We start from the raw sequence: 71,551 nt of genomic DNA, 5'->3' as shown, positions 1-71,551 counted from the left end.
TCCCTTGGGAATTCTCAGGAGCCTTCTGGTGGGGCAGATCACAGCAGGGAGATGTTACTGGGCTTAATGAGTGAGGCATCCAGAGAGGAAGGAAGTTAGCATTTATTCCTGACATAATTTCTCACTGAGGTTAGTGAACATGAGTACTGAAGAGATGGCTAGAGGGTTCGTTCAGAGATTGATGTTTGGAAGGAAAGAATACCAATTGTTCTTACCAAAAAATTAGACTCCATGGACCAAGATACCTATGTAGATATAAATGTGATTTTTTTTTTTTTTGCTTTGAGGGGCTTCTTTGGCGTGCTTCTTAGTTTCCCCTTCTTCTGGGGGTGGGAGGAGGGATGTCAAATGATGGTTCAGCCAAAGACACCTAGCTGTGCCCAATAAGGAACTTGAAGCAGGCTCAAAGACAGGTCCAACAGAAACAGCTGAGGGACAGTGGTCACGATGTGAAATTCAAGGGCCTTTTAGTATAACTGTTTGGATCTTACCACTAAGAAGCCAATGTTTCCTTCTATCATCAGTCTTTCAACGAGGTATTTGATACCTTTGTCACCAGTTCTAGCTTTGACTGGCCATATAACCTCTTGCATGATGAACGTCTCTGGGCTTCCTTGACCTTCCTTACCTGCAAACTGAAGGTGTTGAGTTTTCACCCCTTTAACTCAAAGATGTGATGCCTGCACTAAACAGAAGACTTATTGAGTATCTAGCCCTGTATTGGCAGTTTGTAGAGTATCCTATTTTAGTAATACTCAGGCAGACCCTTGGATTTTGATTTGTAAACTCTCGGCCTTGGGGTCTTGACACAGAGCCTCTTTTTTTTTTTCCTACTTTTTAGGGCCGCACCTGTGGCATATGGAGGTTCCCAGGCTAGGGGTCAAATCACAGCTACAGCTGCCGGCCTAGGCCACAGCCACAGCAACTCAGGATCCAAGCCTCATCTTCGACCTACACCACAGCTCACAGCAATGCCAGATCCCTGACCCACTGAGCAAAGCCAGGGATTGAACCCTCATCCTCATGGATACCAGTCAGATTTGTTTCCACTGAGCCACAACAGGAACTTTTTTTTTTTTTTTTTTTTTTTGTCAAATTCAGGCTACGGGAGTTCTCACCACTGTGCAACGGATTAGGAATCCTGCTGCAGCAGCTTGGGTTGCCGAGGAGGCGTGGGTTTGATGGGTAATGGATCTAGTCATAGCTGCAGCTGGGATTCAACCCTTGGCCGGAGAAATTCCATGAGCAGGGCGTGGTCATTTAAAAAATAAAAATAAAAATAAATAAATTCAGGCTTAGTCATTAAGAGGTGGTCCCCTCACAAAATTTTCCAAGCCGGAGGTGGAAGGAATCACTTGCTCATTTATATTTCTTGCTCCTGTGGAAAACCTTCCTTCCCACCTCCTGAACCAGTGAGTCACTTCCTTGCTTCAAACCTCTCTGGCTTCCTTTATTTTCCCTCCCAGCCCAGCCCAGTGGAGAGGGGTCTGGGCTTGTGGTGGGAGGGAGGGTGCTTCAGGTGCCAGGTCACACACCTTGAATAGCATTGAAGTGTCAGGAGGATCCTCTGTGCCAGGGAGAGTGGGCCTGCTGATAAATGCTGTGTTGGATTCCAGATTCAGCATCTTTTCCTTTTATTTTAAACAACTCTAGGAAAGAAGCACCCATAGAAGGTACAGCAAGATGCGGGTTTATTTTATGACTCATGGAAATTTCTAAAATGATAAATATTGGCTCAGCAGTAGCCCAACGGAAGAAGCACTCTACCAAACCAGATGCTATGGTTACAAGAAACAAGAACAGTGTACTCAACAAATAAACTGGGACTCCATTTCCAAGCTTTCTGAGGAAAAAGAGCAGAAAGCATTTCCTGGATTCTGTGTGGTGGCCTTTCTGGCCAGCCACCAGCTCATTTGCTTTTCCTCCATCCAGAGGCTGAGATGGTTGCAGTAGCTTGCTGCTTAGGAAGCTATTTCAAAAGCCTTTGGTTTTATACTTTATTTAGTCCAGACTCTTTTTGGCTAATATAATGAAGATACCTCACCAACCATAAAAATGAATGAGGGTGGAAGTTCCCTTCATGGTGCAGCGGAAACGAATCTGACTAGGAACCATGAGTTGCAGGTTCGATCCCTGGCCACACTCAGTGGGTTAAGGATCTGGCGTTGCCGTGAGCTGTGGTGTAGGTTGCAGACTCGGCTCAGATCTGGCGTTGCTGTGGCTCTGGTGTAGGCTGGCAGCTACAGCTCCGATTCGACCCCTAGCCTGGGAACTTCCATATGCTGTAGGTGCAGCCCTAAAAAGACAAAAAAAAAAAAAGAAAAAGAAAAAGAAAAATATTTTTTTTCCTGAGTAAAAATTCCTTCATCTTGCTGTATAAAAGAAACTAGGCAGAAAGATGTAGGGAATCCAGAAAGATCAACCTGTTTCAGAGAAAACTTAGAAAATATGAGCCATAAATAATGATCAGGCTCCTCCTGAAAAGAGCTTTTTTTTCTCCTGAAATCAAGTCAACATTACCTTAACTTCCATCAGCTGATTTTCTTTTCTAAAGAGAAGATACTAATTTAAATCAACTATATTTCAATAAAGTTGATTTTTAAAAGAGAAAATATGATATGCTAATATTCATTCATACTCAATGGAAAGGCTGGTGTAACAACTTACCAAAACCTAGTAACGAGTAGTTTACTTACTAGTAACCAGGAGCTTCCCTTCAATTGCTATCTTGTATAACTGTCATAAGTTTATTAAAGCAGCTTTTTTCTTTTGCTTTTTGCTTTTTAGGGCCTCACCCATGGCATATGGACATTCCAGGGTAGGGGTCTAATCAGAGTTATAACTACCAGCCTATGCTACAGCCATAGCAATGCCAGATCCGAGCCACATCTGCGACTTATACCACTGCTCACGGCAACGCCAGATCTTTAATCTACTGAGGCAGGCCAGAAATCAACCCAGGTTCTAATGGACACTGGTCGGTTCCTTACCGCTGAGCCACAACAGGAACTCCTAAAGCATGTTTACTTACTAGTGGTGCTCTTTAGATTGCCTATCACAACACACACACACACACACACACACTTTACAGACTGGAGTCATAACAAATCCATGGTCAGGAGGACTATTAAAAAACTAAAGTGGGAGTTCCCATTGTGGCTTAGTGGTTAACAAATCCGACTAGGAACCATGAGATTGTGGGTTCGATCTCTGGCCTTGCTCAGTGCGTTAAGGATCCTGCCTTCCCGTGAGCTGTGGTGTAGGTCACAGACACGGCTCAGATCCCACATTGCTGTGGCTGTGGTGTTGGCTGGTGGCTACAGCTCCAATTAGACCCCCTACCCTGGAAACCTCCATATGCCATGGGTTCAGCCCTAAAAATAACAAAACAAAACAAAACAAAAAAAAGTGAGAAAACTCAGGCCACAAATAAAATGGATCGCTGGATGGACAGTCGAGCCTGTGAGGATCCCTCACCAGGAACCCAGGAGGAGGCACAGCTTATGGAAAGGCATTTCCATCAATCTGCGGCGTCACACCAGTGACACTCTTACAACCAGTCATGGGCACCAAGTCGTCCTCTTAGAAATAGGAAGCCATGTTGGGTTGGGTACAGATACCCAAGACCCTGGAATACACAATAGGGGAGGATGGACATCAGAGAAACAGCTTAAGTCACTCCACGTGCTGCTGCAGGGAATCCACAGCAAGGCACCCGGTGTGGGCTCAAAGAGTGCGGTGGGCAGGGAGGTGCACCAAAACACTGCCTCCAGCTGCCCTTTGCCCCAGCTGCTGGGAAAAATATCTCCAGTTTCCCCAGCGAGAGAGAAACTGTAAGAGCCAGATTAATCAGGGAGATGCGCCCTGGGGCAGTGCTAAGGATTCGGGACTTTGCCTTTGGAAGATCTGGCCCTCTGTGTTTTCCCTTCCTTTGCTTCTCCGCTCACCTTATATTATTAATAAGCGTTGCAACCTGATGGAGGGAGCTCTCCGCACCCCAGAGGCTGTGGCAGCAGCAGGTAGCCACGGTGATGCTGGCAACAGTTGTGGGTGTAGCTCAGGCCAGAGCATCCCGCTAGCTGCCAAGGGAGAGGAGCCGGGGGCCCTGGGCCATGACACAGCTGGGCCTGGGGTCATTCTCCAGGTTGAGCCAAAGAGCAGTCAAAATAATTACAGAATGGAAATCGCTTTGTTGCATTTTTTTTCCTGGTTGTTAAAAAAATTACAGGTTTATTTTTTTAATCCTGAAAATATGTGTTCCATTGCCCCATCACCTTTTAATCCAATCATTCAAAAGAGGATTTTTTTTGTTGTTGCTGTCTTTTTGTCTTTTCTAGGGCAGCACCCATAGCACACGGAGGTTCCCAGGCTAGGGGTCTAATCGGAGCTGTTGCTGCTGGCCTACGCTAGAGCTACAGCAATGTGGGATCCGAGCTGCATCTGTGACCTACACCACAGCTCACCGAAACGCGGGATTCTCAACCCACTGATCGAGGCTGGGGATCAAACCCAAAACCTCATGGTTCCTAGTCAGATTTGCCAACCACGACGGGAACTCCCCAAAAGAGGATTTTTTAAAAATTTTAATTACGTCGTTGACCTGGGAATACCTTTTCATATTGAAAAAAAAATAATAGGAAATTTCAGCTTCTCTCTGCAATTCTTTGTCACTCACCGAAATGAAACCTTATCATCGCTTTGTGGAATGTGTCCTTCCAGAGTTTGTACATTTACACGTTGATATTGATCTATCGATATAGTTTTGCATTCCTGTGATTTTTTTTAAAAACATGCATAGCATCTTATTTCATCATCAGCCGGCTCCCCTGTGCCTGGAAGGCATCCAGACAGCTTGCTGCATCTCTGCTCTTAGTTCTCTGCTCAGATATCACCTCCTCAGGGAGGCCTTCCCTGACTACCCTGCCTAAAATTACCACACACACCCAACCCTTCTAGTTCCCTCCTCTGCTTTATTTTTCTCCATAGCCCTCATCACCATCTAACACAGGGCACTTTTCACTTGTTTATCTTATTTTCTTATTTACTTTTGTTTTTCCCATTTGAATAGAAGCATCATAAGAATGGGGATTTTTTTTTTTTTTTTTTGGCTTTTTGCCTTTTCTGGGGCTGCTCCCGAGGCATATGGAGGTTCCCAGGCTAGGGGTCCAATCGGAGCTATAGCTACCAGTCTACACCACAGCCACAGCAACGCTGGATCCGAGCTGCGTCTGCGACCCACACTACAGCTCACAGCAATGCTGGATCCTTAACCCACTGAGCAAGGTCAGGGATCGAACCAGCAACCTCATGGTTCCTAGTCGGATTGGTTAACCACTGAGCCACAACGGGAACCAATATCCATGAGGATGAATGTTCAATTCCTGGCCTCGCTCCATGGGTTAAAGATCTGGCATTGCGGTGAACTGTGGTGTAGGCCAGCGGCTACAGGCTACAGCTCAGATTCAACCCCTAGCCTAGGAACCTCCATATTCTGCAGGTATGGCCCATAAAAAAAACGAGAAAAAGAAAGTGTGCTTAAGGGAGGGCAGCAACATGGTCAATAGAATCAAATGTTGGTGAGCAGATCTAAGAAGAGAGAGTGAGAGTGTCTTTTTTTTTTTTTTTTTTTTTTTTTTGTGGCCACACCCATGTCATATGGATGTTCCTGGGCCAGGGATTGAATCCGAGCCGAGCTACAGCTGTGGTAAGTTAGCCTAATCCTTTAACTCACTGCACTGGTGCAGAATTCAAACCTGCACCTCCACAGTGACCCCAATCTGCTGCAGTCAGATTCTTTTTTTTTTCTTTTGCTTTTTAGGGCCATATGGAGGTTCCCAGGTTAGGGGTCAAATCGGAGCTACAGCTGTTGGCTTACACCACAGCCTCCGCAACAATTGATCTGAGCTGCATCTGCGACCTACGCTGTAGCTTGTGGCAACCCGGGATCTTTAAGTGAGGCTAGGGATAGTAACTGCATCCTCACGGACACTATGTTGGGTTCTTTTTTACTTTTTTTTTTTTTTTTCCGTCTTCTTAGGGCCACATGATGGCATATGGAGGTTCCCAGGCTAGGGATTCAATCAGAGCTGTAGCTGCTGGCCTACACCTCAGTCACAGCAATGCAGGATCCAAGTCATGTCTGCGACCTGCACCACAGCTCATGGCAATCCTTAACCTGCTGAGCAATGCCAGGGATTGAACCTGTGTCTTCATGGATGCTAGTCAGATTTGTTTCCACTGAGCCATGACAGGAACTCCCTATATCCAGTTCTTAACCTGGTGAGCCACAAGGAGACCTCCTGCAGTTGGAGTCCTAACCCACTGTGCCCTGGCGGGAACTCCCAAAAGTGTGTTTTCAAAGAATCCTATTTTCTCTGTGAAGTACCAGACAGGACCACCTGTGGTGGTTAATTTTATGTGTCAACTTGGCTGGGCTGTGGTGCCCAGTTTGGTCAAACACTTGTTGAGACGTTGATGTGAAGGTGTTGTGAGGTGTGATTAATATTTATGATCAGTAGACTTTAAGTGAAGCCCATTACCCTTCCTAATGTAGAAGGGCCCCACCCAATCAACTGAAGCCCTTAAGAGCAAAAACTCAGGTGCCCCAGAGAAGAAGGAATTCGCCTCAAGGCTGTAACAGTAGAAATCCTGCCTAAATTGGCAGCCTGCCAACCTGCTCTGATGGATTTCAGACTCAAGACTGTGAATCAACTACAGTTTTTGTTTTTTTTTTTTTTTCTTTTTTGGCTGCCCACAGCATATGGAGTTCCTGGGCCAGGAATCAGATCCAAGCTTCAGTTGAGACCCCAGCCGCACCTGCGGCAACACTGGATCCTTAACCAACTGTGCCGGGCCAGGGATTGAACCTGTGTCCCAGGGCTCTCACGATGCTGCCCATCCTGTTGTGTCACAGTGGGGACTCCAATCAAGTACAGATTTGATTTTGAAGGATAGACCCAAATATTACTGCATAATGCTATGGCATGTAATTTTTAAATTCTCAAAGATATGATTTGATACACATGGAAAATTCTGTAATATTTTCTTTTGAAATTTGCTTAATAATCTACTCTGGCAATTTGAAAAAAACAACAACAAAAAAAGATTTCTGGAGTTCCTGTCATGCCACAGAGGAAACAAATCCGACTAGGAACCATGAAGTTGCAGGTTCAATCCCTGGCTTCACTCAGTGTGTTAAGGATCTGGCGTTGCCGTGAGCTGTGGTGTAGTTTGTAGACGCGGCTTGGATCTGGTGTTGCTGTTGTTGTGGGGTAGGCCAGCGGCTACAGCTCAGATTCCACCCCTAGCCTGGGAACCTAAATATTCTGCAGGTGCGGCTCTAAAAAGCAAGCAAAACAAAACAAAACAAAAACTTCAAATCAACTCTTATCTGAATCGCTTTCCTGCCAGCCTGCCCTGTGGATTTCAGACTTGCCAGCCTCCACCATGGCATAAGCCAATTCCTTAAAATTAAACATTTCTCTCTCTGTCTCTCTCATTCTCTCTCTCTATCAATAGATATATGATATTAGTTTGGGGAGTTCCCGTTGTGGCTCAGATCCCATTGTGGATACATGACTAGTATCCATGAGGATGCAGGTTTGAACCCTAGCCTTGCTCAGTCGGTTAAAGAGCAGGAGTTGCTGCAAGCTGTGGTGTAGGCTGCAGACATGGCTTGGATCTGGTGTTGCTGTGTGGTGTAGGCTGGCAGTTGCAGCTCCTATTAGACCCCTAACCTGGGAACTTCCATATGTCGCACATGCGGCCCTAAAATAAAAATTAGTTTTTTGTCTCTGGAAAGCCCTGACTGATACAGCATCCATTGAGAATATGTTCAGACATGGGTCCAAATATTTCCTTAGGCTAAATTCCTGTAAGTAGGGTTGCTAGGTCAAAGTTCTTGAGCTGTATAAAAAATGCGAAGCATGCTGTTGGTTTGCCTTCTAGAAATGCTACATTCCTAAGAATAGTGTATGAATGATCTGTTCTCTGGATGCATGTCAGTGTTGATTTATTGATTGGTTGATTGATTGCTTTTTAGGGCTGCACTGGCGGCATATGGAGGTTCCCAGGCTAGGGGTCGAATCAGAACTACAGCTGCCAGCCTACATCACAGCCACAGCAATGCTGGATCCCCAACCCACTGATCAAGGCTAGGAATGGAACCTGCAACCTCATGGTTCCTAGCTGGATTCGTTTCCCCTGCACCGCAATGGGAACTCCAGTGCTGATCTTTTTAATCTTCGCTGTTTTGTTGGGCGGCACCACTTTCTCCCTTTATATTTGCCTTATTTGACGAATAACGAGCTTGAACGTCTTTTCATGTTTTTGGACCATGCACCTTCCTCCTCAAACTTTAACATTTTACATCAACTCTAAAATATCTATTTACTTTAGGAACTTCGGCCACTGATACATAGCTTCTAATTTTCATTTGAAAATATCACCAATGGAAGTTCCCGTCGTGGCGCAGTGGTTAACGAATCCGACTAGGAACCATGAGGTTGCGGGTTCGGTCCCTGCCCTTGCTCAGTGGGTTGACGATCCGGCGTTGCTGTGAGCTGTGGTGTAGGTTGCAGACGAGGCTCGGATCCCGCGTTGCTGTGGCTCTGGCATAGGCCGGTGTCAACAGCTCCGATTCGACCCCTAGCCTGGGAACCTCCATATGCCGCGGGAGCGTCCCAAGAAATAGCAACAACAACAACAAAAGACAAAAGACAGAAAAAAAAAAAATATCACCAATGGTCAGACTCTAACAGGTAAAATTCTCAACCATTTTTTACTTTGTCCACTTTTCTATTGGATATTTTCCTTTTTGACTGATTCGTAATCTTCATATTGTACTTTGTTTTTTATCTAATATGCAAGCTTCCCCACCCTCGTTTTTGCTTTTTGTTTTTGTTTTGCCACAGCCTCCGCTTGGGGAATTTCCCAGCCAGGGATCAAACCCAAGCCATGGCAGCAATAACTTGGGATCCTTAACCACTAAGCCACCAGGAAACTCCACCCCCCCCTTTTATTGATTAGCTTCTAAAATTGTTTAGGGGTTGTTGTTGCTGTTAGGTTTTTTGTTTTTTGAAGGTTTTTGTTTTACACACACACACAAAGCCTGTATTTTATGTGGCCAAATCAGTCTTTTTCTCTGAGGCAGTTTTTTATTTTAGAAATGTTGGCCATATATAGAGACTTCTCTTTGCACATGAAAAAGGCACCAATGCCAAGATTATGTAGCAGATAAATTTCTCAATTTAGTAATGGATTTTATAGGTGTTAATTATCACTTTAGTATTTGAACCTCTGTCTGGATACATGGGAAAGTCTTAATATGTTATTTTTCCTAAAACACTCGAGTGGTTTTAGCTACTAGGGCAGCATGTTATTGCAGCTGTTAAAGCGTGGTGATTTTTATCCCAGGTTTTGGCACCAAAAAAAAAAAAAAAAAGCTTGGTGATTTTTGGAAAAAGGATTTTTTTTTTCATTTTTCATGAGAACCTGGCTATTCCGCAGCACTGTGAAGAATATTAGATATATTTCTAGCTTCGAGTGATAGTGAGGAAGCGGTAAGTAGTTTAAAGTAGAATTAGGGTTTAAATTCCGTATATTATTTCCCATTCTATGTTGATTTGATGGGAAATTACAATTTTTTTTGAAGTATGTAATTTATTTCTTCCTATCTCTCTTAAAATCAGCATAGAGGAGTTCCCTGGTGGTGCAGCAGGTTAAGAATCTGGCATTGTCAATCCTGTGGCTCGGGCTGCTGATGTGGCATTGGTTCTATCCCTGGCCTGGGAACATTTGCATGCCATAGGTGCGCCCAAGAAAGAAAGAAAGGAAGAAAGAGAAAAGAATGAAAACAAAGAAAGGAAGAAAGCATAAAATGAACATTTTTTTGGTTTTATTTTGTTGCATTATTGTCAGTACAGAGTGGACTCATTAAAACCGAGGAACTTCCTCTCATTTAAGGATCTGAAAACGATGCAGGGCTCTAGAAGCTCTGCCAGCACCCACCCCCCCTGCCCCCGGCCCTGTGACCCCTTAGGATGGTCCTGTAACCCTGAAGGCTGCTTACTCTGAACCAACTGCCATTTTCAGGCCCATGTCCTGCAGTGTTAAAGCGCTCAGGAGCAGTCGTCAACCAGAGATGGGCAGGATGTTGGCAGATAAGAACCCACCTTCCTTACCCCTTGGGTAGGAGGTCTCTGTGGGGTGTCTTGCTCTGTCTCCTAGAGTCCCCAGATGCAGTGAGCTCCTGTCACCCCCAGAATTGTAGCAACACCCCATGATTCGCTGCCTCTCTTCCTCATTTGTCTGGTGTTCCAAAGTCTCCCAGATGCACTGCAGTCATCCCTCAAAATATATGGAGGATTGGTTCCAGCAGCCTGCCCCCCACCACATACTCAAGTCCCTTATATAAGTGGCATAGTATTTGCATATAACCTACCCCATACTACTTTATACATCATCTCCAAATGACTTATAACACCTTATTCAATGTAAACGTGGTATAAATAGTTGTACACACAATGTAAATGCTATGGAAACTTTTTTTTCTATTTAGGTCTGCACCCAGGGCATATGGAAGTTCCCAGGCTTGGGGGTGAATCGGAGCTGCACCTCTGGCCTACACCATAGCCACAACAACACTGAATTTGAGCTGCATCTACAACCTACACTGCAGGATCCTTAACCACCGATTGAAGCTGAGAATCGAACCTGCATCCTCATGGATGCTAGTTAGGTTCATACCCACTGAGCCACAGTAGGAACTCCCTAGATTTTTTTTTCTTTTTTTTTTTACAACCTATCAGCAATAACAATGTTGCTCAACTTGAATTGTCTGTACTTATCCAACTGAAATCTGAGTCACTACAAGGAGCTTTTACTTTTTTCCAATCATGTCAAGAAGTTTTCTCCTGGTTGTTCTAAAACATAAATCTGTTTTTGCAGCTAACTGCTGTTCCTGCTGTTTTTGTCAAAACTAGCTGCCCAGCTGACAATTTATTGTAGGATAAAAGTCTCCATGTCTGCCCTAATTACCAGCTGAATGGAACCAGGATCTTAGCTGGTTCATGAGGCATGTTCATTACTGGTTTGAAAGACAACATTTCACAGGCTCTGGGTGACCCTTATTTGAACTGAACTCTTCTTCCAGCCCTGACCTTATTCACTTTTTTCTTTGTTTCAAGGCAAAATATTATGCTCTCCTCCTAGTCTCACTGCTGGTCTTCAGAAAGAGTAAAACAAATGTTTTGTGTTTCCTAGAAAATGTTGTCAAATTGTTTCCCAAGTTAGGTCATTGCAGCTGCAAAATTCTTGTTTTGGTAGAAAACTTGGCCAAAAACAACAGAGCCAATGATCAGCCATTACTTCAGGGGAAAAAAAAATCTTGAGATTAGCAAAGGATCGCTATCTCCCTTTCTGCTGAAATAGAGATCAATTCTTCCAACTGGGCCTAAATTATTTTTGAGATGAATCTCTCTCTTTCTTTAAATGTACTTTAATTTATTGGCTGACTTCACTCATTTTTGAAATGGCCCCATAAATTTTGGGAAGCTATTTTAACTTTATAAGGCAACATATCCTCAATTAATTTGCAGAAACTCCTTGAGCCAACTTGAAATCAAAACAAGCCATTTTTAGGAGTTCCCATTGTGGCTCAGCAGGTTAAGAACCCAACATAGTGTCCATGAGGAAATGGGTTTGATCCCTGGGCTCAGTAAGTGGGTTAAGGATCTGCCTCAAGCTGTGGCGTGGGCTGCAGATGTGGCTTGGATCTAGCCCAGATCTGGTATTGCTGTGGCTGTGGCTGTGGCATAGGCCCACAGCTGCAGCTCCGATTCAACCCCTAGCCTGAGAACTTCTATATGCTGCAGGTACAGCCATAAATAGAAAAAAACAAAAAAAACCCATTTTCTCAGGCTGTGTACTCTAATTTTAGTCTTTTTTTTTTTAGGGCCACACCCAGGCTAGGGATCTAATAAGAACGGCAGCTGCCAGCCTTTGCCACAGCCAGAAAGATGCCAGATCCCAGCTGAGCTGTGTCTGCAGCCTATTCTGCAGCTCACTGCAATGCCGGATGGTTAACTCAGTGAGTGGGGCCAAGGATCACACCGGCATCTTCATGGATACTAGTTGGGTTTGTTACCACTGAGCCATAGTGGAAACTCTCAAATTCTAGACCATTTTTTTAACTGAGCATTTAAATTTAGGGTACCATTTTACATAACATACTTGGGAAGACTGAGTCTCTTTTCTGAGTGTGCAGAGCCTGAAGAAAGAACATCAAAAGTTTTTCTCCATCAATGTCTGCCTTTGGAGAGATGGATCTATATTATTTCACAAGCATTATGATGCTGGTAGTTGTTGAACAACTGACATTCAAGGGGAAAATGTCCTAAAGTGTCTTTATGGTGTTTGTCAATTCCTGTGGTGTAAATATTCCCACCTGGCTGATTTCAAGCTACCAAGGAAGTGTCAGTCATCTCCCCAAATTCCTGAAAACTTAACCATTGGGTCTTATGCTCTCCTGTTGCCTCAAGGACTCTGCCCTCCCTTAGAGGGGGTAGTGAGGAATCTTATAGTGTTTGAGGAGCTGGGTGTGATCAATCAGCTCAGGGACATTTTCCTGATTGGTGGGTGGTGGAGTAATTGGGAGTCAGCATCATCAACCTCTGATTCCAACCAGTCTAGGTTCTATGTGCTGTAGGCAGCATACAGTTGACTTCTTCCATTTGGTAGGGGCTTCAGCACCTGCAAAACAGCTCCAAGGACATGGCTCAGAATATTATCTATTGTCTTTGAAGAAGAACTAACTAAAGGTTCTTGACGTTGCTGAATGGCTAAACTCTGTCTTGCTTGACTGTTTTCCTTTTCTCTGTATTTTCTCCTATCTCTGATTAAACTGATTCTTTGATGAAAGTTTTCTATATATAAAAAGGCAGGTGGAGGACATGAGTGGGGGTGGGGGTGGTCCATTCTGGGAAGTGCTCCTTTACACTTCTAAGAGACAGCTCCAAAACTGTACTGCAAGTGACTGAGCCAAATTAGTGCCTCAAATGCAAGTTTGGGAACACTGGCTTGTGGGCTCTGCAATGCCCTGAACTTGTTCTTAGAGGTCCCTAGGACATCACATAGCAAATTCTGGCAACGTGGTGTTTTCAGGTCCCGTGTGTGTGTGTGTGTGTGTGTGTGTGTGTGTGTGTGTGTGTTACCTTCAAAAACTCAGGTTACCTTGAAAAAAAATGTGCCTTGAGAAAATTGAGACCCACGTTGGGGTCACTGAGGACAGTCCAAAGGCATGTTAGAGACAGGAGTACTGACAGCTCTGTGGCATGAGTTTAAACTGCCCAAACAGTAGAGGCTGACCGCAGAACAAAATAAGCTGCTGGAATCCAACTAGGATGCCACTCTTTGTAATGGGTTTTGTTTTAGGTTTATATCTGAAAAACCACAGCCTTTGAAGAGGCCTGGGAATGATTTTCATTATCCATCATTTGAGGACATCTGTTTTTTTTTTTTTTCATCTTCTTAAAATAGAAAGCTCTTTTCCAAGGGATAAATTTTTCCTTTCAGTGTGTCTTGTAACAACAGTCTTCCTGCTGACTGTTGCACTGTCTTTCATTTTTTTTTGGTCTTTTTGTCTTTTTAGGGCCGCACTCAGGGCATATGGAAGTTCCCAGGCTAGGGGTTGAATCAGAGCAGCAGCTGCCAGCATACACCACAGCCACAGCAACACCAGATCCGAGCCGCATCTGTGATCCACACCACAATTCACAGCAATATTGGCTCCTTAACCCACTGAGTGAGGCCAAGGATGGAACCTGTGTCCTCATGGATATTAGCTGGGTTCATTACCGCTGAGCTGAGACAGGAGCTCCTCTTCCTTCTTCTTCTTTTTTTTTTTTTTTTTTTTTTTTTTGCTTTTTGTCTCTTTAGGGCCACACATACAGCATATGGAGGTTCCCAGGCTAGGGGTCGAATCGAAGCTACAGCTGCCAGCCTACACCACAGCCACAGCAACGCAGGATCCAAGCCATGTCTGCAAACTTCAACACAGCTCAGGGCAACGCTGGATCCTTAACCCATTGAGCAAGGCCAGGGATTGAACCCACAACCTCATGGTTACCAGTAGGGTTTGTTAACCACTGAGCCACGACAGGAACTCCTTCCTTCTTAATGAATGTATTTTTGTTTTGTCCTTATACATTCCCTCTAACAATGAAAGCTGACATCAACAGAATCATCACAGGGGAGAGCAGAGCAAATCTCAGTGTAGGGCTGCCACTAATTCTGAACATGGCCTTTGAAAGAGCCCAGTCAGTGAATGTGGGTGAGAGGGCCAGGCCTCTGGTATAGCTATTGACAAGAGCTTTGAGCTTCATCTTTGGCCAAACAATACCCAGCATCCCTGTTTAAAAGTTCCAAGATCAAAACATAAAATATATATTTTTTTAATTTAAAAAATGGAATTCCTCTTGTGGCTCAGTGGTAATGAATCGACTAGTATCCATAAGGATGCAGGTTCGATCCCTGGCCTTGCTCAGTGGGTTAATGATCCGGTGTTGCCATGAGCTGTGGTGTGGGTCGCAGATGTGGCTCGGATCCCGAGTTGCTGTGGCTCTGGCGTAGGCTGGCAGCTACAGCTCCGATTAGACCCCTAGCCTGGTAATCTCCATATGCCGTGGGAGTGGCTCAAGAAAAGGCAAAAAAAAAAAAAAAAAAAAAAAAAAAAAGAATGAGACACTCTATGCTCTTGGAAATCTGGAAGAACAGGTCTTCAGATAGTTAGATTATTTTTAGGATAAGATTTTATGTGCCCAATTCTTGCATCGCCTCATATCTAGAAAAACAGTAAAATCCTTCATGGTGATATCTGCTAATTGTGACTAGTAGTAACCTTCAAAAGACCAGCAACAAATTTTTGTAAAATGTGTGATGGCTGCACACCTCCCCCTCACCTTGATCATATCCTGATATCCCCCCTTTCCTCTTTGGGGGGCGGTATTTCAGAGCTAATGGAAATATTGCCACCTGGGATAAAACGATAAAAAAAGAATGTTACGGTCATTTGGGTTTTTTGCTTTTTTTTTTTTTTTTGTCTTTTTGCCTTTTCTGGGGCCGCTCCCACAGCATATGGAGGTTCCCAGGCTAGGGGTCTAATCAGAGCTGTAGACACTGGCCTACGCCAGAGCCACAGCAACATGGGTGTCATGGTCATTTGTGAATGCAGTTACCTCCAACGGTGAGAGCTGCAAGGACAAAGAATTGTGGCGCCAAGAAGTCTGCAACAACCAGCCTGACCCCCTCCCCTTTTAGTGTAAAAGAAGCCTGAGTTCTAACTCGGGTAAGACGTTTTTTGGGACACTTGTCTACCATCCTCTCCATCTGCTGGCTTTCTAATAAAATCGCCATTCCTTGCCCCCGCAACTCATCTCTTGATTTACTGGCCTGTTGTGTGGTGAATATTACCAAGCCTAGACCTGGTCACATATGTACCTTCCAAGCAATGGCAGTCTTCTGCAAACTGGACATCATTAGAACTTTCGTTAGAAAACTTTATATGGAATTTAGTTCTGAGAGTTGAAAGTTAGGGTTTAAAATATACCATCTTAGTAGTCCTGTGGGCAGAATCTGAAAATAGCTGATGAAATATCTTGAGGTATCATTCCTCCCAACTTTGAGATGTTGGTAAACTTTGGAAGATAGTACATTTTCTCTTGTAAAGTAGTTCAATTAGTTCCTCTTAATATCAATAAGAAAGTAGATATGGACCTATTAAAACAATGGGTATATCAGATGTATGTCTAAATCTGTGATTGAATATTTCTACTAGAAATGCCGTCATGGATGTTTGTGCCGAATTCCTTGAGATCTGTTTTCTAAATGGTACAAATCGGGGTCTGGAGCGTCTTCTTTTGGGGCAAAATGAACATGCCTGTTGGCCAGCTGTGGCTCCATGATATGTCAAACCACTGGCAATCTACTTATTCCCGGAAGAAAAGTAGCTGTGGTTCAGATGTAGGCTGACCCAACTGTAGTGTGGTGGTAGGTTTCATGATATCAAAAAGAGAAGTATAGAGCAGAAATACAAAAGCATGGCTAGGTTGAAATCCACAAGAAATTATAACTTCTCCATACTTGGTCTTGAAGATGGTGCCTGCTGGGACAATGACTCATTTATGCATAACTAGAGTGATGATGAAGGAGTAGGTGTAACAGTGTCCCTATGACATTGTAGGGCTGTCACCATTGTCTGCTGCTCAGGGAAGGTGAGTCCAGTACATCTCAAAATCTTTCATTATCAGTGTGTTAAACTCCTCCCGTAGTTATCAGTGAAATCCTGGCTGCTGAGACCCTGATACCATCTAGTGAGTCAAAGAAGGATTTTTGCATTTTCTTGCTATTATTAACAAGCATCTAGGAGTTCCCGTCATGGCTCAGTGGTTAATGAATCCTACTAGGAACCATGAGGTTGCAGGTTCGATCCCTGGCCTTGCTCAGGTAAGGATCCGGTGTGGCCATGAGCTGTGGTGTAGGTGGCAGACGTGGCTCGGATCCCGCGTTGCTGTGGCTCTGGCGTAGGCCAGTGTCTACAGCTCTGATTAGACCCCTAGCCTGGGAACCTCCATATGCCACAGGAGCGGCCCTAGAAAGAGGCAAAAAGACAAAAAAACAAAAACAAAAACAAACAAATAAAGAAGGATCTATTCTCAGCACAATTTTTCCAGAGGTGTTTCAGATTTTGGAGAGTAGTTTTTTCTTTTAATTTCAAACTTATAGAAAAGTTGTAGGAATAGTACAGGGTGCTTCCATATACCTTTACCTAAATCCATCAATTATTTATATTTTCTCCATTTGCTTTATTATTCTATTCTATTCTATTCTATTCTATTCTATTCTATTCTATTCTATTCTATTCTATTCTATTCATTTATTTATATTGCCTTTTTAGGGCTGCACCTGCAGCATTTGGAAGTTCCCAGGCTAAGGGCCCAATCAAAGCAACAGCTGCTGGCCTACCCTAGAGCCACAGTGACTCGGGATCCCAGCTTCATGTGTGACAATGCCGGATCTCTGACCCACTGAGCACGGCCAGGGATTGAACCCACATCATCACGGATACTAGTCAGATTCATTTCTGCTGTGTCACAATGGGAACTCCTATGTGTTTATTTATATATGTATATATTATACATGCATATGCATTATTTATTTTCTGAACCATTGCAAGTAAGTTGGATATTGTGCCTAATCATCCCTTAAGCCAGCACATATTTCCTGAAAACAGTCATTTTCTCATATGCCATAGTACACTTATCAAAACCAGGCATCGTAAAACATATTATTACTGCCCAATCCATTTTCCATATTCAAATTCATCCATCATCACAATAGACAATAGTGTTCCTTTATAGCTTTCTTGTTTTTTCTCTCCTAGAATCTTATTCAGGATCATGCTTTGCATTTAGCTGTCATGCCATTTGTTGGGTCCCCTCAGCCAAGAACCACAAGGAATACATGTCATCGAACAAATTTGGGTTTGTTGCTAATTACTCCAGTTTCTGCACTAGACCCTGAGAAGAGCAGGGTGGATGCTTAGCACCCCCCTTGCCTTTGATAGTGTGTGAATCTATGGCTTCCCTTTCCAGAAAGACTTCAGCGTCAGCAGTGTGTGCAGCTGGAGAGAGGGCCTTGCCCTTGACTGTGTTTCTCCCTCCGCTGTCACCCTTCCTGCCGACTCATCACTTACAGGGCGGCTGAGCCTGCTTTACAGCTGCCAGAGAGGCCAGTTCGAGGGAGCAGGGGCTGGGAGGTCAGGGGTTTGTCCTTGCACTTGGGGGTTGCGAGCCATCTTACTCAACAGCAGCCTTTCCAGAATGACTCGCTTTTCAAGTTGGTCCAGTTTAGTGGCAAGTCTTCTAACAGCCTCTGGGTGCCCTCCGCCCCCTCTGCTGACCGCTGGGTGCCTGGAGGTAGGGTGTTCACTCTTAGGGCAGCGTGGCCCTCTTGTGGCAGATGTTTGTATGTCCTGGGGAAAGGATGGACCATAAAATAAGAGTCAGTCTGGAGTTCCTGTCGCGGCTCAGCGGTAATGAAACCAACTACTATCCATGAGGATGTGGATTCGTTCAGTGGGTTAAGGATCCTGAGTTGTGGTGTAGGTCGCAGACGCGGCTCGGATCTGGCATTGCTGTAGCTGGGGTGTCGGTCTGCGGCTGCAGCTCTGATTCAACCGCTAGTCTGGGAACGTCCTTATGCTGCGGATGCGGACCTAAAAAGACACAAAAGGGGAAAAGAAAAGAAGAGTCACAATCGGAATGCTAGGGCCTTCTACCTTCCGTTAAACGGCTAGGGCTGCCGTATCAAAGCACCATGGGCTGGGGCTCAAACAACAGAAATGATGTATTTGCTCACAGTTCTGGAGGCTCGATCTCTGAGGCTGGGTGTCAGCATGGTGGTTTCTTCCATCTATCACCCTGGTTGTGTGTCTTCTCCTTGTGTCCTCGCGGGGCTTCTTTCTGTCCCTCCCTGTGTCCTAATGTCCTCTTCTTATAAGGACACCAGCCAGATTGGACTCGGTCCACCTATATAACCTCATTTTACCTCGGTTACTACTTCAAAGGCCCTGTCTCCACAGCACAGTCACATTCTGAAGGAACTGGGTGTGATGACTTCGACAGATGAATTTTAAAGGACACAATTCAGCCCATGACAAACAGGAAGATCCTCAAGATTCCGTCACTCAAATCCATCATTTTTGAAAACGCGTTAGCTGAATCCTTAAATGTCACACGAGGAGTAGACAAGAGAGACCCCTCCTCTCTCCAATACCCTCTGTGTCTGTAAAAAGCCCAGAGTAGGGGCTCCCATTGTGGCTCAGTGGCTTAAGAACCTGACACAATGTCCGTGAGGATGCTGGTTCGATCCCCGGCCCCACTCAAGAAAAAAAAAAGGGGGGAAGAAAAATAGCAAGAATGATACAAAAAACACCCATATTCATTTCACTCAGATTCACCTGTTGTTATGATTTTGTCCCATTTCCTTTCTCTTTCTTTCTCCATACCTTTTTTTTTTTCTTTTTACAGTCAAACCTGTGGAATATGGAAGTTCCTGGGTGAGGGGTCAAATTCAATCCACTGAGCCACAACAGGAAATCCCCCTCCATACATTTTAATGTTTGTGTTTATAGAGTATATATTTATGCATGTAATTGTCTGCAAAATCATTTGAGAGTAAGTTGCACATCATGCATTTTGCTCCTGGACAGTTCAGGGGATATTTTCAAAGAATAAAGATATTATTTTACTTAACTGTGGTTTAGTCATAAACTTCAGTAAATTTAACATTGATACAATTCTAATCTATTGCCCACCCTCCAATTTTTTTTTTTTTTTTTTTTTTTTGGCTGCATCCATGGCATTCAGAAGTTCCTGAGCCAGGGATTGAACCCCCACCACAGCAGTGACAATGCTGCATCCTTAACCCGCTGAGCCACCAGAGAACTCCTCCATCCTCCAGTTTTGCCAATGGATCTAATGATGATCTTATAGCATCATTTCTCCTCCAGGAGGATTCAGTCTAGGATCAGAACTGCATTTGGATGTCATGTCTCCTCTAATCTGGAATTTTCCATGTCTTTGTCTTTTATCATATTAATATTGTAAAGAATATCATTCTTTTCTATTTTTATTAATAAAGTTCCTTCCTTCCTTCCTTTCGTCTTTTTAGGGCCACACTGGTGGCATATGGAGGTTCCCAGGCTGAATCAGAGCTACAGCTGCCGGCCTACACCACAGCCACAGCAACGCCAGATCTGAGCTGTGTCTGCGAACTACACCACAGCTCACGGCAACGCTGGATCCTTAAGCCACGGGGGGAGGCCAGGGGTTGAACCTGCAAACTCATGTGATCCTAGTTGGGTTAGCTAACCTTTGAGTCACAAAGGGAACTCCTGATCTTCATTCTTTAAGCAATTATTCTCATTTTACCTGTGCTCATACTGGACCAGATTGGCTAAGTCACTTAAAATGCTAGCCCATGGCCCACTGCCTGCAGCTGCTTCTCCTCCTACCTGCTTCATCTTGCTATCATCCTGCCCTTGGCTGTGCCTGGCAACTTTGAAGTCAAGACCTCTCTTGTTCAGTTTCACCGAAGAATGACTTCCAGGTGTCCTGTTGAGTAGAAGGTAGATGGGCCCCTGGGCTGAGAACAGCTGGGACTTGTTAGGCTGAGTAAATTGGGCCTTGTTTCTCTTGGACCTCTCAAGGAAAAAGTTCATAGCAGTAGCTGAGTTCTTCTGGAGTAAAAAGATGACCAGTTCATTCCTGGGGTCAAGGAGACCTCCCCAATTACACATGCACAGTAAGACTCCTAGGGGTCAAAAAGGGAGGGGCGCCAGGCCATAGTAAGTCCTGATACCATCCTAGCACCCTTTGCTCTGGAATCCATCTTTGCCAAAATATGTGCATGCATATGGGGAGGGGGGGGGTCCTGTGTCCAGTCAGGTGTGAGAAATAAAACAAGATAATTTGCTAAAGGTAATCAAAGACCAGGAAGTACTGTCCTATATACGTGAGTTAAATCACCTCTCTAGCACGTTCCTCACTCAGGTGGATGCCCACACCTGCATTCTGCTTTAGGGTGTGTATTACTTCTTTGCTTTTGACTTAAATAAACTACCTCCTTTGTGCTCTCCACATGTTGTGCTGTGTCTCTAACAATAAACTTTACACCTGTGTTCACAGTCTTTGTCTCTGAAACATTCTTGCTTTCAACAGAGGCCAAGAATCAGGGCAATTCTGCTTCTAGCCTCTAGCTGGTCTAGCGACTAGGACTCCTGGTTTTCATCCAGGCTGCCCAGGTTCAACTCCTGAGCAGAAAATTAAGATCTCACTCCAGACCATCACTCACGGCTGTCTCTCCTAGATCACCGTCATGATGGGGGTTGGGTGGTTGCCTGGTTGTGCAAGATGGAATAGGAGATGTGAGATCCTAATTGCTCCCATGCAGACTCTCAGGCAACCCTCTTGTGTTTCAGCTCTACTGTAATAGAGAACAAACCTGACTCCATTTTGAATCTTTTCCTTTAGCTCTAAGCTTCGTGTTCTGTTGCCAGAGTCTAGTCACGGGAGTTCTGCCCCTTTTGTGAAAGAACGTTGCCTATAGCCTGAAATATAGGAAAGTCTGCTCTCAAAGCTCTAACCTTTAAGAGTATAACACTTTTCTATTCATATAGAGATTAAAAAGTTGCAGAACAACCTTTCCACAGAAAAGAAAATCATGGACTTGGAGAATAGACTCGTGGTTGCCAAGAGGGAAGGGGAGAGAGAAGGGTGGATGGGGAGCTTGGGGTTAATAAATGCAAACTATTGCCTTTGGAATGGAGTCGCAATGAGATCCTGTTGTGTAGCACTGGAAACTATGTCTAGTTACTTATGACGGAACGTGATAATGTGAGAAAATAGAATGTATATATGTATGTGTAACTGGGTCACCATGCTGTACAGCAGAAAAAAGATTGTATTGGGGAAATAATTAAAAAAAAAAAAAGAAAAGAAAATTAATCACATGAATAAAATAAAATAAATTCCTAAAAAAAAAGAAGTTGCAGAACAGAATAACATTTGCCTTGTTAGAGGTTTATGGCAACATCATGACCAGACCTACACGGTCAACTGAAAGAATAAGGATTCCTGGGAAACTACATAGTTCTTCACATCAAAAGAATGTTTTTAAATGTATTATCTTTATACTTGCTAAAAATTAAGACAATGTGAAAGCAATAAACTACACAATTTAAATGTAAAAAAAAAAAGAATAAAAGATTCCTGTATCAAGAAGTTGGTAACAACCTGTAAGGCCCACTCTCCTTTTGGTATAAAAGGCTTTATTCTAACTTGGGTTAATATGGCTTTTGGGGACACTCGTCGACCATCTTGGTCTGTTGGCTCTCTGAGTAAGTCTCTATTACATGTCCCTGTTAGCGCAAGTTCATCTGCTTGATGCACAGAGGGCCAAACAAACTGAAACGTCAGAGTTTGGAACAGAAAAGATTTATTGCAGGGCCATGCAAGGAGATGAGTGGCTTTTAACCCCCAAATATCCCAAAATCCCTGAACCAAGATTGCAAATTATTGTTTGTTTTTTTGTTTTTTGTTTTTGTTTTTGTTTTTTTTTTTTTTTTTGCTTTTTAGGACTGCACTTGTGGCATATGGAGATTCCCAGGCTAGGGGTTGAATTGGAGCTACAGCTGCTGGCCTACACCATAGCCACAGCAACACCAGATCCAAGCCACATCTGTGACCTACACCACAGCTCATGGCAACGCCGGATCCTTAACCCACTGAACGAGGCCAGGGATCAAACCTGCCTCCTCATGGATACTAGTTGGATTTGTTTCTGCTGAGCCACAACAGGAACTCCCTATTTTATTTTTTAATTAATTAATTTTTCTTTTTGGGGCCATACCTGCAGAATATGGAATTTCCCAGGCTAGGGATCGAATCGGAGCTATAGCTGCCAGCCTATGTCACAGCCATAGTAACTTGGGATACGAGCCACATCTGCAGATTATGCCACAGCGCACAGCATCGCCAGATCCTTAACCCACTGAGCGAGGCCAGCGATCGAACCCGCGTCATTGTGTGTACTAGTCAGGTTCTCAGCCTGCTAAGCCATGATGTGAACTCCAAGATCTCTATTTTAGAACTTACCTCAGATTTCCTGGTGTCTTCATTAGTTGAGTAAGAATTTGTCTCTTGCCCTTTAAGGCTAAAGACTTGACCGTGTTCAATATTTAACTTCTTGAGACTATGCTTTGTGAGTAGATATTTTCCAGGTATTTGTTGCACTGGATCTAAGGGACATAATATTTTTTCCTTTGTTATGTTTCTGGTAGGTAAACTTAAATTGGGATTTCTATGGCTGGTAGACTGGGTCACTGGTCCTAATTCTTCACTGGGTGAAAGAGTTACACATCCACATCCTTGCCATGCCTTGGGTGGGCCATGCCTCTTATCTGCCTCTTGACTGTGTTTGTGGCCACGTGCCTTGCTTTGACCTTTGGGCTGGTAGCGGACACGATCAAACAAAGTTTTGGAACAAGCTTGTATGGCTCGGCTTGCTCTTGTCCCTCTGTCACTGCTAGTGCTAGGAGGCTGAGAGACATCTGGAGCAGGGCTGCTGTCCCAGCTGACTGGAAGATCTGCAGCTGGCAGGAGAGCCATCCAGCTGAGCTGCAGACCTGGGATGTAGTGACAAACACTCTCGTCTGTCACTTAGTTTGGGGGTCATTTTGTTCTGTTGCAATACCTGACTGATACATGGTGTCAAAGGGAATGATTTTATAACTCTGGTTTTATGTTGGTTTTGCTCTCTAGGAAGCCTGAAACATGCCATCAGTGTGGTATATGTGTGCCATACCATAGAAAATACTCACGTGGTACTCCTTGATTTGATCACAAAATCTGTTTTTAAATGGCTTAACACAAGAAAATAGGATAGGAGTTTCCATTGTGGCTCAGTGGTTAACGAACCTGACTAGCATCCATGAGGACAGCAGGTTCGATCCCTGGCCTCGCTCAGTGGCTTAAGGATCTGGCGTTGCCCTGAGCTGTGGTGTAGGTCACAGATGTGGCTCAGATCCTGTGTTGCTATGGCTGTGGTGCAGGCCGGCAGCTATAGCTCTGATTTGACCCCTAGCCTGGGAAACCAATACTGCGTGTGCAGCCCTAAGAAGACAAAAGATGTAAAAAAAAAAAAAAAAGAAAAAAAAAAGAAAATAGAATAATAACCACACAGGACTGGCACAACTTTGGGCCTTGTATAGATTCAATCCAGTTTGAATCCATTCTTATCATCTTTTTGGAGAAATAATAAACCCTAAGAAATCCAACAAAGATCTATGTAATTTTCTTCTCTTTAATAACTATAACCTTAATTTGTAGTATCTTACGTGTAATATGTGTAATACATAGTTATTAATTACATGGTACTGCTAATCCTTATTTTTTTTAAATGGAAATAGGCTTTTGGTAAAGATTTTTAAAATTACAGATACAACAAAATGTTTATATTTAGGAACATTCCTGTCAAAGCTATTAATCTCTTTTGACACCAACAATTTACTTTTTTTTCCCAATTAGCTTTTAAATTTGTCAAAGCCTAGCTTTCTTTACATAACACAAATTAAAACAAAACATAGTGGCAAAAATTCCTTTATGTTCTCTCGGAGTTGGCCAATTTATCAAATCTTTAGGCTGAAAGCATTTTTTTTCTTTGGTTCAAAGAACCTCTCATGCCAGGAGTTCCCATTGTGGCTCAGCAGTGACTAACCCAACTGGAACTCATGAGCACGCAGGTTCTATCCCTGGCCTCGCTCAGTGAGTTAAAGGATTCAGGGTTGCTGTGAGCTGTGGTGAAGGTCCCAGACGCTGCTCAGATCTGGTGCTGCTGTGATTGTATGGTGTAGGCCAATGGCTACAGCTCTGATTAGACCCCTAGCCTGGAAATTTCCATATGCTGCAGGTGTAGCGCCCCCGCCCCCCAAAGAATCTATCACGCCAGTGTGTGTGTGCGTGGGGGGGGGGGTTCTGCTTGTTTCTCCCACTTCAGAAAGAATATCAGAACTCATGAAAGCCAGAGAAGCAATAATGAGAACAGTGCATCTGTCTTTGAGTTGTGGTACAAAGAGATCTGTTACAAACATGTACAAGTATAGGTAAGAACCTACTTGCAGACAAAGACAAATACCATATGATATCACTTATAACTGGAATCTAATATCCAGCACAAATGAACATCTCCTCAGAAAAGAAAATCATGGACTTGGAGAAGAGACTTGTGGTTGCCTGATGGGAGGGGGAGGGAGTGGGAGGATCGGGAGCTTGGGCTTATCAGACACAACTTAGAATAGATTTACAAGGAGATCCTGCTGAATAGCATTGAGAACTATGTCTAGATACTCATGTTGCAACAGAAGAAAGGGTGGGGGAAAAACTGTAATTGTAATGTATACATGTAAGGATAACCTGACCCCCTTGCTGTACAGTGGGAAAATAAAAAAAAAAAAAGAACCTACTTGCAACACACCTCACAATTTATCAAGAGGTGCCATTTGATTTTGCATCCATGGTTAAGAACCCCTAATATAAGGAGGGATACTGAACATCCTGTTGTAATTATGAAAAAGAACTGCTTAAATAATCAGGAAAAATAGATTGTTAGAAAGTTCTAAGAATTGAGAATTGAGAGCTTGACTGAACGAGAGAGGGGTCCTTGGGGTCTCCAGCTAGTCACCAAGTTGAACAAGATAGCTTGAGCTTCCTTCGCAATTCTCGGAGGAAGCAGTCAAAAGAAAGGCAGGGCTCTTCTGTCCTCCTGACCCTCCGTTTAATCATAAGGCAACAGGCTTTAACAATCATGGAACAAAAACCTCATTGCCCCATTTAACCTTCCAACCCCAAAAGCTCTATGGACCGCTAATCCAGCGCACAAAAGCTGGCCTGCCGCTGTTTTGTTCTTTCAAGGCTGGGCGCAGCGTTGAACGATAGCTGGTCGACTCTGGAACGTCCCAGCCGCATGCCCGGTGCGGGGGCGTAGGGGGGGCTCCGATGTTTATTTAGCGGGCTGCTGGCTCGGCTAGGGGCCTCCGGGAGCGGGCTGTGCGCGCTGGCTCGCAGAGGAACCATGTACCGGCGCAGCTACATCTTCCAGACCCGCAAGGAGCAATATGAGCGCGCCGAGGAGCCGCCGCGCCCCGCCGAGTCGGACAGCCTGACGGAGGGCTGGGCGGGCGCGCCAAGCCTGGCGGCGCTGCAGGGACTCGGCGAGCGCGTGGCCGCCCACGTCCAGCGGGCCCGGGCGCTAGAGCAGCGCCACGCTGTCCTACGGAGGCAGTTGGACGCCTTCCAGCGCCTGGGCGAGCTGACCGGCCCCGAGGATGCTCTCGCCCGCCACGTGGAGGGCAACCGCCAGCGCGCCCGGGACCTGGCGGCCGAGCGCACCCGGCTGGAGCGCCAGGGCGCAGAGGCTCAGCGCGCGCTGGACGAATTCCGGAGCAAGTAGGCGCCCGCCATAAACTGGGGTGGGGGGATGTTTGGGGTGGGGTGTTGGCGGGGTGGGGGAGGGACATACAGAGGCAGCGGGAGTCTGGGAGCAGGCGGGTGGGAGGGCGGTCTCCGGTCCCCGCAGAGGGCACGCCATGGTGCGTTTCCCTAAAATAGGACTAGCTTCCATTTTATTGGCACTTCACAGTTTACATGAGATGGTATCATTTACTTTTTAAAATTGAGATATAATTTACATGCGATAAAATGCACAGATCTTTAGTGCATAGTTCAGTGACTTTGACATGTATATACCCACGCAACTACTAAAGCAAGATATTTCCTCTGCCCCAGAAAATTCCCTTCTAATCTTTCTCAATCTTTGGTACCGCCTTTCCAGTCCCCCAGATCACAGGCTCCCAGCGTTTTGATTTGTCACCATAGATTAATATTGCCTATTCTTGAATTATGTTATAAATGCTATTTAATCCTCACAGCCTCATCCTGTTATAGAAGGCACTGCACCCATTTTACAGATGAGGAGACTGAGGTTCAAAAGTGTAGAGATTTGGGGCAAGGTCAATCAGCAGGTGAATTGCTGCCCTGGGACTGGAATTCAAGTCTTTTTTTTCTTCTTCTTCTTTTTTTGGCCACCTCGAGGCATATGGAATTCAAGTCTTGAGCATGCTAAGACTAATGGCCTTCACTGCATCCCAGCTGACACCTGGAAATTGTTTCGATCTGTGTCTTTTAGGTTCTTGCCACTCAAAGTGATCCATGGACCCCCAACTTTGCCATCACCCAGGAGCTTGTTAAAAATGGAGGCTTTTGGGCCTACCCCAGGGCTCTTGAATCGGACTCTTACATTTTAACAAGATCCCCAGGTGATTTGTAGTTTAAGAACTTAAACATCGAAGTTTCAGAAGCCCTGGTTCTGGGCCTGGTCTTTCTTTTTGACAGACTGACTAATGTGTTAACATGATCTGAAGAGCTATTTGAAGAGAAAGATGTTCAGTAATTTGTCAGCATCTTTTTGAGTTATGAATGGGTGTTCATTTTGACTCAGGTGGACACTTCAGGGAATTTACTCTCTGATACTCCAGCAGATGTCGAAAGGCGTGACCATAGGGATATGCACTGCATCATGATCTGTTATAGCGAAGGCCTGGGACCAGCCTAAATGCCTGCTAGTGGAAGTCAGATTATAAAATTGTGCTTCATCCGTGCATTGGGATACCATGCAGTTGTGAAAAAAAAAAAGAGTAGGAGTTTCCATTGGGGCTCAGTGGTTAAGAACCTGACATAGTGTCTGTGAGGATGCTGGTTCGGTCCCTGGCCTCACTCAGTGGGTTAAGAATATGGAGTTGCCCCAAGCTATGGTGTGGATCGCAGATGTGGGTCAGATCTGACTTTGCTGTGGCTATGGGCGTAAGCTGGCAGCTGCAGCTCTGAGTTGACCCCTAGCCTGGAAACTTCCATATCCTGCAGGTGCAGTGGTAAAAAGAAAAAAAAGAGTAGTGTGTTATTATCATTTATTTTAAAAAGCAGAGGAGGAGTTCCCTGGTGGCTCAGTAGGTTAAGGACCTAGTGTCACTCACTGGTGTGGTTCTAGTTAACTGCAGTGGTGTAGTTTTATCCCTGGCCTGCGAAATCCCGTATTCCTGTGTGTGCTGCCAAAATATATAAAATAAAGTAAAATAAAATAATAAAATATTAATTATATATAATAATTAATAATGTATATAATAATAAAATAAAAGTAGAGATTTTTTGCTTACACAAGGAAAAAGAGGACACAAGCACACACAGAAACCTAATGACACTGGTTACCTATTGGAATAAAGGAGTAGGAGCAGAGGCGGAAGGGAGAATTTTTTATTGTCTTTTTAGCGCTACACCTGCAACATACAGAGGTTCCCAGGCTAGGGGTTGAATCAGAGCTGTAGCTGCTGACCTACCACAGCCACGCAATGGCAGTTCTGAGCCACGTCTGTGACCCACACCGAAACTCACTGCAACACCAGATTCTTAACCCACTGAGCTAGGCCAGAGATCGAACCTGCTTTCTCATGGATACTAGTCAGATTCGTTTCCACTGAGCCACAATGGGAACTTTGAGAATTTTAACTTAACATCTTTTTATGTCATTCCACTTTATGAATTCACTTCTATATTCACTTCTAAGAATGTATGAATGTATCATGAAGTCTTATCATGAATTCTTTATAATGAAATCACTTGCCTTTAATATCTAGAATTACAGCACGAAAATCATTTTAATATGTTTATCAAATATGTTTCTAAGCAATAGAAATTCTTGGATGTTTCTAGCAGGGAAACACAATGAGAAAATCAGATTTTGTTAACAGTTTTATTCTTCAAGCTAATTAACCATTAAAAAAATAATTTCTGGCTCCATTAGAGAGACACAGAAAAGAGATTGATGAAATGGAACATTCTAGTGTGAAACCTAAAACTTGTGCAAGTATGTTTTGCTTACTGGTTATAGCTGAGCTTCTTGGGTAACTCTAGAACTGGGAACACTTAGAACAGTGCTTAATGGTTCTTCTCTGAGGCCAGGACTTTTAATTCTGGGGCAAGATTTTCCAGCACCTCTCACAGTGTAAAGTTCTTGACTTGAACCCATGGCATGGGTGTACAGGGTCACAGAAAGCGATGCTTTGTGGGTTGAGCTAAATGCTAATTAGGATTAGTTTCAACTACAAATAAACTCCGAAGTGATATTGGCTTATCCAAAACAGAATTTTGTTTCTTTCTTGTGTAAAGTCTGGACTAACAGTTTAGTATGGCACCCTACAGTATTCAAGGGCCAGAAGGTTCTTCATGGCCTTCAAGAAGGTGGCATCTGGCATCTGTGTTTCAGGGGCAGAGTGGAGGAAGAGAGGCTGAAGGACACATCTATACCATCTCTTACCAAAGATATCTCAGACTTATGCTTAACATCCTATTGGTCAGGATTTGGTCACACGGCCACACTGAGCTGCAAGGAAAGCTGGGAAATGTAGTCTCCCTTCTAGGCAGCCCTATGGCCACCAAACATGAAGGGCTCTAACTCCTGGAAGAAGGTTAGAATGGATTTTGGAGCAACTTATAGGGAATGAAGTGGGGAAGTCATTTAGGAAGGGATCCTCTCTTTTTCTTCAGGGAATGGAATTCCTCCTGGGGGAAATTTGTTCTGTGTAGAATGATTTCAAGATCTGTTTCCTTGATTGCTACCATTTTTTAGAAGTCAAGGGAAGAAGCTGACTAGAAGAAAAAAATACACTTGCTTCTAGTATCTTGGGCATGTTTAAGTTTGGGGGGATGTCCCTGCTCTGTGCAGGCAGCATGATGTGGCTTTCAGGACAGTTTTGTTTTCAGACTCACATTTGACTCCTAACTCCACCCCTGTCTGTGTTTGGAGTCCTCTAGAAGCTGAGCCTGAGAAGGTATCCTATTTGGGAGGTGGCCTCAGGGCACACCAGTTGGGGAGTGAGGAAGTGAGGCAGGAAGGGAGGGACCATCACTGAGTGCATCATTCGACAAGTTACCATTGTGGTCCCTGGAGCCCACCTGCGGGGTGGGGCACCACACCTCAGTTGTTCTAGCTGAGAGCGAGGGAGCTGGGGTATATGCATCCCCTCACCCTATCAGAGCTTGTGGGCTGCTCCCAGGGGCCCTGACTCTCTGACCCATCCAGCCTTCCCTGCCCACCAGACCCCACGAGGCCTTTGATGGGCAGGGCGATGCTGCAGAGATGCAGGTGAAGCACTTGGAACACCTGCTGTGGCCTCAGGCCAGTTTCTCAACCTCGGTTTCCTCATCTTTCACCTGGGTAACAATAACTGCTCTCTTCCAGGATATTGTGAGGATTAAATGGCGTAATCCAGAAAAGCTGACACATGTCCATAAATATAATAGTGTAGGATATCCAGACAAGATCAGGTTAATGGTGTTTGATGTAGATTGTCAGGGCAGCCTCCTAATCTCTGTGTTGCTGCTGCACTTGGGTTACAGGTGTGCCAAGATCAGATTCTCTCATCCTTGGGTGGCTGGGGGTGGTGCCAGGGGCTTGGGCTGGGCCTCTGGGCTGGGTGACTCCTGCTCTGTTTAATCCTCCTGGTCATCCCATGTACGGAGCTCATGGTGGCACTTCCTGACTGTGCCTTGATGTGGGGAAGGTTGGGGGCAGTGGGCTCCGAACTGTGGCATCAGCTCCTGCTTTCCTTAAAGAGAGGGCGTGGGACTCACCTCAGGTTAAGTAAAATGTTGCTTATGTGGCCAACATGTACCAGATCATGGAAGCTGCCCAACTCTCCCCTGTGTGTCCCCTTTGCAGGTATGAAAATGAGTGTGAGTGTCAACTGCTGCTAAAAGAGATGCTCGAACGGCTTAACAAGGTGAGCGGAGCCAGTCCTTGGATTTGGGTAGATTCATGACAGAACTGAGCTTAATGGCTGAATGGTGTTTCCCATACCTCTCTGTGTGCTTTTAGAATTCCTGTATTTTTTTTCCTGTCACTCTCCTTGACTTGGTCATTTCAGCTAAATCTTTGTGAGTGAATTCACACCCCCCCCCAACACTGACATACACACACTGACACACACACACCGACCCATATATACACTGACACACACACACTGACCCATATACACACAGACACAAATACGCACACACACTCTTCTACCATAAGCTACATGATCTCGTGAGAGAGCCCTAGATGGTAAGGCTTATTGGCTTGCTCAGCTCTCCAGATGTGCCAGCATTGGGGCATTGGGCGTCGTTTGCACCAAATTTAGGAGAGAACTTGCTCCTGGCAGTGGTTATTTGGATGCAATGCCACTTATCCTGTTGTCTAAGGGTCATGAGCTTGCTCCTTCACAGGCAAAGTCTCAGGAGGGCAGGGGATAAAATTTCCTTTTCCCCGCAAGCTCCTCACTCTGGAAGTAGGGATAGTCACCCCGAGGAAGGCACAGGATCCTTGGCTTCCTGCTGCACACCTTGTTGCTGAGGTTGTGTGGAGCTGTTCTTTGCAGGAGCATTTCCTTCTTTGGAACCTCCATCACCATCCTACTGGTTGGATTTTCTTCTGTAGCCAGGAAATAGCAGAATAATCCTCGACTGCCAAATAGCAGAATAATCCTGGACCACAGAGGTTGGGCAAAACCAGGGATGGCAAACAGCTGTAAACATTATCCTTTTCTGGTCATTTCAGAGCTTAAATGTCAGAGGGGAAGGACCAGTGGGGACTGGTTAATTGAAGGGTTGCTTATTCAGGATACCTGGCTGCCTTCTACCTTCACCCCTTCCCACCCATAACCTCATCAGAATTGCTGATAAAACCTGGCACCCTTCCCTGCTGTTCCCAGATGTGGCCTTAAGATTCTTCTCTACATGGTTGCCCTATGATCCAGCAACCCCACTCCTGGAACCTAATCCAGACAAAACTGTAATTCAAAAAGATACATGCACCCCTATGTTCACTGCAGCACTATTCACAATAGCCAAGACATGGAAACAACCTAAATGTCCATCAACAGATGGAATACTACTCAGCCATAAAAAAGAATGAAATAATGCCATTTGCAGCAACGTGGATGCAGCTAGAGATCATCATACTAAGAAAGTCAGTCACAGAAAGACAAATACCATATGATATCCCTTATCTGTGGAATTTAAAATATGACACAAATGGAAGTTCTCGTCATTGCACAGCGGAAACGAATCTGACTAGGAACCATAAGGTTGCGGGTTTGGTTCCTGGCCTTGCTCAGTGGGTTAAGGATCTGGCGTTGTGGTGAGCTGTGGTATAGGTAGCAGACACAGCTCGGATCTGGCATTGTTGTGGCTGTGACATAGGCTGGCGGCTATAGCTCCGATTAGACTCCTAGCATGGGAACCTCCATATGCCACGGGTGTGGCCCTAAAAAGACAGAAAGACAAAATAAAATAAAATAAAATATGGCACAAATGAACTTATCTATGAAACAGACTCTTTGACATAGAGAACAGACTTGTGTTTGCTAAGGGGGAAGGGGGTGGGGGAGGGATGCGTTGGGAGTTCGGGGTTAACAAATGCAAACCATTATATATAGAGTGGATAAACAACAGGGTCCTACTGCATAGTACAGGGAACTATATCCAATATACTGTAATGGGAAAGAATATGAAAAAGAATGCATATATATATATATATATATATATATATATATGCATGTGTATCTATGTAACTGAGTCCCTTTGCTATATAGCAGACATTCACACAACATTGTAAATCAACTATACTTCAATAAAATACATTAAAAAGATTCTTCTCCGTATGGAACTCCAGGCAGTGTCTTCAGACAGTCAGGGTTAGCTCAAGATTAGCTCAAGTTTAACTCAGAGTGTTTGCCATTCCCTGACTTTGTCCAGCCTTTGTTGTCTAGGCTTATTCTGCCAGCTGGTGAGAAAATCAGAACTACACACTAGGGATACTGAAGTTTGCTTTGTGTGCGTTGTATGCTGTATGATACTTCTGTGCCCTTCTCTGTGTGAGCATATAAGATATTGTCCAAATCGGGACGCTGCATGAAGGAGGTGCTGTCGGTAATTATGCAGCTCGATTGATAAGAAACTGAACTGTCTCAGACCAACTGGGACAGAGGGCAGCCCAGAGGTGAGCACAGAGATGGTGGTGAGTGTCTGCTTCAGGGGTGCCCTAAGCACACAAGCTCTGTGATTGGCTGTGCACGGAGTTAGGTTGCCAGGAAACAAGGCTGTTTGGAAATCTGAGTTGGATATGGGTCTTATTAGGATCTGGCATCACTCAGCTGTTCAGCTGACGCTTGTAGCTCATCCCCATGCTGTTTTCAGTGGCAGTCCCAGGCTGCCAGGTGGGGCCACCATCTCGTCCACCGGCTGAGGCCTTTGGGAACATGGGACCCTGACCCCTCTCACTTAGGGGCCAATTCAGTCCCTCCCCAACACCACTTGGTTCTGCGTTGTGACTTGGCTCACACGGTGCCATCTTGGGCATTTCCCAAGGGAGGCAGAGAAAGAACTTAGTCCTTCTTTCGACCCTTGGTGGCAAGTGACACTGGATTTAAAAACAAGCTCCAACAGGAGTTCCCATCGTGGCTCAGTGGTAATGATCCCGACTGGTATCCATGAGGACATGGGATCCCTGGCCTCGCTCAGTGGGTTAAGGATCCACTGTTGTCGTGAGCTGTGATGTAGGTCACAGATGCGGCTTGGATCCGAGTTGCTGTGGCTGTGGTGTAGGCTGGCAGCTGTAGATCCAATTGGACTCCTAACCTAGGAACCTCCATATGCTGTGAATTCAGCCCTAAAAAGACAAAAAAATAAAACAAAGCAAAACATAAAAGCAAACAAGCACCAACAACATTGTAAATCATTAAAAAAACCAGTAATGTAAAAAAAAAAGAAAGGAAAAGACATTTTATTTATTTAAAAACAAAACACACACACAAGCTCCAACCTTCTGTTGTTTTTCTCTTCTTACAACAGCAATGTATATATGTATATTCCCAGTAGGAAAATAAGACAGTAGAGAGAAAATGAAGAATGAGGGACAGCTTCCCACGTCTCACCACTGTCACACTGTGATGCAGAGTGTGGACAGTTGAGGTATCAGTCCCCTTGAGAGTGTTGGGAAGGTGCCAGGGAAAGGTGCTCCCAAGAACGTGGGCGAGGACTAGCCCAGGCCATTGGCATGGCTATTCCCTGGGTCCAGGGAAAGGCTTGTCCCCACGAGAGCCACGCAGCCTGGAAAGGAGGGCAGCCTATGGATAGGATGTGTCTCACTACTGCGCAGAATCTGTGAGGCTTTGGGTGCGTGGCTTCATCCCTCTGAGCCCCAGCTTCTTCATCTGGAAAATGGGAACAATGCTAGTTCCTACCACTATAGGAGCGGGTGTGGGTCTGCGTGCTAGTGCGAGTGAAATGACATGCTGATGCATGTGGCTTGTCTGTTCCAGTTGTTATTACAGATCACTTGATCTGTTTTCTCCGGGTGCCTGACCCCGGTGGAGTGGGAGGTGACTTTAGTGGTGCATGAAGGAACAGCTCTTTAATGACTGTGAATTTATTTTTATGATTACCTTTTCTCTACAGCAGGTGACATAAAAAAGTTTCTTTTGGAGTTCCTGTCATGGCTCAGTGCGTTAAGAACCCAAGTATCCATGAGGATTGGAGTTCGATCCCTGGCCTCGATCAGTGGATTAAGGATCTGGCATTGTCGCGAGCTGTGGTATAGGTCGAAGATGCAGCTTGGATTTGGCGTTGCTATGGCTGTGGTGTAGGCTGGCAGCTGTGGCTCCAATTTGACCCCTAGCCTGGGAACGTCTATGTGCCACAGGTGTGGCCCTAGAAAGAAAAAAAAAAGTTTCTCTTTAAATATACGTTAATAAACATGAATCAGTTTGAAAAAGGGTGATTAATAGTAGATTTTGGATATAGCAGAAATCATGAAGACAGGATGCAAATACAGTGAATTGGAGGGGTCCCTGCATGACCTCATGGGAGCCTTAGAACAGCCTTATGGATTTTGATTTTGTTTTTTTTTTTTTGCCACACCTGCGGCATGTGGAAGTTCTAGGGCCAGGGATCCAATCCTTACCACAGCAGTGAACTGAGCCACAGCAGTGACAATGCCAGATCCTTAACCTGCTGAGCTACCAGGGAACTCTGAATTTTGACATTTTTTTAAATGCCCAGATTGGCCAAGTACAACTAATCCTAACCCCTGGTGAGGCTGAATGACTTGAGCCCCACAGCCTGTCTGTGGTGGGTGTGGGCAGGAGCAAGGGCTTCTGTTTCTGTGGCTCCTTCTTTTCCTCCCAAGGACTGTCAGGGAATCTCAGGAGACAGACACAAAGCCAGAGTCTCTGAGTATAGATGGTCCCTTTGCACTTGATGCTGGTGCTCCACCCACCCCCACCCCCCACCCCCCAACCCCACTCCAGGCCACCCTTGAGGTCACACAGACACGCTGAGCACACTGGCAGCTCCCTGCATCTGTCCAGCTGTGGGGATGTTTGTGATCAAAGAGGCACCGTCCAGAAGTGTGTGCATCAGCACTCCAGGAGTGACCTCAGCCACTGAGGAACAGGGGAGAGTAGCCAAGTCCCTGGCTGGTCCACCCCCTCATAGCAGCAGTTCAGAGGTGAGTTTCCTGGTCTCTCAGGTGCTCCCCAGCAGGATTGAACCTATTGTCCACGGTGGCAACCTGCTCATTTCGTGCCTTCATTGGCTTTGTTCCTTTCCCTGTGTCACTTCCTTGACACACCCACTCCAGTGCTGATGCGACACCTCTCACATAAGGGACCCCTCCCCAGTCCTTGCCTTGGGGTCTGCTTCTGAGGAGCTCCAACCAAAACAGCCCCTCAAGGGGTCAGCCCGGGGAAGGCTGGACCTCCAGGTGCTCTGTCCATTACGATGGTCCCTGACAAAGAAGGAGGGGAGATGGGATGGTGGAGTTCACGTTTACTCAGTGTCTATGGTCGTAGATTTTCATCAGCAGAACCTTGAATGTCTGCCTGCAGGACATCAACTGGGTTTAGATGGTCAGCTCAGTCTAGTGTCCATTTCCTTTGGTGTCATGAAAGGGATTCACTTCTGGGTGTGGCTGTGAGAAACGGGGTCCGCTAGGAATCACTGGCCCAGTCTTTTCGTCTGACTTGGAAAATATCACAGTGTGTGGACAGGGCTGATTGCTGCTATGTTCATGCAGCTGCCATCTGTGAATACCGCCCATATAATTAACACCTCTCCCCAAAAAACCCAGCGTGCCTCTACATTTTTATGGCTGAAACCATGGCATATGGAAGTTCCCGGGCCAGGGATCAAAGCCGAGCCACAGCAGTAACCAGAGCCACAGCAGTGACAATGCCTGATCCTTAACCCATTGTGCCACAAGAGGACTGCAGATTTTTTACATTTCTAGTTATTTCCAGATGGTGTGGTCCCGGGACCACACTTCGATGACCCACTGGGCTAGATGTAAAACATACACAGTACCAGGGTTGGAATGTTTTCTAAAATTAGACTATTGGCCCAGAGTCTCGATTTGGAAAAATCGAGGCGCTTCTGCTGGTGGAGCTTTTGAAAGTGCAGCTGCCAGCATCTAAAGCATAATAAAAACACAAGCGTCTACACATTTCTGAGTTCTGGGACAAACAAAAGAAAACACTTCCCAACAAATTCTCCTCCCCTGCAACTGCACATTCCAGCGGCAGCGACTCACCTTTGGGAGTTTGGGGCATTTTATCAGATGATTGTCTTCAAAGCAAGAGAATGTGCTCACAGAGCATTTGGTTAATCTCTCTTTTAAGGACAAATGTGGGCTGGCCTTTTATTATCACTCTGAGCCGCTTTAAAGGTTGGCTGATGGGAAGTTCCTATTGTGGTTCAGTGAGTTAAGAACCCGACATAGTGTCAGTGAATTTGTGGGTTTGATCCCTGGCTTCGCTCAGTGGGTTAAGGACCTGGTGTTGCCATGGCTGTGTCATAGCTGGCAGCTGGGGCTCTGATTTGACCACTAGCCTGTTAACATCCATATGCCACAGGTGTGGCCGTAAAAAGAAAAAAAAATCAGTGACTGATTATTCTTCATTGATCGAAAGAATGAGCCCAGAAGCTAAATACCCCTAGATAGATTTCGCATTGATTTAGTTCAGTTTAGTGTCCCGTACCTGGAAACACACATCCCTTTGTAATAATTGGGTTCATTCTTTTGCTTCTGATTGAAAAATAATAATTCAGACCATGTGTGGGTCTCTCTCTTTTTTTCTATTTAAGGCTGCACCTGTGGCATATGGAGGTTCCCAGGCTAGGTGTCAAATCAGAGCTGCAGTTGCTGGCCTACAATTCAGCTCACAGCAACGCCAGAACCTTAACCCACTGAGCGAGGCCAGGGATACAGCCTGTGTCCTCATGGATATTAGTTGGGTTTGTTACTGCCGAGCCGAAACAGGAACTCTGCTCATCATGCTATTTAACAAGTCATTAGAAAGTCAGTAAAAATTCACTTAGCAAGGCCTCAGTTATTGGCAGGTGTACATGGCAGGTGGGTCTCCAGAGAGGGGGCGAGGAAGGGTCTGCAACATCTTACTGAATTGTTGAAGCATTTTAAGTCAAGTCTAGACATCACAGTCCTCTCCTATTAAGAGCATGAATACTTCTTCGTGCTTATTTCATTGATCCAAACAAGAACAGTGAGATCAAATTTGGTGAATTATCAAAAAGTTTGGTGAGAACATTCGACCTTCTGTCACAGGTGTCATTTCCAACTTTTTTTTTTTTGGCTTTTTAGAGCCATACCCATGGCACATGGAGGTTCCCAGGCTAGGGGTTGAATTGGAGCTGCAGCCGCCGGCCTCCACCACAGCCACAGCAACGCCAGATCCTCAACCCACTGAGCGAGGCCAGGGATTGAACCTGCTACCTCATGGTTCCTAGTCTGATTCGATTCCACTGAGCCACGACGAGAACACCATCATTTCCAACTTTAAGGGCACAAACGCTATTCACCACAGTAATCACGCTAAAACATACATTTGGTATTGAAGAGACATAGTCTCAAGGTGAATGTCACGAGTCCTTGGGAGAAAAATAAAAATGAAGGTTTGCTGTTCCATAGGGTGTCTTTAACTTCATTGATGGTTTCTTTTGCTGTGCAGAACTTTTGAGTTTGATGTAGTATCACTTAAGTTTTGATTTTGCTGTTTGGGCTTAGGTCACATCCAAAAAATCATTGCCAACACCTATATCTGGGAGCTGTTTTCTTCTAGGAGTTTTTTGTTTAAATGATTTAAATTTTTTTTTTTTTTTTTGTCTTTTGCCATTTCTTGGGCCGCTCCCGCGGCATATGGAGGTTCCCAGGCTAGGGGTCGAATCGGAGCTGTAGCTGCCAGCCTACGCCAGAGCCACAGCAACTCAGGATCTGAGCCGCGTCTGCAACCCACACCACAGCTCCCGGCAACGCCAGATTGTTAACCCACTGAGCAAGGGCAGGGATCGAACCCGCAACCTCATGGTTCCTAGTTGGATTCGTTAACCACTGCGCCACGACGGGAACTCCTGATTTAAGTTTTTAATCCATTTAGAGTTTATTTTTTGTGAATGATGTAAGATAGGGGTCTAGGTTCATTCTAAAATAAAGGTTTCAGGAGTTCTCATTGTAGCTCAGTGGTTAATGAACCCGACTAGCAACCATGAGAACGTGGGTTCAATCCCTGGCCTCACTCAGTGGGTTAAGAATCTGGCGTTGCTGTGAGCTGTGGTATAGGTTGCAGACGTGGCTCAGATTTGGCGTTGCCGTGGCTATGGCGTACGTAGGCCAGTGGCTGCAGCTCCAATTCGACCTCTAGCTTGGGAACCTCCATATGCTGTGGGTGTGGCCCTAAAAAGACAGAAGACAAAAAAATAAAAGTTAAAAAAATAAAGGTTTCAGAAGCTCCCTGGTGGCTCAGCAGGTTAATGATCCAGCATTGTTACTGTTATGGCAGGAGTTTGATCCCTGGCCCTGGGAACTTCTGCATGCTGTGGACATGGCCACAAAATAAATGAATAAGTAAATAAATAAATAAATATTTCAGTGTTAAGGGAAAACTATTTCTCAGTCTTAGAAACTCAACTCACAGATGATAAGCTATAAGATAGAGAACAAATACAGGTGGAACTTAAAATTTAAGGTTAATTGTATGTAAATATACCCTAACTTTCCCCCTAATCTTTCTAGATCACGTTTTCTCACCCTTGGTGCTTTTTAGGGCCACACCTGTGGAGGTTCCCAGGCTAGGAGTCCAATCGGAGCTACAGTTGCTGGCCTATGCCTCAGCCACAGCAATGCCAGATCCCAGCAGCGCCTGCGACCTACACCACAGCTCACGGCAATGCTGGATCCTTAACCCCCTGAGCGAGGCCAGGGATCAAACCCACAACCTCATGGTTCCTAGTCGGAGTTGTTTCCACTGTGCCACCACAGGAACTTCACCACTGATATTTTGGACTGGAGAATCTTTTGTTGTGTGGGGTTGTTTTGTATATTGTTGGATATTTAGTAGCATTCCTGGCCTCTACCCAGTTGATGTCAGTAGTGACACCCAAGTGGTGACAATTAAAAATGCCTGGAGATTGTGCCAAATGTCCCCTTGGGAGGCAGACTCACTCCCTTCTGAGAACACCTGTTCTAGACCAGGTCCAACAGGCTGACTCCACCCTTTGCTAGAAATGCAGAATCTCAGACGCCCTCTCAGACCTACCAAACAACAATCCACCTTTTAAGATTAATTAATTAATTATTATTATTTTGGCTGCACCCACAGCATTCAGGAGTTTCGAGGCCAAGGATGGAACCCATGCCACAGCAGTCACCAGAGCCACAGCAGTGACAATGCCAGATCCTTAACCCACTGAGCCACCAGGGAACTCTAACAATCTGCATTTTAATAAGACCCTGCATGGCCCGTGTGTGTTCAGACACCCAGCTGATTTCACACCCAGGCCAGTGCCTCTCAGGGAGACCTCTCCATTTGTCTGTGTGACTCTCGTTGCAGGAAGCTGATGAGGCTCTATTGCGAAACCTGCGCCTTCAGATCGAAGCCCAGTTTCTGCAGGACGACATCAGTGCGGCCAAGGACAGGTACAAAAAGGTAACCATGATCCTGCCAAAGCCCTTCCCTCCAGAAAACCAGTCCAGGGTATTTGTGGCTGGATAATGAGATGGCTGGAGTGAGCTGCCTCTTGTGTGCATTGAGGGCCCTGGGTTGGTTGCTGGTCAGCACTTAGTGAGCCAGGCATGCAGAGGAGGGTGAGGCAGTGTGTGTGTGTGTGTGTGTGTGTGTGTGTGTGTGTGTGTGAGCATGCGCACGTGGGGGGGGGCAGGTGTTGGGTTCTAATATTTGTATAGGACATTATGGTCCACAAATGTTTGTATGCAGGTCAATCTTGGTCAAGCTATAACCTGTTAATTGGTTTAGCTCAGAAAATGGAGAAAATGCAAAAAGTGTAATTTTTTAAGCCTCAGATAAGGGAACACATGGCATCCAAGAACCTCCGCTCGTGTAATGCTATGTTCTGCCCCCAACTCCACCAGCTTCTCACAGACCTCACTCTGGGGGGGCCTTGATATTCTGGAAAAATCCAAACCTGAAGCTGTGTAACCCAGGGCCAGTAACCTAAGCTCTCTGAGCTTCTCCGTCTTCAAAATGCAGATGCCAGACTCAGCTTCCTGCACAACTGTGTTAACTGAGCCTGGCAGACCTGTGGGCCTGGCCACGCCCCTCGGGCTGGCCTGTCCAGTTGGGCTCTGGCCTCCCTCTAGCTGCCAGTATCTGCTTCTCTGCCTTAGGACCTTCTCCGGGCAGTGGAGGGCAGCTTGGCCTCACAGGAGGTACTGGGGAATTCATGCCCCTGGAATGGCCTCAGCCAGGGACGGATGGATAGGTGAACACGTACCCCAGTTCCCGCTCGCCTGCTGTTATGAGAGCCCCACTAGGCTGAGATTCCAGTGCCCATGGGTGACTCGCTGATAACGCTGTGAGTTATCTCGGCTGCCTTCCCTTCCCTGTTTCACCTCCCCTCTGTGCTCATGTTTCCTGGGATCTGTGCCCAAGCAAATAATTTGCACCCAGATCCTGCCCTGAGGGTCTGTGTTGTGCTCAGCTGGTTGTTATCACAAACTACCACAGACTGGGTGGCTTCTGAGTAACAGAAATTCATTCCTCTCTTGGAGTTCCCGTTGTGGCACAGTGGGAACGAATCCGACTAGGAACCATGAGGTTGCGGTCTGATCCCTGGCCTCACTCAGTGGGTTAAGGATTCGGCATTGCTGTGAGCTGTGGTGTAGGTTGCAGATGTGGCTTGGATCCTGTGTTGCTGTGGCTGTGGCTGTGGCTGTAGGCTGGCAGCTGTAGCTCCGATTTGACCCCTGGCCTGGGAACCTCCGTATGCTGCGGGTATGGCTCTAAAAAGCAAAAAAAAAAAAAAAAAAAAAAAAAAAGAAGAAGAAGAAAAGGAAAGAAAAGAAAAAAAGAAATTCATTTTTCTTCAGTTCTTTTTTTTTTTTTTTTTTTTTTTTTTTTTGTCTTTTGTCTTGTTGTTGTTGTTGTTGCTATTTCTTGGGCCGTTCCCTCGGCATATGGAGGTTCCCAGGCTAGGGGTTGAATCGGAGCTGTAGCCACCGGCCTACACCAGAGCCACAGCAACACGGGATCCGAGCCGCGTCTGCAACCTACACCACAGCTCAGGGCAACGCCGGATCGTCAACCCACTGAGCAAGGACAGGGACCGAACCCGCAACCTCATGGTTCCTAGTCGGATTCGTTAACCATCGCGCCACTACGGGAACTCCTTTTCTTCAGTTCTGAAGGCTGGAACAGGGAGATCAAGCGACCAGCGGGTTGGGTTTTGGCGAGGGCCCTCTTCCTGGCTCGTAAATGGCTGCCTTCTTGCTGTGCCCTCACTTGGCTTTTCCTCAGTTCCTTTGTCCAGAAAGAGCAAGTGCCACTTCTTACGAGACCACTAACCCCAGGCCGAGGGCCCCACCCTCATGACCACACCTAGATCTAATTATTTCCCAAAGGCTCCGCCTCCAAATGCCCTCCCTCCGGGGGGAGGGACTTCAGCATAGGAATTTTGGAGGGACACAACCTCTCACCTATAACCGGCTGCCTCTGGGGAAATGCAGACTGAGGCGATATGAGGTAATATAGGCGAGGTACCTGGTGCAACGTGTAGCTGGGCAGGGCTCTGCCAACGTTAGCGTTTCTTCCAGCCTCAGTGGGTACCTGCTTCAGCACCACAGGAGGCCCCTGCTCTGCACTGAAGGGATGAGCCCTCCCTTCTTTCCTCCAGCTTTCCATCAGACCCCACCTCTTTCCTCCTCTCCACCTGCCTTCTTGCTTCTGCTGTATTTTTCAGGAATCCTGGGAGCCGTGCCGGGGGGCAGCTTCTAAGCAGCTCAGAAAGCATGCTTCAAGGTCTTTTATTATAATAACAATAATAATAATAATAATAATAATAATAATAATAATAATAATAATAATAATAATATAGTCAGAGCTCACACCATGAAACTTCCATGCCTTATCTCACTGGATCCCAACAGCAGCTTCTTGAGAAAGTGTCTTAGGTCCCCTATTGGTGGAGAGCTCCCAGGGGGAGGGGGAGGGGAGCAGGATGGCACAGGGGATGGGGCTGAGCAAGGCTGTGGCCTCAGTGGAGTCTAGCCTCACCCGATCTCAAGATCCCACGGGGGACTCTGGAGCATTAGTTACAGCACAAGTTTGGCCCCACCTTGAGGTGAGAGGGCTGGCCTTTTGTCCTCCTGTGCCTGCAGGTCTTTGGTCCAGGCTGGGGATGAGGTGGGACTGGGGGGAGTTTTGTAGCTTCCTGGACAGGTCAGGCCAAGGGCAGTTCTCTGTAGAGGCGCAGCTGGGCTGTGTCGTCAGCCCTCACGCACGGAGATGGACACAGGGGCTCTGCTGGCCAAAGGGATCACCTCTTCCGGATTGTTGTCCCTCTTTTATAGAAGAATCTGAGTTTTAGGAGGTTTAAATAGCTTGCCCGAGGCCACTGGCAGGTAGGCAGTGATTTAGTCCAGGCCTGGATGACCTAAGCCCGTCCTTTGAAGCACCGCCCTGTTCTGATGTCAGCAAGCATCCTTTGTAGCTGCCATCGCCTCTTTGTTCTCCATCTCTGCTCTGCTGTCCTAACCCTGCCATCCAGGGCTCTGTGGAGACAGCAGCAAAGCAGCTGTGTGACCAAAGGAAAGGTGGAATAAACCAAGCCTCAGTGTATTCAGTGATCCCGTTGTTTTTGTGAAAGTTAAAGGTTAATTGCCCTCTGCACGGATCATGGTCTGTCCTATTTGTGGTGCTAGAACACATGAAAGCATTCCTCCGGAGTCACCTTGTCCTGGAGGGAGAAAATCAGGTAGCTCAATTTTTTTTTTTTCCCCCCTGGCTGCACCTGTGGCATGTGGAAGTCCCCGGGCCAGAGATTGGACCTGTGCCCCCACAACCATCCGAGCTACTACAGAGACAACACTGGATCCTTAATCCACTTACTGCACCACAGTGGGAACTTCTGGGCAGGTCACGCTTTTTTTTTAATAATTAAATTAAAAAAATTTTTTTTTATTTTATGCTTTTTAGGGCTGTAACCGCGGCATATGGAAGTTCCCAGGCTAGGGGTTGAATTGGAGCTGTAGCTGCTGGCCTCCACCAGAGCCACAGCAACATGGGATCCTAGCCATGTCTGTGACCTAAACCACAGCTGACAGGAATGCCAGATCCTTAACCCACTGAGCGAGACCAGGGATCGAACCTGTGTCCTCATGGATGCTAGTTGGGTTTGTTCCCACTGAGCCACAGTGGGAACTCCTCGAGTTTTAATGAGAACACTTTTCTTCCCCCAACAGAATCTTCTGGAAATTCAGACCTATGTCACCATCCTGCAGCAGATCATCCAGACCACCCCGCAAGCAGCCGCCATAACAAGTGGGATGAGGGAGGTAAGAACTGGAGCCCAGGCTGCAGGGAAACTGCACTGGGGACTTGTCTTGCAGCCCCATGGGCCCCAGGTAACAGCAACCCAGGAAAGGGGTTCAGGTAAGACGTGAGGGGCCCGATTGGGTTAAGTGTACATTCACACTTGAAGTTTGCTCTTCTGCTCTTTTAACTCAGACGGTGAACACTGATATTTAGACATCTGAGGACATAAACTGTGCCTCTGACCATCTTCTTAGGTATTTCCTCTTGAGGATTATAAGCTGTTCTTTCTTGCCTAGTTTTTTTTTTTTTTTTTTTTTTTTTTTTTGTGTGTGTGTGTGTGTGTGTGTCTTTTTGGGGCTGCCCCGGTGGCCTATGGAAGTTCCCAGGTTAGGGGTCGAATTGGAGCTACAGCTGCTGGCCTACGATGCCACAGCAGCATCGGATCCGAGCTGCATCTGTGACCTACACCACAGCTCACGGCAATGCCCGATCCTTAACCCACTAAGCGAGGCCAGGGATCCAACCCTCGTCCTCATGGATACTAGTCGGGTTCATTAATTACTGGGCCACCACAGGAACTCCTCTTGCCTAGTTTTAAAGAAACTACCAGACAGTCTCCTAAGCATAGAGGCATTGCTGCCTCCCCACCAGCAATGAATGGGAGTTTCTGTTGCTTTGCTGCCTTGCCCCAACTGGGCATGTTGGGGTTTTGCTGCCTGCTATTCCGATAGCTATGTTGTGTCTGTCACTGTGCTTTTAACTTGCATCCCCTGATGTCTAATGATGTTGAGCATCTTTTTTTTTTTTTGTCTTTTTTTTTTTAGGGCTGCACATGCAGCATATGGAGGTTCCCAGGCTAGGGGTCCAATCGGAGCTGTAGCTGCTGGCCTACACCACAGCCCCAGCAACGCCAGATCCAAGCCTCGTCTGCAACCTACACCACAGCTCACAGCAACGCTGGATCCTTAACCCACTGAGCAAGGCCAGGGATCAGCAACCTCATGGTTCCTAGTCGGATTTGTTTCTGCTGCGCCACAACGGGAACTCCTTGAGCATCTTTTCATGTGCTCGCTTGTCATCTGCATATCTTCCTTGCTGGATACTCAATGCAGGTCTTTTTGCCACCAATTTTTTTTTTTTTTTGTATTGGGCTGTTTGTTTCCTTCTTCCCCTTATCAATTTGATCATCCTTCTGAATTCAGAGAACCTCAGACAACTGGGGACTCTGTTTTCAAGGTCAGGGTCTGCTAATGGTGATCAGAGTCCGTGGCATGCAAACTGTTGGGAAAGAAGAGAGATTACTGAGGCCGATTTGTTAAAAACTGGGACTCGGATGGAGATCCTTATTCCCCATATAATGTTCCAGATTCCTTCTTCATTTGGCTCTCTGGCAGCTTAGTAGGATAGAGACATATTTTTTCCCCTAATGTGGTTGATGGGATTCTGTGATGTGTAAAGAAACTGAAAAGGATGCAGATGAAAACAAAAATGTCACATGTCCTTTCTCCAGAGGAGTGGTCCAGGGTTTCATGGACTGTGAGCAGATAAGATTCTGGGTTTTTCTGCAAGGATAACTTAGGACAGACGTCTGTCCAAGCCCACACCCTGCAGAACTGGTGGGCTAGGGTAACTGCCTGCTTGATGTTTATTTATTTAGCCTATTTTTTTTTGTATCAAAGCTAAAGAAATCCCAAAACTTGCTTTCAGAGACACTTTTGAACCCTGCCAAGTAACATCTAAGAGGCAGGGGAGTCACTATTTTGGGCCTTGATGGGGACATTCTTGTCCACGTTGCTCACCAGCCGTCATTTCAGGTTCCTGCTCTCCTTAGTTCGTGTAACTGGGGTTGTCACTAAAGCCTAAAAATAGCTTGTCCTAAAGCCTTGATTTCTTTGTCAGAGATTTCTTTCCAGATTCTTTCTTCCTCCCTCCCCTCTTAAATTTTTTTATTAGTGTATAGTTGATTTACAATGTTGTGTCAATTTCTGCTATATAGCATAGTGACCCAGTCATATATATATGACTGGTATATATATATACCTTTTTTTGGGTCATACTATCTTCCATCATGTTCCACTCCAAGAGACTGGATATAGCTCCCTGTGCTGTACAGTAGGACCTCATTGCTTACCCATTCTAAATGTAATGGTTTGCATCTACCAACCCCAAACCCTGTCCATCCCACTTTCTCTCCCCTCCCCCTTGGCAAGCACAAGTCCAGACACCTTATTTCTATTTTGCAAACTCATCCCCCCCTCGTGGCATATGGAGTTCCATGGCCAAGGATCAAATCCGAGCCACAGTTGTGACCTACAGCACAGCTCTGGCAATGCTGGATCTTTAATTTACTGTGCCTGGCTGGGGAGCGAACCTGCGTCCTGGTGCTGCAGCGATGCAGCCCATCCCGTTGCATCACAGCGGAAACTCCCATTTTCCCCTTTGATTCGAAGGTGTTTTATGTCGAAGCACACTTTTGCAGTCATCTGTTCCTTTGTAACCCAGTTCTTCTGAGCTGTAGGAATGCAGAGAGGTCTCAACTTTGATAGTGTCAGTGATGATCATTGATCCTCAGCATCACCCAGGAGCTTGAGAAAAATGCAGACTCTTTGTTCTACAGCAGAAATGGTCACAACACTGTAAATCAACTGTACAACTTTAAAAAATGAATGGAAAGGAGTTCCCATTGTGGCACAGCAAAACAAATCCACATAGTATCCATGAGGATGTAGGTTCAATTCCTGGGCTTGCTCAGTGGGTTAAGGATCCAATGTGGCCATGAGCTGCAGTGTAAGTTGCAGATGTGGCTTGGATCCTGCATTGCTGTGGCTGTGGTGTAGGCTGGCAGCTGTAGCTCTGATTCGACCCCTAGCCTGGGAACTTCCATATGCCTCTGGTGCGGCCCTAAAAAGCAGAAAAGAAAAAAAAGGAAAGAAAAATGCAGCCTCCTCTCAGCCCGACCCCTAGCAATCCCACTGAGTCAGAATCTGAATTTTAGCAAGATGCTCAGGGATTTGTGTGCCTGTTAAAAAACATTTGGAATGTATCACGTTCTTTATTAATCTCAGCTTAAAAATTCTACATACAAGCAAAGTGGTTGCTTTCCGATTTGCTCCATGACTCTTGTTACTGTCCTAGAAAATTTCAGTCATGTTTGCATAAAGGATGTAATTAGCGCTGCTTCCTAGGAGCACGGGGTCAACATGTTCCCGAAAGCATAACGTCAGTGCCCTCCAGCCCGAGGCCACTGTGACACCCCTGTGGTCAAATAAAGCGGGTTTATTATTCCCTGTGGGAAAGGAGGGTGCACACTGGGGAGGAAGGATTTGTGACAGCTCCAGGCCTGTGATTTGGGGGACCAGGGAAGGTAAGCAGGCCCTGCAAAGGGCTGGGGGCTCTCGAGGGGGCTGGTCTTACGACTGAGTATCTCCATCAGAGGCTGAGAAATAGAGTGAGACCAAGGCTGTGCTTGGCAACTGAGCAGCATCACTCGTGTTAGCGATTGTTTCTGTGGTTCCACTGTGGCCTTTTGGTCCCAGCTCAGATGTTGTAGAGTGGTCTTGTTGCTGTCTTGTTCCCCTGGGATCCTGGAGTGACATCTTTGGCTGTTGGGGTGGCATTGGCTCTAAGTTTGTAAGTATGGAGTGTTGTGGCGGGGTGGGGGCGGGTTAGTGCCAGCTTCCAGCTGCAGGGCCATCTTCCTTCCTCTTCAGTGAGTATCCAAGGGGAGGGTGTCCTGGGGGCCAAGCCCCTCGGGGGGCACCCTGTGGGCAGTCCTGGTGGGGGATGAGGGATGAACAGGAGCTGGGCAGCACCCTGGAGAAGGTTTGCCCTGTGTCTGCCTCCATCCTGAGGAAAATCTGTGCATCCTCCATGCAGTGGTACCCGGACAGGACATGAGTCCCCTCCTGCTCCTGGCCACCCCCTCGGCTGTGTCTTTGAGGCTGGGAGGTGGGAACTGAGGCACAGAGAAGCCAAGAGGACAGAGACAGAGGGAGAAACAGACTGAGAGACACAGGGGGAGAGAGAGACCTAGAGAGACTAAGAGAATGCATGTCTCCAGCGAGAAACTCAGGAATAAACGAACCATTGGGGAGGTCCTTCCTGCGGCTCTGTCCCCAGGCCCACTCTTCATCCTGCACACTTTGTCTTACTCTTGCTTTCGCTGCATTGTCTTGTTGCTCTGGCCACTTTGCAGGTGGCTGGAAAACAGGTGGCCGGCAAACAGGTGGCCATGAATGTGGGCATGGCAGGTAGTACTTGTGTTAGACTCTGTGTCAGAGGGTGCTGGTCTAGGAGTATCTGTTGTGGCTTAGGGGTAATGAACCTGATTAGGATCCATGAGGACGTAGGTTCCATCCCTGCCCTTGCTCAGTGGGTTAAAGATCCGGAGTTGCTGTGAGCTGTGGTGGAGGTCACAGATGTCACTCAGATTTGATGTTGCTGTGGCTGGCAGCTGCAGCTCCGATTTGACTCCTGGCCTGGGAACTTCCATATGCCTCTGATGTGGCCCTAAAAAGACGAAAAAAAAAAAAAAAAAAAAAAAAGGTATTGCTGTAGCTGCTAGACCTAGTGGTTTGGATGTTTTTGGATAATGTGGAGAGGCTGGCAGGAATAGGGCACCCCTGTTCTGCGGCATGTGGAGAGGTTGAGGGAGAGCCTCCTTCCTTCCAGAATGTTCCGTGCAACACTGACCCGGGCTTCCCTGCTGGTGTCCCTGTTCTGTGCCAAAGTGGCAGCTCAGCACAGTCTGTGGCTCTGACCCAGGCTGACTGTGCTGTCCCTGTGGACACAGAGCAGAGCCCAGTGAGAGTAATGCCTGAGTTGCCCTTTGGATGGAAGGGAAGAGGCCTTATCCATGGTCCCCCAGCCAGTTTGTGGCATGACCAGGCCCACAGTGCAGGTCACCCGACACCCTCCATGCTTTTACACTTAATGGTACTTATGGTTCAGACTTAGAAGTCAAAGTGAAAGGGCATTAAGTGGCCGTGGTGGGCCCGTCTGAGTGAGCTTGGATGCTGTGACAAATCCCACAGACCAGGCAGCTCAACCAGCAGACTCTTAATTCTCACAGTCTGGAGCCTGGAGGGCCAAGATCACGGGCCAGCAGATTCAGTGCCAGTGAGAACTCTTGTCCTGGCTGGCAGATGCCACCTTTTCGCTGTCCTCATGTGGCCTTTCCTTGGTGGCTGCTTGGAGACAGAGGGGAACCTGATGTCTCTTCCTCTTCATATTCTTTTTTTTTTTTTTTTGTGGCATGTGGAAGTTCCAGGACCAGGGATTGAACCTGCACCACAGCAGTGGCAACACTCCATCTTGAACCACTAGGCCACCAGGGAACTCCGCCTCTTCCTCTTCTTATAAGGACACTCTTACTGTTGTGGGGGCCCTACCTTCGTGACCTCATGTAGGCCTACCTTCCTGCCTCCAGGCTGTCGCATTGGGGGTTAGGGTTTCAGCCTGTGAATTTAGGGGGAACCTAAAATGCAGAACAAATGAGGGCCCCTCACCTTCCCCCCCAACCCTGGCCCTCGCATTTCCTTGCAAATGTGTGTATGTGTACGTGCACGCAATAGGTCTGGCTTCTCTGTGCAGGAGAAGCTCCTGACAGAACGGGAAGCTGCCACCCTGCAGAATCAGCTGGAGGACAGCCGGGAAGTGCTCTGCCTCCTGCAGGCCCAGAAGGTCGAGCTACAGGCCCAGGTAGGCTCACGCCTTCTGCTTGTATGTCTTATGCAGTGTCACATGCATGCAGAGGGGTGCACACCTATCCAACTTGGTGAATTCTCACAAACTCAACACATGTGTGCCAAGCCCCTGGAGCCAGTAACAGCCTTCTGAGCGGTTGACCAGCTGTCCACACTGAAGGAGGGCTGCCCAGGACGCAGGCCTTTCTGCCGAGACTGGAAAAGTCCTGAGCTAATGGGGACAGTGGGTCCCGCTAATTCTCAGCCCAACAAAGGTTTCCCCTTGGGCCCTTTTGAGTCTCTGCCCTTCTGCCACCAAGTGTAGAGTTGTGTGACAGGAAAGTGAAAAAAGTCGCATGTTAATTGGAAAGTGTGACCCTCCCCCAGGTGTCATTTCTCATTAAGGTCCATTAGCACCATCTGCTGGTAGGTTTTAGTAAGACACGCAATTTCTTCTTCCTTTTTGAAAACATTGGACCTAAAGCAGTGTGGGGACATTGGTGGACCAGGCAGGAGGTCTCCCGTCCTGGTGCGGCTCACTGTGAGACTGTCATGGGTTCCGAGGACCATGCTTTGCAAAGGCCAGCCCTACAACTGTGCATGAACACTTATCTGTCACTTAGTCATTTCTTGCAAGGCCCATGTGAGGTCCGGGAACACTGAGCAGAGCCTGGCATGGCTCCTGGCCGGGCTGCCCACAGCCCAATGGGGAAATAGATATAAACCAGATGGAAACAATCCAAGTGGAAACAGAAACCCTCGCTCAGGGTGAAGTTCAGGTTGCCTCGAGGCCTGCACCTTCCACCTGCCTCTCTCCCCACTATCTTCTCGGCTGCTGTCCTGGAAGTGACCTTGGGCCATCCGTGGGCTACTCTCCTCTCCTCTCCCGATCCCTCCTGTGGTTCTCAGCACCTGCCCTTCTGCTGCTCACCCCTCTTCTTCGAGTCCCTTTGCTTCTGCAGCACCCAGACCGGCCCCACCTCCTCCAGGAAGCCTTCTGTGATGCCTGGGCTTCCCTGTGGGCTCTAGGATACCCTGGGTTTGTATCTGTGACCAAGCCGCCTCCACCACTGGACTGTGGCTCCTGCTAGGAAGGTCTGCGACTCTTTCTCCCACTGTCAGGCTGGTGCAGGACGGTGCCTGATTCCCATTCTGAGGTTGCTCCTGTTGGAGACACCTCATTAGTCCACTTTGAGCTGCTGAAAGTGGGACTTTTATTGTTTTCCCTGAACACCCCTCCTTCTGATGAACTGTGGAGTTCCCTGGTGGCCAAGTGGTTAAGGATCCGGCATTATCACTGCTGTGGCACAGGTTTGGTCCCTGGTCCCGGGAACTCCCACATACTGTGGGTGTGGTCAACAAACAAACAAACCAGAAGAACCTGGATCCACTGAGTCCAGGTCCTCCCTGCTGAGTCTGGGTCTTAAGGGAGAGGATGGGATGGGTTTCCTTATCGCTGTGTCTTTGTCCACAGACAGCAGCCCTTGAACAAGCTATTAAAGATGCCCACCTGTGTTACGATGATGAGATTCAGCTCTATAACGAGCAGATTGACACCCTGAGGAAGGAGATCGAGGAGTCAGAGAGGAGCCTGGAGAGGTCTTCCTATGACTGCCGCCAGCTGCTGGTCGCCCAGCAGACCCTGAGGAACGAGCTGGACCGGTACCATCGGATCATTGAGAACGAAGGCAACAGGTGTGGTCACAGCTGGGCACGGCCGAGGCAGTGCGCCCACCTCCATCAGGCCACTTATGTGTTCCTACATCTTTGGAGCATGCCTCCTGTGTGCCAGCTCTAGGCAGTGGGGATGTGGCGGGGAAGGAAACCCCAGATCCATGACCCCGTGGAGCTGGAATACTGTGGGGGAGGCAGAGGAGGAATGGATTTATGATGGGGAGTGTGGCCTGGGACAAGAGCTGTAGGGTAAACTGTGGCAGGGAGGAGGGGAGTGGCGGCGGGAGTCATGGTGGGAATGTTTGAAATGTGAAGTAGGGTGGTCAGAAAGGCCCTGTGGAGAAGTCCTCTTCTGGCTCCATGGGCCTCTGGGGACATAAATGTCTTAGCAAAGAGAGAATCAGGAGCCATCATTGAGATGCGGCAGGTGACGTGCTTGCATTGTACCTGTAACTTGACTAGCGCTCAGAGGCATTGGTGTCGTGACTGCTGCTGCCATCGTGGCTTTGAGCAGCTGGTTGGGTCAGTGATGTGGCTGTCAGCAGGCTGTGTGGTCTCCTCCAGGTAATGGAGCTGTGGCTTCAATTCTACTTGAGATTTGTCTCTGTCTGTGTGTCCATCTCATCATCATTCATACCTGCATCTATATTATCTACATCCTCATCATCTATGCCTATGTCACCTACATCTACACCTCCATCATCTACATCTGCTCCTCCATCATCTGCATTATCTATACCTACATCATCTATATCTGCACCTATATCATCTACATCATCTACGTCTGCATCTCCATCACCTATGTCATCTGCACCTACATCATCTGCATTATCTACACCTACATCATCTGTATCTTCACCTGCATCATCTACATCTGCATCTCCATCATCTGCGTCACCCACACCTCCACCATCTACATTATCTGTACCTACGTCTTCTCCATCTGTGCCTACAGCATCTACATCATCTACATCTGCACCTCCATCATCTGCATTATCTACATGTATACCTGCATCATCGACACCATCTACAGCTCTACCTACACCTACTCTACATTATCTAAATGTACATCTACATCATCTATGTCTACCCTGTATCTACACTTAGGTCTGCATCTGTATCCGCATCACCTACATGTGTTTACAGCTACACCACGTCTACACCACGTCTGCACTTACATCATCTACACCTACTTCTACCTCACCTACATTTATATCTACATCACCTACACCTGCATCACCCACACCTACATCATCCACATCTACACACAATCCCTATACTTACACCTGTATCCATGTCTGGATCATCTGCATGTCCATATACTCCTGCATCTACATTTTCTACACCTACATCATCTCTTTCTACACCTGTACTATTTACACCTACACCTACATCATCTCCATCTATGTTCTATCCACACCGACATCTGCATCATTTACATCTCTCATCTACACATATACCTGTATCTACATTCTCCATAGCTACACTCACATCTGCATCACCTAAACCTAGACCTCATCTATAGCTACATCATCTGTATCTATATCATCTTCATGCCCATGTTCACCTATAGCTACATCTCTACTATTTATATGCACACCTACACCTGTATCCATGGCTGCATTGATGCCTATATCCACATTCATATCCAAAGATATTCAGAGAACGGATTGAGCTGCTTCATATAAGGACTCTGATTCTCTATTAAGTTGAGATTCTTTGATTGCATCTTGCTTATTATTTGGATTTAGGTGAAGCACCCAGGTGTTTTCCACAGGAGCACTTCCTTCCCTGAGGCTGTCTTGGCTGCAAGTGCTCTAATGTGTGGCAGGAAAAGCAAGGTTTTCTTTTACTTTCTCTAGTTATGGTCAATGTATTGTGTAGAACTCCAGATTATATTTATGTCGCAATGCTTCATGCATGTAGGTTTAAAAATACGTCTTGAATTGGCATTTAAACATCCTTGTAAAACATGTTTGTTTCATAGGCAGGGCTTCACCAAAAGGTAACTGGATACCTCTTTTGTTGGTTTATGTAGAACTCCCAATTTTGGTATTCACGCTGGTAGAAATATTGCAGGCATAGAGCAAGGACCTTCTGAATACTCTTAGATTCACCTGCCGTTTACATTTTATCTCAGTTGCTTGAACTTACTGCTCTGATTATATATAACAATTTTTAAAAAAACAAGTTGGAAGTGTCATATCCTGGTTGCCCTAAATAGTTCAGCCTGACCGGCCATTCTTTTATTTAAACCCTCCCCCTGCCCCGCCACAAACAAAACCTCTGTTTAACAGAGAAGGGGTGTTTTTAAATTAGCAATTTCTGCTTTACAATTTTTCTGTGTTTCACAATTTAGGACTTGAGCCCAAAGAAAAGATTATTTCCTTTCTGTTGTCATGCAGAGTGTGCATGCGTTTCTGATTCCTGAGCAGCCAGATCTAGAGAAAGAAAGAAATGGATCTTTCTCATTTTTGCTCTCCATTAGAATCCCTCTTGCCCCCACCATCTCTTTGGCTCAAGGAATAGAGATGGTGACTACTGACCACTCTCTTTCTGGTTCTTTTTGCCAGACTGAGCTCTGCCTTCATTGAAACACCCATCACACTGTACACAGCGAGCCATGGAGCCTCCCTCAGCCCTCGGCACGGTGGGAAAGGTAGGTTCCCAACCCTGACTTCTCCTGTTTTCTGTCCTGGGAAAAATGGAAAAAAAACCAAGTGGCTTTCTCCCTGAACTTAACCTTTAGGCTTCCTTCCGATCCATGTGGAAACTCAGTGCTTTCTGTGAGGTCCCCTTCTCTCCCTCACTGATGTGCATCACCAGGTACGGGGTGATGGAGCCCCAAAATTTATGATGAGAAAGTCAGACGGGGGTAGGCATCCCAAAAATGCCTTCCCTGAATATGAGGCATTTAACTGGGGAGAAAAAAAATGCAATTCAGCATTTACTTCAGCAAGAAATGAATATTGAATCGTATCTATCTCCCCCCATTAAATGAATGATTTTCTTTTTCTTTTTAGGGCCTTATCTGCAGCATATGGAAGTTCTAAGGCTAGGGGTCAAATAGGAACTGCAGCTGCTGGCCTATGCCACAGCCACAGCAACATGGGATCTGAGCCATGTCTGTGACCTCCACCACAGCTCATGGCAACACTGGATCCTTAACCCACTGAGTGAGGCCACAGATCAAACCCATGTCCTCATGGATACTAGTTGGGTTCTTAACCTGCTGAGCCACAACAGGAACTCGTATATGACTTTTTTTCCTTTTTTTCTTTTCGGCCACCTGGCAGCATATGGAGTTCCCGGGCCAGGGATCAGATCTGAGCCACAGTTGTGACCTGAGCCACAGCTGTGGCAATGCTAGATCCCACTCTGTTAGGCCGGGGATCAAACCTACATCCCAGGGATCAAACCTCCACCCCAGTGCTCCCAAGATGCTGGCAATACCATTGCACCCCAGCAGGAATTCCTCAATGAACTTTTTTTTTTTTTGCTTTTTTTAGGGCCACACCTGCAGCATGTGGAGGTTCCCAGTCTAGGGATCAAATTGGAGTTACAGCTGCTGGCCTACACCACAACCACAGCAACACAGGATCCAAGCCGAGTCTGTGACCTACACTACAGCTCATGGCAACGCCAGATCCTTAACCCACTGAGCGAGCCCAGGGATCAAACCTGTGTCTTCATGGATACTAGTCAGATTCATTTCCACTGTGCCACGAGGGGAACTTCTTTAATGAACTGTTTTATGCACAGGTGCTTAATCTAGTGTCAGGAGCAGAGTAGATGCTTCATTTTTGTTCGTTTTCTCTTCCGTTCAAAGCTGAGCAGGAGCAGCTTGCTGGCCAGTGAGGCTTCTGCCTTCAGCGTTTGGTCTCACAGGTTTCATGCTCCCGTGAAATATTGGCTCACGGCACAGTCACCTTGGCCCTGAACAGACAGTGTGTGGAGAGAAGAGAAGCCTGTGATTCTAGTGCCTTCATATTCGAGTGTCTGACAGCTCAGAGGGCTTCTGGAAATGGGGTTCTAGAATCAGAATGTGGCTGCAGGGGCAGTGGTCCCCAGACTCCCAGTGCTGGCTCCAGGGCATGTGGCTGTGTGCAGGGCACTGAACTCACAGGGTCCTCGGGCTTGGCTTGATACTCTGCTGTCGCTGTCTGGGAAATCACCCCCACCCATTTCTTTTTTTTGCTTTTTAGAGCTGCATTTGCAGCATATGGAAGTTCCCAGGCTAGCAGTCAAATTGTAGCTGCAGCTGCTGGCCTACACCACGGTCACAGCAACGCCAGATCTGAGCAGTGTCTGTGAACTATACCACAGCTCACAGCAATGCCGAACCCTTAACCCACTGAGCGAGGACAGGATCAAACCCATATCCTCATGGATATTCGTCAAATTTGTTTCCACTGCACCACAGCAGGAACTCCAATCTTTTTTTTTTGTCTTTTTGTCTTTTTAGAGCCACACCCACGGCATATGGAGATTCCCAGATTCCCTGGCTAGGGGTCCAATCGGAGCTGTAGCCACTGACCTACACAAGAATCACAGCAACGTGGAATCTGAGCGGCATCTGTGACCTACACCACAGCTCATGGCAGCGCCAGATCCTTAACCCACTGAGCAAGGCCAGGGATCAAACCCACCACCTCATGGTTCCTAGTCGGATTCATTTCCACTGCGCCACAGTGGGAACTCTAACTCCAATTCTTCCCCCTTTTGAACAGGGGACTCTGCCTTTTCCTTTCTCACTGGGCCCTGCAATTGGGCAGCAGGTCCCGCAAGCACCCCCTTCTCCCACATGTGCTCCCAGCCGGTTTCCTTTGACGTGTCCCCCTCCATGTCCCCTCCTCCCCGATGGCCTCACAGCCTGCATCTGCCATTCCTGCTCTCTCTGCCCTGTCACTGAGGGTCAGCCCCACTAGATGCCTTGGCTCCGTGTGTCTTTGACCTCTGTTAACAATGGGAGGGAGGGACTGGAGAAGACCTTTGGGGTGAAAAGGTTAAAAAACCACTGCATGAGTAAAGCTGGAAGGCCTCAGGGATGAGGCAGGGTGAGATTTTTATGTTTTCTTAAACTTTCCATTTTACCTCTTGGTTGGTCTGAAGAAATGAATACAGCCTCAGGAACAGGGGATGCCTATTCTGAGTTTCCCTGCATCACTTCCTCTTGTTGCCCCAGAAGAAAGGGATGCTGATCAAGGGGTGGTTGTGTTTATTTAGCTTGGGGTGCATGTGGAACAAGGGAGCCACTCCATGGGTTGGTACCATCCCCGAGCCCGAAGCTGTTCTGAACCTGTCAGCGGCCCAGGTGGCTCTGCGTCTCTCCTTTGGGGAAGCCTGAGGTGGGAACGGCTCTGTGGGTTGGGTCCCCCTGTCTCGTCTGTGGATTCGAGTGTCACAGGGATGAGCTCAGCGTGGGGGTTGGCATGGGGCAGGGAGAAACCCTTAGCCCAGTGAGTTGTACCCAGGGTGATGGGCACTGAGGGTGCCTTCCCCTCCCTCTGCAAGCCCAGAGGGGCCAAGTGACTTGTCCAGAGCCACACAGTGGCTGTCAGAGTTGGGTGTTCCACATGGGCTGTGGAAGCAATGGACTCAGGAATCTTTCCCTGTTGCTTTTGATCATAAAGTAAACCCCACCCCAGTGCTAGGTATGGGGCTCTGAGATAATCAGCCCATTTTTCTTTTAAAAATTATAGTTGATTTATAATCAAAAATTTTTTAATTAAAAATTTTTTTGTTATAGTCGACTTACAATTTTTAAAAGGGTTAAGTCATTTTATTATTTAAAACAAATTTCTAAAAAAATTTTCTTGTCTTTTCAGGGCTCTCTCTCTTTTTTTCTTTTTACAGCTGCCCCTGCAGCCTATGGAAGTTCCCAGCCTAGGGGTCCATTCAGAGCTGCTGCTGTCAGCCTGTATATACCACAGCTATGCATTTTTCAGCCAATAATTTTCTTCCTCTTTCATTGATGATTATATTTCACTCGTTGTCCCTTCCTTTTTTTTTTTTTTTTCTTTTTTTAAGATCTCGCCAGGGTTGTGCAGGATATAACAACAGCAAAACCAAGACAAAAAGGCCTCCCCAAGAATGTTCCAAGGAAAAAGGAGATTATAGTGAAAGACAAAGCAGATGAAAGTCTGGAAGAGGCACCACTGAGGGGTCTGGAAGACGCAAAGCCGGGGCGGGTGGTATTTAAAGAAGAGGAAGAATCTAAGCTTGAATCAGGGGATGAAGGAGTGAGTCTCTTGACCCCGGTAGGGGCGCCGGAGGATGTTCCAGATGGAGGGAAGATAAGCAAAGCCTTTGAAAAACTAGGCAAGATGGTCAAGGAGAGAATGAAGGGCCCCAAAGAACCTGAGCCTCCCCCTGAGCTCTATACCAAAGGGCGGTATGTGCTGGTCTCCGGGGATGCCAACTTCGTGGACCCGGGCTTCTGTTCCTTCTCTGTCCCAGCCAAAGGGGGTGTGGTTGTTTCCAAGGTGGATGACTCTTTGCATCCTGACCTTGGCGTGGAGCCCTCTCCCCCGCAGCCTGAGCCCCCTCTGGAGGACGGACAGGGGCCTCCGCCAGAGAAAGAAGATGCTCTGCAGGATGGACAGGGGCCTCCCCCGGGGAAGGAAGATGCTCTGCAGGATGGGCAGGGGCCTCCCCCAGGGAAAGAAGATGCTTTGCAGGATGGACAGGGGCCTCCGCCAGAGAAAGAAGATGCTCTGCAGGATGGACAGGGGCCTCCCCCGGGGAAGGAAGATGCTCTGCAGGATGGGCAGGGGCCTCCCCCAGGGAAAGAAGATGCTTTGCAGGATGGACAGGGGCCTCCGCCAGAGAAAGAAGATGCTCTGCAGGATGGACAGGGGCCTCCCCCGGGGAAAGAAGATGCTTTGCAGGATGGACAGGGGCCTCCCCCAGAGAAAGAAGATGCTCTGCAGGATGGACAGGGGCCTCCGCCAGAGAAAGAAGATGCTCTGCAGGATGGGCAGGGGCCTCCCCCAGGGAAAGAAGATGCTCTGCGGGATGGACAGGGGCCTCCCCCAGGGAAAGAAGATGCTCTGCAGGATGGGCAGGGGCCTCCTCGGGGGAGAGAAGATGGACACCCCCCTGCCAAGCACACTGCAGACAAGGGGGTTGAGATAAATGAACAGAAGGGCCCTGGGAAGAAGCAGGATGTTCAGAAGGAGGACGAGGGGGCCAGGAGGCCCTGTCCCATGGTCATGCCTGCTCCAGAGGGACCGTCCACACCCCAGTCTCAAGGGCCTCGGGTCACTTATGGGGGGCCCCTGGGGCCTGGGGCCAGGAGCAGCAGCCTGCCAGCCAGAAGCCCTCCCAGGACGCTGGCCTATGAGAAGGTGGAAGTGATGGAATCCATTGAGAAGTTTTCCACCGAGAACATTCAGACGTATGAAGAGACTGCTGTGATTGTGGAGACCATGATTGAGAAGACAAAGGCCAACAGGAAGAAAGTGGGAGAGAAAGGCTCCGGGGACGCCTAGCTCATGGGGGGAAACATCCCTCGGGCCGCTGTAGGGATGTGCTTTGCTGTTTTAGAATAAACCTTGCGAGAGTGAGGGTTCTTGTTTGGGTTAGAGCAGACTTGGCCCATCTGACATTGCCAGTGAAGCCTTAATTAAAGAGTTTTCTTTGCTTGCATGTCCTTTGTCTAATTTACAGGGGCCGTGGGCTTGTGGGGGTTGTGGTCCGCCGCGCTCAGAACAGGGATGCCCTGTTAACAGCCATTTAGGAAAGAGACATGCCCTCCCTTGTGGGTCACTGAAAGATGCCTTAGTGGCTCAGAGTCTGGATTTCACACCGACGCATGTTAGTGGATGGCATTGGCTCATTTTCACTGCTTTTCAGGCGTGAGCACGTGGTCGTGTGAGGAGTGTTTTGTTAGAAGTAAAATGATTCAAGGTGTCTGCCTTGGTTTGGGTTTCCCCGGAAGCCGACCCCGAAGCAAGGGTTTGATATAATTTTTCAGGGGATGTGATCTCAGGAAGTGTCAGCAGGGCAGGGACCGTGAGGCAGCCAACAGGAGGTGGGGTACCTGGTGGGTCAGTGCTTTGGGCTGTGGCAGCTCAGCACTGCCCCTTCCCCACCCCGGGAGTAGGGTGCCTCAATTATTCTGCCTGAGGGTGAGGGCCCTGGGGTATTGATCCACCAACTCCTGTCAATCAGGAGGGAGGGCTGCTCCCAGGGCATTGACTTTGGGAAACAGGAAAGCCTTCAGGAAGCGCTAAGAAGTACAGGTCCAGGCATGGAAATACATGGAAATGGTCAGGGTCACGGGGATGTAGGTGGGGCACCAGTGCCACCTGCCACAGTGCCGTATGTGCTGAGTGTCCTTTTGTCCGAGTTATTTAGCATTTCTTACTCAGAGACTGCAATCCTGGATCAGGTTACAAAAAGCAGAATCAAGCATCACTGTGTAGTTCCTTGTTTAGCATTTAGTTAATTAACTAGTCCAAGAGGCATTTATTGAACATATACTCTGTCCCAGACAGTGTGGTGTGCTGCTAATGGGTGTTAACTAATGACCTTAATTACTGAAATATAATATACCATAATATACGTGGTTGAGCATGTTCTGTGCACACATATGCAGGCACATGCACACATGCACTCAGATATTTATGGTGTCACATCCTAGGAATTAGGAATTACTTGAATTCAGAATCTTTATGAAAATTATGTTCCTCTAGGCATCTTTTTTTTCTACTAAATATCCAAAAATAATTTTTTACTTATCAAATTAAGAAATTACTCCTTGGGAGTTCCTGTTGTGGCGGAGTGGAAACAGATCCGACTAGTGTTCATGGGGAGGTGGGTTTGAACCCTGGCCTCGATCAGTGGGTTAAGGATCTTGTGTTACTATGAGCTGTGGTGTAGGTTGCAGATGGCTTGGATGCCGAGTTGCTGTGGCTGTGGTGTAGGCCGGCAGCTGTAGCTCTGATTTGACTCCTAGCCTGGGTACTTCCATATGCTGCAGGTGCCACCCTAAAAATACAAGAAAAAAAAAAGCCCAAAAACAAAAAACAAAAAACAAAAAAAAAAAAAGAAAAAAGAAATGACTCCTTCCTCATGTAGATGTTCCAAAATACATTAAGGGCAGTGAATAAATGTGCTTAAATGGATTATTGCATCTGCCTAAACAAAAGTATCTGGCAAGGCAGCTCCACATTATTAGAGAAAATTGACGGTGTCATAAATTACATCCCATTATTTCTTTGTTAGTGATAATACAAAGAATACTAAATAGAGTCACCTTTCCTTTCAATTTAGAGCTTTACAAAATCTTGCCTTGAATTCATTTGAAGTTTTGACTTCAAAATATGCTTTCACTGTTCTTTCTAAAAAATGAGTGGAGAACCCATCACACAATTTGGAGATACATATAATTTAAAAGATTAAGGGAGAATGATGGAAACCATTAGCTGGAGCCCAGAATGTGCTATGAATTTGTGTGTATATTATGTTCAACATAACAGCCACTGCAAACCTTTTCTTTTCCCCATTAAGTCTTTTGATTTTTTGGACCAAATCCTTATTTTCAAAGGTGGGGGATATTTTGGGAGAGGAAAGGTCATTTTTATATTGTATTTAATCAATGATCAGAAAATGGATTGGGGACCTGTTCTGTGCCACTCATGGCTCTGGGCACTGGGGGATGGCAGGGGACCCTGGACATGGTTCTGCTCTCACAGTCATGACACTCTGTGGGGGAGGGGGAAGAATTTGCACTGAGTGGCTGGTCCTAACTGCAGATAACTAAGTAAGAGACAATCATGCAGGGACAACACTAGGAAGGAGATCAAACAAGGTGATGTGTTTGAATGATGGGGACTTGGGGGGGGGGAAGTCAAGCGAAGACCCCATGGTTAAGGTGACATGTGATCTGCATGACAAGAAGGGCCAGTTGTGTGAGGATCCAAGCGAAGTGCATTGAAGGCAGCAGGAATGGCCAGTGCAAAAGTCCTGGGGCAGAAACAGACTTGGATTTTTCCAGGAGGAGGAATCAAGGGGGTTGTAGGTGGACCATGGAAGGAGGGGAGGTCAAGGCCAGGTGAGCAATATTTCCTGGCAGTATCACCACAACCTGAAAGCCAGGCTCACGGTGTGAAATTTGGAGCTGCCTGCAGTGCACGTTTTGGGGTTTATTCAGGCTCTTTGCTCTGCACTCTGCCCCCAAGACCCACTTGCTTGTTGTCTCACCTGCTCTTCTCTACTTTTTCTGGTTGGCTCTGTTTCCCTCTGGAGAGGTGCAAAATGAGTTTCATTCCTGGCTTTCCCTCTCCCCAAGGTCTCTGAAAACAAGCACTTAAGTTTTGCTAAAAATTAAACACAGGGACTCAGAGAATTCCTCCCAGTAGCATCATTGACCAGAGAAGCCCAGAATTCTGTCAAGCCCTGAGATACCCGAAGGGCTGGTGCCCCGAATGGCTGGTCCTAACTGCTGTATCAGGGGGTCCTAGCCTCCCCTTCCCTGACTCAGCCTGGAGTCCAGGACCGAGACTTGCCAAAACTGCATCCCCCATCACGAAGCTGTGTCCCAACTCCCCAGCCCCCTGACCCCATTCTCCAAGTGTTCAAGTCCGTGACCAGTAACTGCTGTCAGATCAGCCCCCCTGGACGTTGCTCCCCCAGACCCTCTCACCCTTGTTGCTCAGGTTCAATTCTACCCTCCCAGGTAAGTAGGGCAGGCATCTGTGACTTTCTGCCTTAGGGGTCCTATGGCCACAGTGGTGGAGGCCACACAGAGGCAGGGTTGGGAGTGCTGGGCTGTTCATGCTTGTGGGAGCTGCTCTCAACCAGGATGGAGAGGATCAGTGGCAGAGGACCTGGATCCCTCCCCGCTCCACTGGGACAACGCTGAGGCATGTTCTATATAGTCCCCGGTGGGTCTCAGCTCCAGAAACCCGTGAGGAAACCCACTCATCCCTGTGGCCTGAATGGAACTCCTTCCTTCCCTGTCCCCACTTTCCTGGTCCCCTACATAAAGATGCTTCCTTTCAAATAAGTGACTTGGAGTTCCTGCTGTGGCGAAATGGGATTGGCAGTGTCTCTGAAGCACTGGGTTGCGGATTCGATCCCCGGCCCGGCACAGTGGGTTAAGGATCTGGCATTGCTGCAACTGTGGCTCAGGTCTGATCTCTGGCCCAGGAACTCCATATGCCGCAGGCCAGCCAAAAAAAGACTTGACCTCAACTGCTTGTCTGAGTTGGCTTCTGGGAGGTTCCAACATGAGATAGCTGGTGGGTAAGTGCCCAGCAGCCCCTCCCCCTCCTCAGGTGGCAGCCCTGGTTTTATACTGAGGAGCCGCTTCTCCTGCATGGGTGACCACCCTGATAGGACCATCAGGGCATCCTGCCTTCCTCTGCGTCAGCAAGCAGGTGTCCCAAACTAGAGCTGGCGTTGGGCTGGGAGATCTGAGTCCAGTGAAACCAAGGCTGTAAGCGCCGATTTGGTGCCCTGATGGGGGAGCTCTGATGCAGTCGCCACTGGCTCCCACCCTGCATCCCCACCCCAAGGCTCCCTCCAATCTCTGTCCCTTCCCTGGACTGGTTTAGGGTGGCTTTTCAGGAATTCCTTCAGTTCTGAGAGCCACTCTGCATGCTCTGGACACGTTGCTTCTGTGCTTTCACACTAGACATAGTTGGTCTCTGTTGCTTACAACCCCAGGGATCCCAAAGATTACTGCTGGTGAAGGAGGGTCAGTATGAGGGCGACTTAGGGAGGTTTGGGTTAGGTTGGGTTGACCCCCGAGCAGACCCTGGACAAGGTCTCAGGTGTGGGTGGTTCATCAGAGTGGTGATCACAGGAACTCAGAGTGTCTTAGCGAGCACCTGCCCCTTTGCTCCAAGCCCGCATTTCTACACTCTGGTGCTGGGGTTGGAACTGCTACCTCGTCCCAGCTTTGCCAGTATCTTCCTGGTCAGGAAGAAGGGACAGGCTGGAAGAGGGAGCCAGGCCCTGCTTCTGGTCTGTCTTCATCGCCCAGAAGGGCAATTTCACCCCAGCAGCGGCAGTTCCTTCCTGGAACAGCTGCTGAATCCAGTTCTCAGTTTTCCCAACATTCTCAGAACCAGCCTCACTCCACAGGGACACTTGCATCAGCTAGTTGAGGCCCCTCCTCAAAGGTCTGGGTCTTCTGGGGCCTGCCACTCGCAGTCATGGTGGTACCCCTCCCTGGGGTCCCTCCATGGTCCTATGAGTCACCTTCATTTCATGGCAAGGCTCCCGACTCGCATCGGTATTAGACTGCCTGGTCCCCATGCTACACTAGTGTTTGCTTTTGCCTTTCTGATTAAGAGGGCAATGCTTTTTCTCCTATCCACATTTTTATTATTATGCAGTTTTTTACTTTATAGTCTAAAACCATAAGATGTTGACTATTATCTATAAAAATATTGAACCACGGAGTTCCTGTCTTGGCTCAGCAGTTAGCAAATCCAACTCTGAACCATGAGGTTGCGGGTTCAATACCTGGCCTCACCCAGTGGGTTAAGGCTCTGGCGTTGCCGTGAGCTGTGGTGTAGGTCACAGACGTGGCTCTGATCTGGCATTGCTGTGGCTGTGGTGTAGGCCGGCGGCTACAGCTCTGATTAGACCCCTAACCTGGGCACCTCCATATGCCATGGGTGAGGCCCTAAAAAGACAAAAAAAAAAAAAAAATTGAATCACTATATTGTATACCTGAAACTAATATAATATCATCAGTCAACTATATTTAAAAAAGGATGTTGAGTATTAAATATCAGTCTAATTCAGGGAAAGATTTGAAATTTTTATTTTTTAAAAAGGAACAATACTGTTCATGAAAATAATGCGGGTAATTTAGATTGTAGATGGGCATGAAATGGAAAAAAGGGAACTATTAGTTCAGAAGAATCAAATAGTTTCTCTCCCCCACACATATATCAATATTTATTTATTTATTTTTGGCTGCACTTGCAGCATTTAGAAGTTCCTGGGCCAGGGATTGAACCTGCACCACAGTGGTAACCAGAGCAATAGCAGTGACAATGCCAGATCCTTAACCCACTGAGCCACCAAGGAACTCTTCAATACATCTTGTTATACTCAATTTATAGCGCTTTTTTTGGGATTTTTTTTTTTTTTTTTAGGGCCGCACGCATGGCATATGGAGGTTCCCAGGCTAGGGATTGAATCGGAGTTGTAGCTGCTGGCCTACACCACAGCCACAGCAACGTAGGATCTGAGCTGGGTCTGCAACCTATACCACAGCTCATGGCAATGCTGAATCCTTAACCTACTGAGCGAGGCCACAGCGGCAACTGCTATAGGGTATTCATATTCAGTTCTCTCTGTTAACATCACTGGTGGGGTTTCTGTCCCCTGAATGGGGAGACTGGGCTTGAGACTGGGAAGGGAGGTGCTACTACAGGCAGCATTAACTTGCTGGCCATCACTATGGGCAGCTGGGGCTCCACCCACTGGGAAGAGACCTGGTTGAACATCTTCAAATTGTCCCAACAGCAGGCAAGGAAGTGGAGATATCTGTGGACCAGATCTCACCCTTCCTCAGGTGGGGGTGGCCCCGGGGCACTGAGTCCCTGGCCTTTCTGCCTGTTGTGTATTAGATCCTGAGCGTCTCTGCAGCCAGAGAACACCCCCAGCAGGAAGAGCGTCCGTAGCTTTTAAGGAAACTGTCCACAGCTGACCTCTGGGGCCAGCCAAGGGGACAGAGAAAGGGCAGAGGATGGCACACATTTTCTATAAAAGATTATAGGTTGTACAGCCTCTGTTATAACTACTCAATTCTGCTGTTTTAGGAAGAAAACAGCCACAGAAAATACAAAAGCAAATAGATATGATTGCCTCCAATAAGACTGTATTTACATGGGCATAACACTGTAAATCAATTACACTTTCATAACAATAAATAAATTATTTTTTTTTCTTTTTTTGGCTGCCCCATGGCATATGGAGTTCCTGGGCCAGGGATCGGATCTGAGCCACAACTGCAGCCTACACCGAAGCTGAGGCAACACTGGATCCTTTAACCCACCATGTGCTGTGCCCTGGCGCTGCAGAGATGTGGCAGATCCCAATAAGCCATGGCGGGAACTCCAAAATAAATAAATTAAAAAAAAGAAGACTATATTTACAAAACAAACACTGGGCTGGATTGAGTCCCTGGGATGTGGTTGGCTGGTTCCTGCTGTAGGGCACACACCAACAAGGTCTGCTATAAAATCCAATGTACGTATCAGAAGAACCTCTTATCTGGCATCTCTGCTTGTTTCTTCCTTCCCTTTTCATGTTGGAAAATTCCATTTGGGTCTCTCCTTGACTTGAAGCTTATGTCATGAGAAAGGATCTTCAAGCAACCGTGATAATCAAGTTTATCCTTCAATTTTTGTATGTGGGGTCTGTAGCTGGGATGGTGCTGGTGAGTGAAGGAGCCTGAAAACTCACACGGCATTTGGCACATTGGTGATGAAGAACATCATTCAAGTACCACAATTAGTGCAAATGCTTGGCTCTGATTTCTCGTGTTTGGGTAAAAGAATAAGTGATGCCACACACAAAAAGCCACATGGACTTATGTTTTATTAGAAGAAATAGAGTTTTCGAGTTGACATCTATATTCTGTTAGTAGACACATCTCTGGTCAATACCTCACCAGTCACACCTGCCCGTCACCTGGCTGCTTGTGTGCTTATGATCAGGAGCTTAGCCAGTGGCTCCAGGACATGGGTCAAAAGAGACAAAGATAGATTGCAGCCTTGCCTTCCATCCGGCTTGGAGTAGACCATGGGCGTCCTGCTGGGTGCAAGGTGACATCTTTGAGGGCACCATCAGGGTACCCACACTGGGATTGTGATGGGGGGGAGGTGGCCTGAAGTCTCCATGGTGGGAATCAGTGACAGTTACCATGAGAACTAAGGGAATCCCAGCCGCATTTGGTTGTTCCGGCATCTAAAACGCTGTGGGATGAGATTTCCAATCACCCCCATCCCACCCCAAGCCTCACAGGGCTGAATATTAGGAATCTGGCAGCACAAGGGCTTTATCTCCTGGACTGAGAGCATGTCTCTTGGTCAGTCATGGAGGTTCCCAGGCTAGGGGTTGAACTGGAGCTGTAGCTGCCAGTCTGCGGCAAGGCCACAGCGATGCAGGATCCGAGTCTGTGACCTACAATCACAGCTCACGGCAATGCCAGATCCTTAACCCACTGAGCGAGGCCAGGAATTAAACCTGTATCCTCATGGATGCTAGTCCAGTTTGTAACCTGCTGAGCCTCTTCTAAGTTCTAAGAGGAAAAGGAAACTGGCAGGCTGTCTGGAAGATTTTGCTTCAGGTCAGATTTTGATAGCTGATCCCTTATAAACTCAAATCCAAACTCAACCAGTGTTTTTTGAACCCAAGGAAAGGGGGTGGGCCACTCAGGCACTAGTTGATGAACTTGAACGCAGAGAAGACGTCTTCTTTCCTGGAGATCTAGGTGCTGGTGTTGCTCACGCTGGCCTCCCTCTCTTCTGGTGACAGTGTCCTTGGGCAGCAGAAAATGGCTTCAGGAGGCTGTGTGTGGGCTTGGGATCAGATCATTGGCAGGTGGACGGGGTTTCAAGATGCTCATCTGGGACGGCCTCGCTGTGTATTGAGCTCTCTCCTCAACAGACTTCAGCTCTTCAGAGGCTGGAGTTGCCCTTATTCCAGCCTCTGTGTTGCCCTCTGCTGAACACTGTCAGGTACTGTGGCCAACTTCCACCCTGACTCTCCATCGCCTAAGCTCCCACATGCTGAGTGCCGGCCCCTCCTCCCGGTCTCACTCGCTCCTTCTTTGAACACAGAGGACCACCCAGCAGTTACAACCAAATCCTTTTGGAGGCCAAGGACACACCCTGTGCGCATACTACGTCAAACTCTCGGCATTTTTCTTTTCTTTTCTTTCTTTCTTCCTTTCTTTCTTTCTTTCTTTCTTTCTTTCTTTCTTTCTTTCTTTCTTTCTTTCTTTCTTTCTTTCTTTCTTTCTTTCTTTCTTTCTTTCTTTCTTTCTTTCATCTTTCTTTCTTCCTTCCTTCCTTCCTTCCTTCCTTCCTTCCTTCCTTCCTTCCTTCCTTCCTTCCTTCCTTCCTTTCTTTCTTTCTTTCTTTCTTTCTTTCTTTCTTCTTTTTCTCTTTTATTCCTTTTTTTTTTTTTTTTGTTTTTTAGTCTTTTTGCCTTTTCTAGGGCTGCTTCTGCCACATATGGAGGTTCCCAGGCTAGTGGTCCAATTGGAGCCGTAGCCACTGGCCTACGCCAGAGCCACAGCAACGTGGGATCCAAGCCTCGTCTGCGACCTACACCACAGCTCACGGCAACGCCGGGTCCTTAACCCACTTAGCAAGGCCAGGGATTGAACCCGCCACCTCATGGTTCCTAGTCAGATTCATTTCTGCTGTGCCACGATGGGAACTCCTCTTTTTTTTTCTTTTCTTTCCTTTCTTTCCTTTTTTTTCCCCCCAAACTCCCAGCGTTTTTAAAACCCCTCATTCTCTCCCACAACCAATGTCTGTTATCTCGGCATTTTGATTCTTAGAGATTTCTATCAAATGAGATTCTTTGCATCCAAGAACTTACTCTGGTTTGAGGGCACTGATTCTCCTAATTCACTCAGAATTTCTCTTTCAACATAAGATGCTTGGCTATGTTTCCTAAAGGGTTTTTTTTGTTTGTTTTTTTTTTGTTTTTGTTTTTGTTTTTTTGCTTTTTAGGGCCATACCCAAGGCATATGGAAGTTCCCAGGCTAGAGGTCGAATCAGAGCTGTAAGTTGCCGGCCTATGCCACACCCACAGCAACGCAGGGTTCAAGCCATGTCTATGAACTACACCCCACCTCACAGCAACAATGGATCCCAGACCCACTGAGCGAGGCCAGGGATCGAACCCACATCCTCATGGATACAAATCAGATTCATTTCTGCTGTGCCACAATGGGAACTCCTCTAAAGATTTTGTAGTGTGTGGTTTTCATGTGATTACTCTGACCAGTGAAGGCACTGGTCATATGAAAACCACTCATTAATTTGTAAGTGACAATTATGATGACATACAGTAGTAATTCTGTAAGATAACATAATCTTTGGGAAATCGGCCTTCGAACTTAAGTATTAAAAAGCAATACGTTTTGGTCTGTCACAAGGTCAGACTGGCCCTTACACCTTTCAGTATCTGTTTTCAGCCACAGCCTCTCTTAAGATTTTACTAACTGGGTTTGGTAAGGAGTGTATGATAGGACCAAGTCGAGAACTGTTTTTACAATGAACTATAGTAAATATATTAATATTTTATCAATAACTGTCAAGATTTGCTAGAATAGCATGTGGTTGTATGGAGGGCAGCTGGTTTGTAATATTGTGTATGGAAATGTCCATGAAGAGAGGCTGCCATGTAAATTGGTACCTAAGAATGTGTTTTAAGAGAAGGACAAGCTCTCTCTGAGGCAGATTCCAGTGCTCACCAAGAATCCCATTAGTTGTCCTACATACAGTCTTTTAGTTGCTTTGCATTTAGGCAAAGTCACTGACCAGTACTGGCTATCAATGCATGGTAGGTCAGATGACAACATGGAAGAGTGCAGGAGTCTTCATGGGTTCCCTTCTCCTGCTGCTGATTGTAGCAACCCCATGGCTATGTGATTATAAACCTAAGATTGAAGGTGGAAGCAGCCTGAATCCCTGAGTCACTGCATGGAGGTCTGTGGCCTTGGGGAGACACCCAGATCCTCAGGGAAACTAGTGTAAATGATAAGTAAACCTTTGTTGTGTTAAACCTCTACCAGATAGAGACTGATTGTTAATAGAGTATAACTTAGTCTAGCCTGGTGAATATATTCCAGAATAGTGTTTCTAAAAGATTTTTGACCATGACCGACAATAAGAAATCAATTTTACATTGGGAGCCAATACATGCAGACCCCCCCCCCAAAACACACACACATTCGTGAAACAAATATTTCAGGAAAAAAAAACTTATCATTAAAAGGCATAATCTATCCTTCTATTCCATTCTGTTCTGTTCTGTTCCATTCTATTCTATTCTGTTTTATTCTATTCTATTCCATTCTATTCTATTCTGTTCCAAAATGCTGGTTTTGACTCCTTAAATTTATTTTAGGAGGATATAAATGCTGCTAGGGGGATGTAATCTGAGTTTGAAAAATGCTGCTATAGATCATAGTCTGGGTATGATTTATTTGCTAATTATACATCTTTCAAGCATATTTGTGAAAGCCAGCTTTTTAGATCTCTCTTTGGCAATTTTTATTATCCTCTCCCAGAATGGATGGAAGTGTTTTATGTAATACATATCACATCCCACATAATTTCTGGAAGGTAATGTTTTATTGTTGAATCTCCTAATTTACATCATGTATTTTTAAATTTACTTATAAAATTTTGTCACAAGGAGTAACAATGTTAACTTGATTAATCATTTTTCACTTATTTTCAGTTTTAAAATAAATGACTATAAATAACTCCCTTGCATTAGGACCAGCATATCATAAAAACCTCACTAGCCAGACATATTTTAGTGTTAAGACTGGTGCAAAAAAGGAAATAGAGACCAGACATTTTTTAAATAGCACTATATATATTTTTATGTACTGTATACTCATATCAAAACTTGCCATGTCTATTAAGAAGCTGATAGGTTACTCTCTAATTTCATAAATTATACCATAACGTGAAAATATGGACAACTATTTTATATCTGTGCTGCTATATAAGACACTTAATGCTTATACAGAGAGGTGCAAAATTACAGAAGTGAAGTAATGAGAATTGATGAACATTTCACCTGAATTTCCACTGGCCTTTTTCTTCAGCCAGAAACATCTTGATAGCCTCTGAACATTCTTTTAGAGATGGATATGGTGTCTGTTTCTCCAATAAATACACATACACACATTTTAGGTATATGTGTGTATATACATTTATACAGGTGCATATAAAGATATATACACATATATACACACGTGTATATAGTCTACATATGTATATATATTTCTGTGTGCACTTATACACACATGCACACGTAATGTCCTTTGGTTTATTTTCAGACTGTTAATGTGAAATGAAATTTTGATGATTTCCGTTTATTTTTTCTTTAAATCTAAACAGGTTTAAAAAGACCTTCGCAACATGTAATAAATTTCTTTTAAAAATCACAAACATTATTACATTGTAAAGCCTTACAGAGAGAAGGTCACATGGTGTGAGAGAAGACAGAAATTCATGCCAATGGGGGAAAAAAGGAAAGAAAATGGGTTTTCCAGGTCTCTCTCTTAAAGTTGCCACCTCTGGGAAATGGAACTTCATGCCCTGTGTTGCTGGCTTTAAGGAAAGGAACTCTGGGCTTAGCTATGTGCTCCCCTGTGAAAGGCAAAGATGTAGCCAGAGGGGTCAATCATTCTTGGCAATCAAATCAAACCAACAAATGGGAATGGAGGGCATTGGGATTGGGAATGAAGAGCCAATCCTTGAGTAGGAACACAAAGTGTCAGCTGCTCAGGAAGCATTTCCATTTAATAATGAGATGGTGTCTTTTGGGGAGTGACAGGGGACAGGGATGTGTCACCTTTGGGTTGCAGACTAAATGGATCCCCTCCTGGACTGCTCAGCTGGCAAGACGGTAACTGAATGCTTTCCCTAGAGGTCTTCCTTCAGGCTTCAAGCTGGGGGATGAGCTGACGTCCTCCTTCCCGCCCCGAAGAGGCTCTGTACAAATGGGGGTGCATAGGAAGATGGCTGCTCACCCCATCAAACTCCCCTGCCCCCCCTCACACACCTCTTCAAGCACAGAGGCCATTTGCCTAACTCATCAAAGAAATCACAACACGAAGGAGTAAGGTGTTTCCCTCCAATCATGCTTTGGAAAAAAAAAGCCCAAGCAGACATGTGGAAGCTGCTGCAGACACTCCCCTCGATTCTCATGTCCATCAGATTAAGAAGCCCCAGAGTGACCCAGGAAGAGGAACATTTCTCAGTTAAAAATTGCTAACCTACTCTTCCCCAGCCTTGTTGCCTGTCCTGCCTTGCCTTTTTGCTTTGGGATTGCTATGGCAGGGACCCTGGGAAACTAGGGCTGGGGGTCAACACAAAACACATTGAGAATAGTTTGGGCATCTCTAGCAGGTTTTGCCATCACTCAGAGTAGCAGCTGGTGAACAAACATCCAGGCTCCTTAGATCTTATATCTATCCCACTGGCTGAGTGGGATGAGCTATGACCTTGATGTTGGCATTAAGATGTCCAAGGCTCATGCTTCTGGACTCTCTCCACCCCGCCTGGTAATTACAGCTCTCATGCATGGCATCTTTCAATTCACTCCACCTTCAACTACGTCCCTGAAAAAAATCTCGTTAAATCAAAACATCTTTCCCCAAAGGATTTACAGCATCTGTGGTTTAAGAGGCTTGGAGGTCACCCTCAGACATAATCTTAGATTATGCTTTTAGATCACAGGTCCTCAGTTGAGACCATGAATAAACGGTCCTTGGAGTCACCGTGTGTGGCTTTTAAAAGGCATTCTCTCCTCCTCTCTTCTAGGAAAGAAGTTGAGGGGTAAGCTGTCCCAGGTTGGTTGGCAGGAAATCCCCTACCTGAATGACAGAAATAAAGAACTTGGAGTCACACATGGGACA

General features: G+C 46.5%; 1 protein-coding gene across 4 annotated transcripts; it reads left to right on the top strand.

The window, feature by feature from the left end:
• The first annotated feature begins 25,641 nt into the window (after window positions 1-25,641).
• On the top strand, window positions 25,642-58,551 carry BFSP1 (beaded filament structural protein 1). 4 transcript variants are annotated; one of them, XM_085004527.1, is made up of 8 exons: window positions 25,642-26,060; window positions 30,385-30,445; window positions 39,605-39,700; window positions 43,471-43,563; window positions 49,136-49,243; window positions 50,702-50,922; window positions 53,475-53,560; window positions 56,932-58,551. In XM_085004527.1, the coding sequence occupies exons 1-8, from the start codon at window positions 25,687-25,689 to the stop codon at window positions 58,392-58,394; spliced, it is 2,502 nt and encodes an 833-aa protein (XP_084860653.1). In that variant the 5' UTR covers window positions 25,642-25,686; the 3' UTR covers window positions 58,395-58,551. The 4 variants fall into 4 exon arrangements, with proteins under 4 accessions (XP_084860653.1, XP_013840553.3, XP_084860654.1 ...); XM_013985099.3 differs by lacking the exon at window positions 49,136-49,243; XM_085004528.1 differs by lacking the exons at window positions 25,642-26,060; window positions 30,385-30,445; window positions 39,605-39,700 and adding an exon at window positions 43,067-43,144.
• Window positions 58,552-71,551: the final 13,000 nt, after the last annotated feature.

This window comes from Sus scrofa, chromosome 17 (assembly GCF_054392235.1).
Source record: "Sus scrofa isolate SSC_HxYL_T2T_F1_AM1 chromosome 17, Sscrofa_HxYL_maternal_Yorkshire_Landrace_v2.0, whole genome shotgun sequence".
Taxonomy (NCBI): Eukaryota; Metazoa; Chordata; class Mammalia; order Artiodactyla; family Suidae; genus Sus; species Sus scrofa.
This window is presented reverse-complemented; position numbering and strand designations above follow the sequence as displayed.

Bases quoted from the DNA above. Each gene is read 5' to 3' on its own strand.
- BFSP1 (XM_085004527.1), top strand. From the start codon at position 25,687: ATGTACCGGCGCAGCTACATCTTCCAGACCCGCAAGGAGCAATATGAG. The intron at 26,061-30,384 runs GTAGGCGCCCGC...TCCCCTTTGCAG, and splicing joins CTGGACGAATTCCGGAGCAA to GTATGAAAATGAGTGTGAGT. The intron at 39,701-43,470 runs GTAACCATGATC...TTCCCCCAACAG, and splicing joins CCAAGGACAGGTACAAAAAG to AATCTTCTGGAAATTCAGAC.